General features: G+C 36.2%; 2 protein-coding genes across 2 annotated transcripts; one reads left to right on the forward strand and one right to left on the reverse strand.

The window, feature by feature from the left end:
* Positions 1–5,296: 5,296 nt before the first annotated feature.
* Positions 5,297–7,833, reverse strand: LOC104102763 (RING-H2 finger protein ATL13). Its single transcript, XM_009610578.4, has one exon. The coding sequence runs from the start codon at positions 6,990–6,992 to the stop codon at positions 5,487–5,489; it is 1,506 nt and encodes a 501-aa protein (XP_009608873.1). The 5' UTR covers positions 6,993–7,833; the 3' UTR covers positions 5,297–5,486.
* Positions 7,834–31,506: 23,673 nt separating this feature from the next.
* LOC104097084 (probable E3 ubiquitin-protein ligase XBOS32) lies at positions 31,507–37,192 on the forward strand. Its single transcript, XM_009603597.4, has 10 exons — positions 31,507–31,871; positions 31,988–32,047; positions 32,337–32,408; positions 32,555–32,730; positions 32,824–32,984; positions 34,327–34,385; positions 34,484–34,530; positions 35,623–35,763; positions 35,898–35,989; positions 36,454–37,192. Exons 1-10 carry the CDS (start codon positions 31,653–31,655, stop codon positions 36,966–36,968), a joined length of 1,542 nt encoding a protein of 513 aa, XP_009601892.1. The 5' UTR covers positions 31,507–31,652; the 3' UTR covers positions 36,969–37,192.
* Positions 37,193–72,089: the final 34,897 nt, after the last annotated feature.

The raw sequence follows: 72,089 nt of genomic DNA on the forward strand, positions 1-72,089 counted from the left end.
GTATCAGGGTATACCAATCCCTAGTCACTTTTGTTACAATAACTCACGAAATTTTTCTAGTGCAAATTGGGGTAGAAAACTTTCATTCATTTGTTTGTTTTGGTGTGTGAGTAGGTTTTACCTCGAGGTACGGGGTTCGAGATAACCAAAAAAAGAAGTCTCAATTCAGAATAAAAGAAAAGAAAAAATAGGTGAATCCAAAATGAAAAAGCAGTTGAAAAGATGTGGAATGCTCAAGACATGACTGAAGCCACAAGCATTAGAGTCATGTTTTGATTAGAAGAAGCTATAGAACAATGAACTAGCACCTACATCTAGCGAGCATCAAGGTTTAGATCAGAGTCTGCATGAAGAACTAGTCAAGACTCAAGATCAAGTTTCAGAAGACTCATAGATAGGAATCTTGTAACTCTTTATTGATAGGCTTGTTTAGTTTCTTTTTTTATAATAGCAGGACCGCGGACCGGAGCCTCAACGGAACCTCACTCGACTCCTCAACTCAATATTCCACCATTTTTCTTGAACTGCACGTGACCTGATTCACCTATAACCCGGGATATGTATGCTGTCCAAAATCAGGACTCGGTTACACCCTATCTTTTATTTCTTTTCCTTTTGAATAACGGTTTGGTCAAAAATTAGTCACATGGCTCACCTAGTCTTTTCCTAAAAACTCTTCATGTTTCCAAGCAAAGAGGGCAGCTGTGAGCACCTAATTTTTTACTATGTTTGAATTTTTACCACCTTTTACTTTGTAAATATTTTTAGAAATTTAATATATATTTTTTCAGCTTTGTTACATTATTTTAATATAGGGTAAGAATTAAAAATAAATTAAAAAAGATCAAATTATTACTATTAGTGTTATTTTTATTTTTTATCTTTATTTTAAAATAAAATAAATTTTAAAAAAATGAAAAAAGTTAAATATTTTTTTTAATTTTCGGATGGGAATAAAATAATAGGAAAATTAAAAGTATGGAATAAAAAATTAAAAGTAAAAGTAGGTGGAAATTATTTTTTTTAAAAGTAAAAGAAAAAGTAGAAATTTAAAAAAATGAAAAGTAAAAGAAAGATGAAATTTAAAAATAAAAGTAAAATAAGTGGAAATTAAAAAAAGAAAAGTAAAATAAGTGGAAATAAAAAAAAGTAAATTAAAAAAAGTGAAAAATTAAAAAAATAAAAGTAAAGGAAAGTGGGGAATTGGTTTTTTTTTAAAAAGAAGAAAAATGGGAAGTGAAAATTCTTTTTAATTAAAAAATAAGGGAGGGGGGAATTGAGAGAAATTATTTTTTTCTTCTTCTACGCTAAGGGAATTTATACTCGTGTCATTCTTTCTTTATCTTTCTTTCAAATAATTCAGCAAGTCATCACCCAAAACCCAACAAAAATACTTCATAACATCCTTTTTTACACGCCAAAAAGTGGAGTCAATAGTCGAGATCGAGGATTCCATTAGAGCTCCGTTCACTAGGTTTGATGTTATTCGTCGCTTATGCTTGTTCGACATTCGTGTGAGTTATTGTACATGTTCTTGGAAACTCATTTAATTGGAAATTTTGCATTAAAGGTTTATTCTTCCCTCTGTTCTTTTTATCTTATTTCATGTGATTTTATTTATTTGCTTTTAAACTTTATAAATAACAATGTAAGTTAGTCCTTAAATGTTATATGCTTAATCAAGCTTTTGGAAATATGGTATTCAAACTTGCTTTAAAGTTGGGAAGATTTGGACCCTAATGAATTTGGGCTTCAATTGTTGGGTTGTAAGGTATTGGTATATGATGGTTTATTTATTCAAATATTTAAAATCATACACTTCTTCCACAAGTAATTCCATAATTCATGGCCTTCACAATAATCTCAAACTTAGGAAAGAAACAAATCATGAATGCGCTATAATGCTTTAGGCGTACTCATAATTAATTGAATCATCGTGATTATGTATATGTTCGCATGACATAATTACGATTCCTAAAACTAAAATCAAGGTATGCGTTCGCGCAACTTTGGGCGAAACAACCTTAAATATAATAAAAATGCTATTAATTGCGTGCACGTACACATAACATGATTTTGGCACAATAAACAAAACGGATTCACACACGTGATTCGTTTCAAAGATAATTCTATATTTTAATATAAAAGCGGACAAATAAAATATAGAAACCAATAAATCACAGTTTATCTAAAATTAATTCAAGCCAAGTTGTAGTCAATAAAGCGACCGTGCTAGAACCACGAGACTCGGGGAATGCCTTACACCTTCTTTCCGGTCAACAGAATTTCTTACCCGAACTTTATTTTTGCAGACCAATAATAATAGAGTCAAACATTCATTTGCCTAGGGATTCAAATAAAAGGTGACTTGGAACACCCAAAAAATCAATTCCAAATGGCGACTCTGTAAATAAAATAATTCATATTCAAATTTGTCACTTTAATTGGAAAAACTCTTTAACCCACAACAATTCATAACACATATATCTTTTAGGGCAAAAAGAGGTGTGAAAGTTAACAATAACTAATTTTGGTATCTAGTAAAAATAATATGCCGTATAAATAAATAAATAAATAAATAGATGAAAGGGCATGTTCTATACACAGTTCCCCAACTTTTTGATCTGGCACACTTTGGTCCACGAAAGGGCATGTTCTATACACACTTCGTATAATTTATTAGTATTTCTAGCTCTTCCTCTCCAATTGAAAATCAAGATTTTTTTATTAATATTTATATTAAATCAATAAATCTCACTACAAGAAAGTATTTCTCCTATACTAGATCTGTGATTTATGTCTAACTTATTCTTTTTTTAATACCTTGTATCTTCATGGTTTCCCATTCAAAGCGACCTTATTTATTTATCTTCTATATTTGCTATTTGTACTTTTTGTTGTATATGATAATTTCTGATTTTATCTAATTTTGTATGACCGCATATCAGGGGCAGTTAAATGGTAAAGTCACTCAAGCAATTGCGCTTGAGGTCCCACATTTAGGGGCCCAAAATTTTCTTATACTTTATTAAATAGTTATATTGGTATTTGATGAATATTTTGAAAAATATTTAATATATAAAAAAAAGTATATCTTTCATAAACAAGGAAACTATGAGACCAATAGAGATAATTTGGGAATAAGAATAGTAACTTACGTATGAATATAATATGATTTGCCTCCTTTATATATTATCATTATTATCAGAGGGCCCACGTTACTTTTATTACTTTCTCTTTAAACTAGTTTTTACTTAATCTTTTATATTCCTTTTAGCCTTTCCAAACTTATAAGTCCACTATCTCATAAAATATTCTGTCAAATATGATAGTAGAAAGCAATTGCGAATTCTTTTTTTTGTCAAGCTTTCCAGGAATTGCACCAAAAATATTGAATCATCAAAAGTAATATCAAGTTATTTATAACTATTTTTTAAACCGGGTTCAATTATTCTATACTTTTCTTATTACTTTGCATCTAAAAAATTTTATTTTTTGATATCTTTTGTTTGTAAGTATATGTATTATCTTTTTTAATTTATTAGAATTTTAATATGTCAACAAGAAAATATGAATCCGCATATTAAAAATACCAAAAAAAGATAGAAGAATTGAAACTTTAATACAATCCCCAAAAATATGAAGAATTTATGGTAGATAAACAAATCACTAATATAATTGAGGTAGAAGAGAATGAAATCCAAGAAAAAAGAAGAAGTTGGTGAGAGTTTAACAAAGATCTTGTAGAAAATCAGGAAATCCTAAAAGAATTGAATAATAATCTTAGAAAGTAGAAATATATATAATCCTAGTTAAGAAATCGATTATAAATAAATTATTAAAAATTTTACATCTCAAAAAGTTAGAAAAATTAACTTCAAAATAAAAAATTTATTAAATAAGTTTTTTAATATGAAAAAACTTAGGGCCCTTCGTTGAAGTTAGGCTTTAGGCCCCGGATACCGTTGAGCCGCCCCCTGCCGCATATTTATCTTAGTATTTATATTTCTACAATATTCATTTTGTGGATATGTTGGTTCAAAGATACTTAGTGGGCGTTTGGACATAAGAATTGTAAAATTCCAGAAAAAAGTGAAAAAATATTTAATTGAAAATGGTATTTGAAAACTAGAGTTATGTTTGGACATGAATATAATTTTGGGTTATTTTTCAAGTTTTGTGAGTAATCTGAGTGAAATTTTTGAAAAATAGCTTTTTAGAGTTTTTCAAATTTTCGAAAAATTCCAAAATTCATCTCAAGTGAAAAATTTAAAAATTTATGGCCAAACACTGATTTTGAAAAAAAGTAAAAATTTTCTTATGTCCAAACGGGCTCTTAATATTCACGCATATAGAACAATGTTAATCTTATAACCATCACATATAAATTACTTTCATTTTGTAAGTTTCCTCTTATATATCCGTGTGACCTATAGGTCACTGGTTCGAATCGTGGAATCAGTCGTTGATGCTTGCATCAGGATAGGCTGTCTACATCATAGTTCACACTCCTTGGGGTGCGGACCTTTTTTCAGACCGTGCATAAACGCAAAATAGGTTTTTGTAAGTTTCGTCCTATGCATAACCCTTCGAGTAGCACTCCACATTTCAACCATCTTATTTAACTCAATAAACCATTTAGGGATAAGCAATTTAGCAACATGCATTCTGAATTTGTGTAAAACATGAACAAGAACATCATGTGAGTGTACTAAAGAGATTTTTCACACAAATTGGCAATACAATCTTATGACTACTATTATTATCATTGTTTTTCTTTTTTGATAAGGTATTAATATGACTGTAATTTATGTACCTTGATTCTGGAAATACTCTTAAAATTAAATTCAGCTAACAATTAAATTTGAATATCTCTGAATTTTGTAGCTAGATGTTACGGGTTCGAGCCGTGGAATCTCCCACTAATGCTTGCATCAGAGTAGGCTATATACATCACATCCCTTGAGGTGCAACCCTTCTCCGAACTGTGCGCGAATGCAAGATGCTTCGTGCACCGAGTCGTCATTTTTTAATCTTTGAATTTGTAGATCGGAAACAACATAAAAGTGGTTACAATTTCAAAATTTAATTTTAACTCCCCTTCTTGAATGCCATAAGTGACCACAACAACCACTCTACCACCTTTAATACTAGCCTTCATAACTTACAACCAAAACTACCTCATAAATACATGACAAAGAAAACTCAAACACTACAAAGCACAGCTGTAAAATTACTTGGAAATAATTAGAAACTTTCACACTAGATATACTTAGCTAAAATTGGAAAAAAAGAATTGATTGTCTAATAAGCAATTTGATATAGAAGATGCAAAATGTTGTGTTTAGATACTATTCCAAACTTCCAAATATTTTTCCTTCTCTTCTTCTTTTGCATAATTGTTTTTCTTTTCTCCTTTCTAGTAATTCACCTCTACATCTATCAAACAAAATTTGAAAATAAATAAATTCAAAAAAAAAAAAATACTAGAGATTTGATGAGAAAGAAGAGTGTATAACTTTGTTTTGTTTTCCCATAAGCCAAAGAAGTGTTCTCCTTGCAAAAGATGGAGTTTTTGGTTGAAATTCCAATCTATTGTAGCATTGATTTTCTTCATCACATCCTCCATTATTTTCCCATGTACCAATATCAATCTCTGAAATAGTCCTGCTACTGCCACCACCACCACCACTACCATTCTTGGTCGCGGCGGAGCCACCTGGAACCGCCGTGGCTGGAATATTCCGGCTAACCGGAAACCGGAAAGAAAAAGCCCTTCTTGAATTGTTATTTTCATCCTTTTTTCCCCTTAACCAAATCTTGGAAATTGAAAAGCTCTCTCTTTTACAACTCCCATTTTCAAGAATCTTGTTTTCATTGACATGAATGTTGTTTTGCATGGAATTTTCAGCAAATTTGAATCCCTCAAATCCATTGAATTCCCTTCTTGAATCACATCCACATTCAGACATTGCTTGTCTATGACCTGGTGTCAAAGGTGGCAAATTTGGCTTCTTGTTTGAACTCTTTTTTGAGGGTGTTTTTCTAATAGGAACATGTAAAGCTGTAGTTTCATCTAAAACATAAGCAAATGATCCCATTGAAAAACATCTTCTTGAATCAATATTATTACTACTTCCTTCTTCACTTTCTTGTGGCTCCACATTCTTGAATTTTCCTAATTTCACTTGTACAACTTTTTCAACTTCCTCTTCTTTTCCTTTGATTTCATCACAAGTTTTTGCCACAACAATATCTGAGACATTAATTTCCTCAAAATGGGAACTTAAACTTAGTCTTGAAATTGAATTATTCCTTCTCAATGATCCAAATTCATGACTATTTTGAACAATATTTTCCCTTGAACTTTCACTTCCAGATTCAAGAACAAAGACAATAGGAGAACAACTATGGTTGTTATTTGATGAAGAGAAATCAGGCAATAAACTAGCTCTACAAAGAGGACAAGTTGAATGAGACAAAAGCCAAGTGTCAATACACTCCATATGAAAAGCATGGCTACATTTAGGGAGTAATCTAAGCTTATCTTCTGGCTCAAATTCACACAAACAAACAGCACAATCAAAAGGGTCTTTGACACCAATAATTGCTTTGTAATTGAAAACAGGAAGTGTATCAATAAAAGATTGATCTACACCAGAATCATGTAAGTGAAAAAGTTGCTGTAATTGACCTTGAAGTGCTGTTACATTGTCTAATTCATCTGGATCTCTATTTGTTGGCCTTAATAAAAATCTAACAAGTAAGTGAAGTAAACCAGAAATGAAGAAGATAATTGCAAGAATTATGATAACAAGAAGTATACTTGGGCTTACTTTGTTATTCAAATTGAAAAGACCGCCACTACTACCACTAGAATCATGTGTAGAAAATGGTGTTAAGGGTGGTGGTGGTGGTTGAAGGAGGAAAAGTGGCTGATTTGAAGGAGAAAGAACACTACTTTCTTGAATTTTAACAAAAACCCAACTCATATTTTCTTGAAAAGTAGAAGAAAAACACACCAAGATTCAAACTTTTTGGCTTGTGACTATAGGAAAATGAACAACAGAATGGAAACAGACTCAAAAGTTTCAATCTTTCAGAGGTTTTCAGTGAGAAAATACACTAACTTCTATGAATTTTAAGAAGAATACAACCCATATTTTCTTGAAAACTACAAGATAAACACAACCAAGATTCAAACTTTTTGGCATGTGACTATAGGAAAATGATCAAGAAAATGGAAACAGACTCAAAAGTTTCAATCTTTCAGAGGTTTCAGTATGAAAATGTGAAAGAACGCTACTTTCTTGAATTTTAACAACACCCCAATTCATATTTTCTTGAAAACTATAAGAAAAACTCACCAAGATTCAAACTTTCTGGCTTATGAACACAAGAGTAAAAAAGGTTCAGTCTTTCAGAGGTTTTTTAAGGAAATGGATGAAAATATGAAAGAATTGGTGGAGAGAAGAGATATAAGAAAATGGGGTTGTGATAAAGACTCTAAAAAAGAGATCTTTTAATGATATTTTACTAGAAAAAGGAACCTGCAAGGTCAAATTTACTGAAAGGGAAATTGAAGAATGGCTGGTTGAGAGGTGTAAATGAGATGAGACTAAAATAAAATATTTGAAAAAAATTTAAGCAATTAAATTCTTTGATCAGAGAGCAGCACAGACATTATTGTTGATGATCCAAGCTTTGATCTGTAAGATATAAATAAATGATTCATCAAATTGAGAAAAATGTTTAATTTTTTGTGTTCTTTAAAAAATTGAAAGATTAAGGGCAGGTGATTTCTTTATTATCCTTCACCAAATGCAAGGCTTCTTTTGGTTGACTTTGGAGAAAATCACAACAGCAAATCCAATGTACATTTAATTCTCTTAGTTAGCATTAAGAATAAAGAAAGAAAACAGTGTTTTTTTAGCGGTAAACAATTGAATTTTCACTGTGAATCGAAATGGTCCTTTTCCCACTTAGCTTCTTGAGTTTATAAAAGAACAATTCGGTACACTAAGCTAGTTCTGACATACGAGGTAAAGGGAAGAATTGGACCATAAGGGTCTATTATACATATTTACTTTACATTCCTGTAATAAGTTATTTTCAACGTTCGAACCCGTGACTACATAATCACGTGATAACAATTTTACTAGTTATGATAATGTTCTCCTTCATCTACATTACTTTACTATTAATTCTTGTTTTCCTAATACAAATATAATCACTATTATAGTGATATTGAATGATGTTATATTGTTTAAGTGAAAAATACCATCCAGATAATAGTAAAGCAATGCAAGTTAATTATGATTATGCCTTAAGTTGTTCCATTTATCTTCCTAATCTTGTCGTTTAGACGTATTTTACACGTTGACATATGAAAAACACACGACATTCTAAAATAAAAGATAACTAGTTAAATTTCGTGAAATCTATTGCTTTTTAAAGGTTAAAATTAATTGGCACTAGAATTACTATAATTGTTTTTGCGGGAGCTGCTGTCGGTATTGAAAATGCTTCTAGTTCCTTAATCTATTGCTTTCAATTAAATTGCCCATTCCAAGTAAAGGTTAAGAAGTAAATGACCGTTAATAGTACCATCAATTTGAAGTTAGTCTTGGAGATTAATATGAAGAACTTAATGGGAGCTATCTGTAACTTTGACAAACTTTATAGGAGGGGACCATAATTTACCATTCTTATGTTTTTTTTAAATCTTTTCATCATTTTGTCTCACTAACTTTTTACCCCTTCTGATTACATTCTGTTTTCAGAGCTTCTATTCCACTTCTATATTTGATCCCATGAAAGTCACTTTGTAAGTAAGACAAAACAAAGCAAGAAAACAAAGTCTGAAAGTCAAACAATCTTGTGCCCTTGTCTTTTTTTTTTTTTTTTTTTGAGATGAGAAATAGAAAGAAGTGGTAGTCAATGCTGGACCCCAGTCTTGGAAGTGATAAAACAATAAAACAAAAATTTTTAAAAAGCACAAAAAGTAATTAAAAAAGAAATATAGACTAATGTTTCATTTTCACCTTTTTCTTGGATTTGTAGTTTCTTCTTTAACTTTTTGTGCCGTTTAAAGTGCATTAAGCTGTGGAACTAATTAGCTACACATAACACGGATCTTCTACTTTTATGTCTCCCTAGTTTATAGTAGTGCTAGTGGTTATTCAAATTTTTGTATGTTTTTTGGAGCTAGTAAAAATGAAGATGAGCCTATAATTGGTGCAATTATTGCTTAGTATTTTTTTTTTCACCCGTCGTTTAGTACCCGCTTTGAGTCTGACTAATCAAAATCAGCGTTAAAAAGCCTTACTTGAGGACTAAAGTACTCTCTATCAAAGACATGCTTTGGTGATTTCACCCTTTAAGCGATAAGGGAGTGAGCCGCGGTAAGCGAAAAGCGATAGTGAATCCCGATCTTGCCCAGTCTCATCAAAATCGGCCTCAAAAAGTAATAGGAAAGCCGACTCCAATTTAAAGCAGACTAATCTAAATTAGCTTGGGAAGCCCCACTTGAGGGATAAATTACTCTCTATAAAAAATGATTCTAATTTTAGGGCTCAAACCTAAGACGTCTAGTTAATGTATTCAGTTTCTTAATTTTATTGCTTTCCAAGTAAAGGATAAGAAAATAAAATGTCTTCTTTAATAGCACCATCAATTTGGAGTTGCCAGTCTTGGAGATTAATCTCATAAAATTAAATGGGAGCATCTTGTAAATTTTAGAAAGTACATATTACATACTTTAGTACTAAAGTGCTTCAGAACTTCTTTATATAATCGAAAAAATTGATTAAAAAGAATACTCACTTTATTTTTATTAAAATAACAGGTTACGTCACACGAAATGAAATCACGAAAAGTACACAAAAAGTTGCTGATGCAAAAACAAATTAAAACAAATAAAAAGGTATAAATTAATAGGGTTAAAAGTTAAAACCCTCATCAGAGTGGCCAATTTTGAAGTCAAAGAAAGGTGGCAAAAAAATCAGGATAAGTTAGTCAATAATAGAAAATTTTAAACACAATGACGTAGAGATTGATAATTTACTTTTTGTTAATCACCTTTTTGGGGGGGATTAATTCATTTTTGACAATGTCATGGGGAGTAGAATTAAGTCGTAAAATTAACTTTCTTGCTTTTTGTGTAACCTTAATTTTGGTAACCCTCGATCGTAGTATACGGCAAGGATTTGATTATCCCAATTTTGTCGAAAAGTTGCATCTAATCCAAGATTAGACCAAGTTCACTCTAATATAAAGGCTATTATGTTAATTAATGAGCATTTATTATTTTTGGCAATGGAGAATCAAGCCTTTTTAGTTAGTTATCCCTAATTCAGTCATAATTAGTCCTGTCATTTCAGATAAATCTACACTTTCAAAATTTTCAATTGATTTCACACACTCTCCTTTTTCGTGTCTTAAAAAGATTGTAACCTTTTTATGTTTGAAAATTATTTGATCTTTACCGTGTCTCTCTCACACACGACACACATTTATTCTAGCAATATAATTTAATTTATTATAACATGTTATTATTATTTATTATAGGCTACTACTAACAACAACATACTCAGTATATATATTCTCACATGTGGAGTCTAGAGAGTAGTGTGTACGCAGCTGCTACCGTATGCAGGTAGAAAGACTATTTTCAAAAGACTCTCGACCCAGGCAAGTACAGTCGCAGCAATATTAAAGCAAATAGAAATATAAAAATAATGAAAAGTCGTAGGAAAAGAAATTGCAGTAACAATGAGATAATAACTTACCGATCATATAATATTAGAAATCCAAGAAAAAGATAAAACAAAAGTAATGCTACAACTACCGGAATTGAAGGAAAATACGATCTACTACTGCGAACCTTCTATACTAATACTCGATCTCCACAACCTTTTATCAAGTACATGTCCTCATTTACCGCTAAATCTTATTAAATAGAGTTGTATACAATTACTTTTTAAATTACTTGAGGTAATTGGTGAAAAGTGTAATCCAATACAACCTCCAAAAAAAAAATCTTTTTTTCTTTTTTCTATTTGCAATAAATGGGGTAGCTTGAAATAAGGTGTTATTGATCGTTAGCTATAATTGTGGCATGTGAACCCTAACTATGGTCCTAGTTGGCTCCATCAGAATTTATAGGTACAATTTTGATATTTATTTTTGGTGGACCTTCACCTCTTTAGTAGTAACTCAATCAACCTTACCTATGAAAATAAATAGAAATAAAAAATATTTTAAAGGTTTCAATTACATTGCAAAAATGGTTACATCAAATTAAAAATTAGTTTCACAAGAACCTCTCTAAAAATATATTTGCTCATTATGTAGGTCTACATTAGATAAATAATGGACTCAAATGAATTAATACGTTAAATAGATTCTAGAAGAGTTCAATAGTAAGTACCGGTAAAAATTACCCGTACTCGATATTATGCACTAGGTAAAATAAATGTTTAATATGTATTAGTAGATATATACTTCTCTCGCTTAATCATAATTAATTAATATGTATAATATTTTCACCTTATTAAATCACTTTGGCATGGTAAGCTAATATAGTTTGGAGTAATACCGTGTGCAAATAAATTTATACCATAAACTCTTTTATATTTCAACTATAAGGATTTAAATTATATACATTATCAGGTACAGAAAATTACACTATTAATGTAATATAAAATGTGACAACACTAGTTATCATTTTTATCGAGTTACTTAGCTAATTACTTAATATATATCTATCATAAAAATTTATTTATAATATTTTAAAAAATAGCCTAATTGTATATAGCTTTTAAAACAGGACATATGGAGGGATTTCCGTGAACATATTGAACTTTGTTTTTGTCCTTTCCTTTTTGTTTTTTTATTTATACCAAACAGCTCTAAACAATTTCTGTATTGAAGATCCACATGTAACGTCTAGCTTTAGACCCTAAAGAATTTCTAAAATATTTAAATAATCAATTAACTTTTTTTGCCAAAATTAATGGCTGAAGCAAATGATCAAGTAATAATATATTGGGATCTTTGACAAAAAAAAATGTTAGTGCATGCATTGGCACAATGCTCAAAATGAATAGAAGTCTCCATCCCTGATTTATGCACCTAGCCTATATATCCCACCTTGTTATAGAATCTCATTTTTCCATAGACTTTGTTATGGTTTTTCGCCCTGTGTTTGATATTTATGTTGAGGCCCCGGCTAAATCTATTTTTCACTAGAAAGTCTCATATTAGGAGATTATGCACTTCCTAACAAAGGCGATTCCACTCTCAGGACTCAAACCCGATATCTCAAGTTAATTTTTTTTCCATAGATTTGTTCTGTCATATGTGCTTTGTTTATTTCTTCCCTGATTTTTTTGTTTTCATTTGATGCATCGGATTCGCATAGAAAAGCTCCATCATGGAGGCAAAATGCTTCGTAATGAAGGCGACTTCATACATACAAATGAAGGTGATCCATATCGACGGCTCAAACTTGAAATCTCTGATTAAAGATAAATAAGTATTTATCTGAGTGGGGCATGTAGCTCCGAGGATTAGAGCACGTGATTACGACCTACAGTGTCGGGGGTTCGAACCCCTCCTCGTCCACAACCGGCCCAAAAAGAAAGTACCTTCCCCGCTAGGGGTAAGAAAATTATGATCGGGTCTACCACAACCGTCGTTGGTATTTCTTGCATGATTGATAATACCATATCTATACTTCAATTGCATTTTTATTTTCTTCATTTATCTTTTTTATTTCTTTCATTCTTTATAAATTTTTCTTCCTTCTTTTGTTTTTGGTTTGATTCAGGAGAATGGGGTGGTTACTCAATATCAGTGACATACAGGCATCTCATGATTTTTTACTAGCGGTATAAATTTATTATTATAATTCGACTTGTACATGAGACTAGATCTAGGGAAAGGAGATTGTTTTATTTCTTATTTCAAATTGATGTTTATTTTATATTATTTTTCAAGTGGAGGCGGCCCATTGTGTGTACCTATAGTGTTTTATTTTTTTAGGAAATTACTATTCTTTTATTTTTAGTTTATGTGACACGATTTTAATTATAGTACGTTTTAAAAAGAATGACATATCTTTATATTTAAATATATTTAATTTTAAACTTCTTATTTTATATTAATAAAATAAATTTATAATCACACGAATATTATAACATATTTAATCAGAAGTCTTTGTGATGACATTTACGCTTCTACAATTTCCATGACGGAATGAGTTTATTTGTCACCACCAAGGATTGTCCAGTGATGAATAAAACTTTTAATCAAAAGTCTTACATACGAGTTCTGAAAATAAAAAAAAAACTGATAAAAAATACTTTCCCTATTAGTGACATCAGATATGAAATCGAAAGAAAAAAAAATAGTTTATTTGTTCCCTGTTGTCACAAATTATTGTGGACACTAGGCTATTTTATAGGCCCATTTATTTGTTTTGAAAATTGACTCAGACGAAAAGGGCTACTTTCTTACTACTACAAAAGTAATTTTTTGTTCCCTTTCAAACACTAAGCATTACGTGGTGCTAAATTTTTTTTTATTTTTTTTTTTGTGCAGATGACAGATTTGTGAAAACGAATAAAAAATATTTCCAAGTATTTTGCGTACTTTGAAAGTGATATTCTTTATTACTAATACTCCATTTTAAAACATCAAAACCTTTAGCCAACAATCAGATTTCAAACTAATCTTTCTTCAAATCTATTGTTAACTATAGATTATTTAGCTAATGTGACTGAATTTTTCTTTAGTATATCAGTTGTCTCTTTCTCTCTACTTTTAGGTTAGACTTCTTAGTCTCAAAATTCAATAAGTTGTTAAAAGAGTTTTCTATTAATTAATGAAAAAGAAAAACACTGAATCTCAACAACGTAAGTCATTTTCAAAAAAAACTACGTGTATTATTATATGGAATTGGAAAACTACGTGTTTATATGGAGCTAGCTAACATTATTAGAAAGAGAAGATATGGTGTAACTTAAATTTTAACTTATGCTTCTAATCTAACTCCATTTAATCTTGTAATTCTTTTTACGGGTTTTTTTCACTTTTAGACCGCACCAGAAACTATTTATATTCGATAGTCGAAAATATATATAAAATTTGTATAATTTTTGTATAAAGCATACAGAATATATATATATATATATATATATATATATATATATATATATATATATATATATATATATATATATATATATACAAAAAATATGCATTTTTCGACTATTATTTTGAGAGCGGTTATACAGTGCTATTTTCCCTAACACTTTTTCTAGTTTGATTGAGATGGTAAAGGTAAATGATCTAACACTTATATAAAATGCACTATATTAAACATAAAAGTCAAATTAAAGTGCGATTATCATTGTAATCCAATTTCACCTGCAATTTAACAAACCCTTTTGTCTCAAGTGCTTATATTGTCAAAAGTTCTTGAAAATTTGATCACTACCTAACCTAATAAAATATCTAAAAAATTAACTTTATTTAATATTAGGTGTGACTAAACTAAGAAAATACCCAAAATTCACTCCTTGGTTTCCCATGTGCATGTGCATGCAGATGTGTTCGTTTATTATTATATATTTGTCCCCACATTAAAACAACTATTCTTTGAGTTGGAGGACGGCAATATCGATAAGTATGCATTAAATTTTTTTATAATGCCAATAGCACGTATTGTCCGCTTTAGGTCTAGGTCCGCACAAATTTATCTTTTTAGGTTACGTCACTCGAGCCCAAAAAGATAAATTCGTATGGGCCGAGGTCTAAAGCTGACAATACGTGTCATGGGTTTGGGTCATGACAAATATGGTATTGGTGCTAAATCTCCCTCAATATGATGGTGGGGTAAACCTTAGCGAGGACGTTGAATCCCAAAGGGCGTAAATGTGATGCCCATGATGGAGGGCGGGTCAAGTAGGACCGGTAGGCTTCTAGGCTGGCAAGCTTCTGAAGAAGGAGTGCATATTTTATCTTCAGCGAATCTCACATCGAAATAGGAGAAGAAAGTGAAAAGTTATATAAGGCATGAGTTAAGTTCACATGGTACACGCATTTTCGGAGCTCGAAATGGCATAGCACAAAAAGATAAATCTGTATAGGTCTAGGCCCAAAGCCACAATACATGCTATGGGCTTAGGTCGTGACATGGTTGGATCAACTTTTACTCATCTCGATAAAATCTCTTACCAAAACAAGTATAGCATAGAGGTAAGACATAATTAGCACTTCTTATCTCTATTGGAATTTGAAATCTAATCCAAATATATTTAGAACTTAGCCAAAATAGATAATTTTAAATCAATGCACATGTCGTGAAGTTTCAAAGATTTTCCACATTGTTCGGATCTCAAACATGAAAAAAAGGTCAATTTCTTTATTTAATTTAGTAAAATAGACTTAACGACACAAAACGGTCACCTTGTTCGTCCATTGACTTGATGCAATAATAAGTCGTGTGTATATCTTTCTTTGAAATTGGATGTCAAATACTTTAATTTGTCATCAAGTTAATATTGATTAATCAAAGTGGTTATTTGATGGATTATGAAATGAGCGACCTACATTAGCGTGTGAGTTATGTGTTCATTCGAGCTTAACTTTGACTCGAATTTTGTATATGTAATAAAAAAAGTTTACCATGTAAGTTCGATTTTAAAATCAAATGAGTTGTGGTAGTTTATTTGTAACCTTAAACCAACAAAGTTCGAATTCAGAATCCGCATATGTTGTTATGCAGAGGCGGACCTACCTTTTGGGTAAGAGGGTCACCGACCTCCGGTAATTTCGAAAAAAATATATGTATATATATGATATATATTAAATAACATGTAGGAGTATATTTTTTTTATTAGCACCCTAAGACTCAAAGCTTAGGCAATTGCATTTGTCGATTTGGGAGGGATGTTGCTCCCAAACGCACATGCAACTATATGTGGTCGACAAGTAATATAGGATTGTAAGTCAAGATATCATACCCACAAGGACTTGTGATTACCTATCAGCTAAATTAAACCCAAATAATTAATCTATTCAAGCGATTCCTAAAGTTTGAATAATTAACTACAACTGATCTAGAATAGCAAACTAAGAAATTAAAGAAACAAGTTGGCGAAATTTTAGAGAGAAATTCAATGAGAGCCAATATTCTAGAGCTATGGGTTAGTTAACAATCCCGTTGAGTTTTTCACTTAAATTGTCTAATTAATTTATCTAGTTTATTGGTTGACACGGTTAATATTATTCGTAGTCTTCTCCCCAAGTACAATTCGCCTATTCAAGTTAACCTAACGCCTATATTCCTATGGAATTAGGATTAACAAGAACACATTAATAATTCCCGTATAATACCCAAGCAAGGAGATTTGGTATATCCTTATTGTAGCCGCAAATTCATTTCCGATAATCTGGTTCAAGATCTCTCTCTACTCAATCTTATATGCAATCTAGAATTCCCTCTCCCGAGTTCAATCCTAGACTCGTAGATAGTATTCAATTGGTGATCAAGCAATCAAATAATTAAGCGCAAGATTGAATAAAAAAACCAATATGATAAAATAATAAGAACAATTCAAGCTTCAAACTACAACGTTTATGTAGCACCCAAAAACTCTAGAACTAATAAACTATGAGATTAAAGGAAGAGATATGAAGAAAAACTAAAAATCCTTGCTCCCGAGTGTTCTGTGCTTGTATTTTCCTCTCAAAATGGCGTCTCCTCCCTCAAAATAGGCCTTGATCTTGCTTTTATACGCGTTAGGTAGATCTTAGGCCGAAATAACCTTATTTCGGGCGAAGTAGGATACTTTCCCGTCACCCAGTGCCCAGGGTAGCGTGAGGCGCTAGCCCTGGCACTGGGATTTTTGAGGTTCTGGAAACTGGGCCACAGGTAGCGCCCCACGCTACCTGTGGCGCTACAAATGGCCATTTTCCAATTTTGCTCCTTTTTTTACTCTAATCCCGCACCTTTCGCCCCATATTGCCTCCGGATGATTCCTACACATAAAAATACCACGAATTACCATAAATAAATATATTTCACATTCGAAATATATGAAACACGAGTAAAATGTGAGGCGATATACATATAAATATATATACTTTAAGCTAACTATCAACACTCCACACTTAGACTCTTGCTCGTCCTCGAGCAATGGGACTATCAACCATGCCCCAACAACATACAAATCTCAACTACATAGGAGCACTTCAATTTTTTTAACTATACACTCTACCCTTGACTATGAAGGATACCGATAATCAAGCACGAACATACAATTTTCACATTCTTCCCGTTTTAAACATACCCAAGTATAACAATTTCAATTCAATCAATTCAAACAACCTATCCGTAACCACCATATCTCAAGAGCCGACTTGTTGCCACTAAGCATCCTCAACTCGTGCACTCACCCAACAAGAGAAGTTTACAATATTATCAATCCTTCATGAGATCATGTGCCCTCACCAACAAACAAAAGAGTGAATATAGAATAGTCCACACATTCAAGTATGCCTTTGAACATAATTTAAGGACATCACACAATTTGAACAAAAATCGCTCACTCTCACAAAGAATTCATGTGCATTCAGTGGTCGTACCATAAGCTTGCCCGTAGTATACATCTCCACTAATCTAAGCAGCCAAATCTAGGATCAATTAGGACTTTAAGGTTGTAAAGTAGGCTAAGAGATGGGTATGATACTTTTAGGAATAGTGACTCACCCTCCTAAGAACTTTAATGCACCACACTCACAAATCAAGTACATATTCGTCTCAACCAATTCACTCGCCACAAACCATATATAATATATCCCTTATTTTTTCAATTAAGCACTTCTATATTCCTACTAGCATGCATTAGTAAGATTAGGAGGCGTGTATTTTTCTACATTATTTGAACTATTCTTTTTTTTCTTTCTTACAATTTTTTTTCTTTTTCTCTGTTTTTTTCTACACACACTCCATACATTAAGGTTCATCGGCTAGTGACCTTTTTTTCCATAACATTAGTGCACCTTAAGGGCCCTTCCATGGTTCCACTCGAAAGCTACTCTCCAATCTCTCACCTTATTTTTTTAGCAACTAAGTGCCTTAAGAAGTAAAGGTTCCACAATCTCAAATTAATTAAGAACAAAATAGGGGTGCGACTTATAATGTGGGTGCCAAAGAAAAGGTCTATAGGCTCAAAGGGTCTAACAACGGGAAATATTTACTTTTAAGTGACAAGCACATCTATGATCAAGCAAGAAACGCCTACGTCGTCTCCTAGACTAGCACAACTTACTGATTTTGCTTCGATTAACACACGGGACAAGTTCTAGACTACACAGGATAACACAGAAGATCACAAATCCTCACACACACATTGCACATGACTTAATCAAGACGGCTCAGTTCAATTCTCAAGTCAAGTAAGCATATATAGTTGGAAAATTTTAAGCAATATTGCATTATGTGGCATACAAGTCAAACAACCAAAAAAAGGCGTCACAGAGTAGGTTATTTATTTTACTCAGGCATCACAATTCAAATCAAATGTACGGGAAGACAGAGATCATGTCGTAGCTAATGTGCCAGCACCAAACATGTCAATAGGTACCTCAGAGCAACTCAGCTTCTTCATATCCTACTCCTAAAGAAAAAGTACCCGGTTTGAGCTACACCCTTGAAAAAGAACCGGCGCCCAAAAAAATACCAAAGGATCCTACCTAACTATCCTAAAAAAAATGGTATTTTTTTAATCGGACTTTAATCCCTCAAGAAAATTGTCCAAAAGATCCATCATCGGGAAAAGTCCGAGTTTTTTCTAAAAACATTTTCTCAATTTTTGTTTTTATTTTTATTTTTTATTTTTTTTAATTACAAAAATCACTACACTAAGAAAAATACTACAATTAAGCTAGGGTAGCACAGAAAATCACCCGACAGTCTCCTCACCCCACACTTAAAATTGTGTAATATCCTCAATGCACATAATATATAATAAGAGGGTAAAAGAGACTCTTTGGTAGGCCAAAGGAGGAAGCATTAGCAGCTCACAGGATACTCAAACTTCTCCCGATTATTATCCTTTGTGCGGGCACCCCTCACTTAGTTTCAACAACTTGCTCGATTATTCACACGCCTATTGTCTTTGACTTCATGCTCCTTCTCCTACAAAACACAAAAATAACACTACAACGATAACACAATTAAAAAAAACAAAAAGAAAAAGAAAAAATAGAATTGGGTTGCCTCCCAACAAACGCCTTATTTATAGTTGTGGAACGACTTATACCAACTTCATCACTTTTCCTCCACACGATGGTACAAGGGATTGTGAAAGTAACGAGATTTTCCAACTTAGGAGCCATCGAATTCACAATTTCACTCACTTGGTAAGTGACTTTGATAGTTTCAAAATCCATCGACCGCTTCTTTGTCACCAAGTCCTTCATAAACTTGGCATAATCGGGCATTTGCTCTAAGGCTTCGACTAATGGCACATTTATCGAGAGACTCTTCATCATATCAATGAACTTTTTGAATTGATTCTCGCCATTTTTCTTGGCAAGCCTTTGAGGATAGGGAGGAGGTGGCATAGGCAATGGTGCCTTAGCCTTTTGCACTACCGGTTCTGGTATGTCAATCACATGATTCCTAGAGGGGTTCACATCCTCTTGAGTCTCTTCCACCGTATCATTAATATCAATCCGCACTTCATCATTTGCTTGCACAACATTGTTCTGGATCTCCTCTTCTTCTACCACTTGCTCATCATACACAAGTTGTCTTTGACTTGAGGTAGGTGCATTCCCACCTCTTCCACTTCTTATAGTAACTTCCATGACATGCCCCGTATTGTTCTCATCCTTCGAGTTCACCACTGTATTATTTGGTAGTGCCCCGTTAGGACGAGAATTTAACGCTTGAGTGATTTGACCCATTTTCACCTCTAGATCGCGGATCGATGTGTTGTGAAGCAAGTTGGGCATCGGAATCGGCATTCTTGTCCACCATTTGTTTGAACATGTTCTCAATACGACCATTTCATTGTTGGATGAATTAGGAGCATAGGAAGGATAAGGGGGTGGGTTACTCGGTTGTTGAAACATCGGGGGCCTTTGAAAACTCGACCCCTGATTTCCTTGATTGTTGTCCCACCCGTCTTAGTTGTGGCCTACCCAATTACCTTGGTTATCATTGTTATGCCAATCCCCTTGGTTGTTGCTTCCACTCCAATTGCCTTGATTATTTCCACCACTCTAATTACCTTGATTTTCCAATTGCCTTGATTGTTTGAAGGTTTCCATTGTTGTTGACTAGGGCCTTGGAAGTTTGTTTCTTTTCCCTTGAAAATTGTTCACATATTGGACCTCTTCTTCTTGATCATTGTAAGAATCACCTTGGTCAAATCCACTATCATCTTGCACAAAATTTTCCACTCTTTGTTGCACTTGTGAACTTCTTGTTCTTTGCTTGTTCACCATCATATTGACTCCCTACATAGCATTGACTTGCCTCGGATTTTGCAGTTATTGAAGTTGAGCATTTGCCAATTGGTTCATGGTAGTTGTCAACTCGGTTATGGCTTGTCCATGGTCATGTAACTCTTAATGAAGAAGAATCACATTGGGGTCACCTTGTGGAACATTGGCTCTAGATTGCCACGCCGATGAAGTATCCTCCATCTCATCCAAAATAACACATGCCTCCGCATAAGGCGTAGTCGTGAAGTTTTCACCGGCAAGTTGATTCACTACACATTGGTGGTTGGTTGTATTGGTCCCCCGATAGAAAATTTGTTGAATCATATTCTCCGTCATATCATTGTTGGGGAACTCTTTCACCATTGTTCTATAGCTTTCCCATATCACGTGTAGTGGTTCATTGGGCTCTTTCTTGAATGCTAGAATTTCATCCTAAAGAATAGCCATGTGCCCGAGAGAAAAGTACTTAGAGATAAATTTCTCCGCTAGTTCGTCCCAAGTATGAGTGGAATGATTTGGTAAACGCTCCAACCAATCTAAAGTTTTCCCCCGTAGAGAGAAGGAAAAAAGCTTTAGCCTCAAAGTATCCTCAGAGACATGTGTTTGTTTGTTCCCCCAACACGTATCTACGGACCCCTTCAAAATATTTATATGCATTTTGACCCGGTGCACCGGTGAAGAACCCTCGTTGCTCGAGCAAAGTGAGCATCATGTTAGTTATTTGGAAGTTGTCCACCCTAATACGGGGAGGGACTATAGCTTTTGCATACCCTTCATTCGGCAACACCCGGTGTGGAGCCGCTTGTGGTGGAGGCGGGGGTGGAGCGAGTATATTGTCTTGAGGCGGTCGGCCTTGTCTATTAGCTTGAGGTTCAAGAGGGACCTCATCTATTTGATCATCTTCAACATCCACATCCCCATCCCCCACGTCTATGTTTCCGAGCTCGTTGTTTGCCATGATTACACATACAATACTCACACATTAGTAATAAGGAAGGAAAAGAAGATATTCCAAAAACACACTTAAATATATAGCTAACACCGTTTTTAGCACCCCGGTAACGGCGCCAAAAATTAATCTCGTCCAATTTCACTCCTCTGTTCGAGGTTATGAAAACGATCAATGCAATAGTAATACCCAACAAGAGTCGGGGTCGAAATCCGCAGGGAACTATATGTGTGGGAGTTAGTAGTATATATCTTAGCGTGTGAGTTTGTATATCTAAATTTGAACTTCCGCAATAAGTGGTTGTTTTAAAGTTTAATCTAAACTACAATTACAATTTAAGAAATAAAACTAGAAAATTGTTTTTGTTGTTTTTCAAATATTATAAAAGGCCTAGGGCTATGACCTTCGCCTAGTTGTTTGCCTAACGGGTTGTAAACTTTAAAACTTATTTTATTGGTCGGGGTATATTATAGCTATCAACACTCGGTTACCCCACTCAATACCTCTCGGTCAGAGAATGACTTTGCCCAATTTGGCTTTCTCAATTCCAAATGAGTATTGAACAAAACGGTTGATAAAAAGCTCAATTCGGGTTTTATATCTGTAGGTTCAACCCTTTAATTGGGCTTATCAATCTCTCGATTGACCCAATTTCTTGCTAGCCAAGTTTTTCTAGATTAAGTCTCTCTTTCTCAAGTAGAGACCAAGTCAAATAGGCATAAACTAATGTTTGTAACCATTTATTCTTCAAATAAAAGCAAAAACAAGGCTAAATAATAAACACACAACCATAAGCAAGCAATAAATCAAACACCCATTAAGTTTACACACTGGGGTTGGGTCACAACCCTAGTAAAAATCTAGCTACTCATACTTAAAATGGAAGAAATAGGAGAAGAAATGATAATTAAACCCATATTGCTAATTAAATTGATAAACTCTATGTTCAAAAAGCTCAAAATAGCCAAAACTACTAAAAAGAGTAAAAGAAACCGACTACTGTAGCAGCTGATGTCAAGCGTTAACCTAAAAAAATGAAACTCTTCTATTTATACAAGGCTGAACATTTCGAAAAAAAATGCTCTTACGGAGGTTATGCAGCCGCACAATTCCATGTGCAGTCCGTACTTTTCTTCAGCTTGACAGGATAGGAAGTTTGCGGCCGCATAATTCTGAATTGCGGCCGCAGTGCATTCTTTCTGCGGTCCGCAGAATAGTAACTGCGGCAGCACCATGCTATTATGCGATCTGCACAATTGTAACTGCGGCCGCACCATGCTATTATGAGGTCCGCACAATTGTAACTACGGCCGCACAACTCTTCTTTTGTGGCCGCATAATAATTGTGCAGTCCACACTTTTGGTAGACTTGAAATGCAGGTTCTCTGAACTTTGATCTGACCCAGCTTCTGCGGCCGCACAATTCATATGTGGACTGCACTTTGCACCAATCTCTAATGGGTTTTTCTTTACAACCTGCAGCCGCAGATGATATACTGCGGTCCGCACTTCTGAGCTTTTGTGCCTTTTTTGTCCTTGAGTTCAGATTACTCCTTCTTGAGTTGGATTTTATCTCGGGGGCTCATCTTCCAATATTCCTGTAATGAAGCACATTTCATCAGTTTTCAGGAATACAATTAAACGATTTTGGACTAAAACAAAAGCTAAAGGGCGCTAATAAGTAGTCAAAATCCCCACTTATTACTAATGCACTCTTTTTGTGGATTTCATCTTGTTGCTCGGCTACTTGCCTCACTATGTCCATAATACGGGCAACACATTTCACATCCTCCACTTCATTGCTCCTATAAAACTCATAAATATTATTAGAAACATCATAATAAGAGCTCGGAGAAGGGTAAAAAGAATTAGGACAACCATCCCAATGGCCACCTTGACAACCACAAAAATTACAAATATTCCACGAAAAATATAGAGATTCACAATTTTGCCACAAGTGTGGTCCTCCACAATATGGACAGGGATTACCAAAATAAGAATAATCAATATTCGACCAATTCTCATTCTAAGATGCCATGTCAACAAAGATAATAAAATATTAAACTAAGATTAAATAAATAAATAAAACTTGAGTAGGCAAAAAGTAAAAATTTAATCTAGTAAAATAGTATTTCTAAGTTCTTGGCAACGGTGCCAAAACTTGTTGCTCCCGAACGCACATGCATGTGTACGTGGTCGACAAGTAATATAGGATTGTAGGTCCAAATATCGTACCTACACGGACGTGTGATTAACTATCAACTAAATTAAACCCAAACAATTAATCTATTCAAGCGATTCCTAAAGTATGAATAATTAACTACAACTAATCTAGAGTAGCAAACTAAGAAATTAAAGAAACAAGTTGGCGAAATTTTAGAAACGAATTCAATGAGAGCAGATATTCTAGAGTTACGAGTTAGCTAACAATCCCATTGAGTTTTTCACTTAAATTATCTAATTAATTTATGTGGTTTATTGGTTGACAGGGTTAATATTACTCATAACCTTCTCCCGCAGTACTACTCGCCTATTCAAGTTAACCTAACACCTATATTTCTATGGAATTAGGATTAATAAAAACGCATTAATAATTTTCGTATAATAACCAAGCAAGGCGATTAGGTATATCCCCATCCTAACCGTAAATTCGTTCCCGATAATCAGGTTCAAGATCTCGCTCTACTCAATCTTATATGCAATCTAGAATTCCTTTCCCGATTTCAACCCTAGATTCGTAGATGGTATTCAACTAGTGATCAAGAAATCAAATAATTAAGCGCAAGATTGAATAAGTAACCCAATATGATAAAATAATAAGAACAATTCAAGTTTCAAACTACAATGTTCATGTAGCACCCAAAAACTCTAGAGTCTAATAAACTATGAGATTAAAGGAAGAGATATGAAGAAAAACTAAGAATCCTTGCTCCTGAGTGTTCTGTGCTTGTATTTTCCTCTCAAAGTGGCGTCTCTCCCTCCAAAACCCCCAAATAGACCTTGATCTTGCTTTTATACGCGTTGGGTAGGTCTTGGGCTGAAATAATCTTGTCCTCGACGAAGTAGGATACTTTTCCGTCACCCAGCGCCTAGGGTAGCTAGCCATGGCGCTGAGATTTTTGAGGTTCTAGAAACTGGGCCACAGGTAGCGCCTTATGCTACCTATGGCGCTATGGCCATTTTCCAATTTTGCTCCTTTTTAGCTCTAATCTAGCACCTTTCGCCCCATATTGCCTCTGGATGATTCCTACACATAAAAACATCATGAATTAGCATAAATAAATACATTTCACATTCAAAATCTACGAAACACAAGTAAAATGTGAGGCGATATACATATAAATATGTATACTTTAAGCTAAATATCAAGGGACAACTTGACTTTTAGTGCGTTGCTTGGATTCTACTTTCACTCTAGCATTTGCTTAAATTTTTATTCGATAGTGACGCCTCCACCACTTTTAAATTCTGAATCCACCTCAACTCTTATATATAACGTCTTCCAAGTATGTTCCTCATGTGCTTTTAAGAATAATTTAGATTGTTAATAAACATTATTTGTACCAACAACGTACTTCGGTTTGACATGTTTGTAAAAACATAATAGCCTAGTTGAGTGTAACAAATCTCAAATTATACTGTAGTGGTTGGCTAGCTAAACAAATTATCATTTTGTTTTTCTATTTAGTGTGTCAAATGTATTAAGCTCCCGTTTGGCGATTTGGGAGCTTTTTAAAAAAACTTTGTTTTCAAATAGTTGTTTTGTTTATAGATTTTAACTATTTTTTGGCAGATTTTGAAAAGAAAATCTTAAAATCTCAAAAACAACTCTAGAGTAGTTTTTGAAGTTTTTGTACTCACAGAACTTCAAATTCTTTTCAAGTAAAATGCATGCTCAAACACAATTTCAACTTTCAAGAATCGATTTTTCATCTTATCTTCAAAAACTCATTTCTTCAAGTTCAACCAAATTTATGTCTAAACGCTACCTAAATTGAATTATATCTTTTTGGAGCAAAATAAATACTGGCGGGTTAATCTCTAAATAACATCCCTGAGAATGGTTATACGTGCACTTGCCCCGATTTTTAGCCTATGAATTGATGGATATGTAAATGAGCAGATCAACAAACCGTTGTAATAGTGAGTACTTGGTCTCTGAGCCCAAGATGCGAATACTGCACATCAACATGGGCTAAGCCCACTTAAGTTTTTCTTTCCTCCTTTTGAGTGAGCTCCATTTTACCATCCGGGAAAACAGAAATTGATTCTTTACATAAATAGCCGGTCATATTAATTATTTACTTTTCTAGCCATATACATAGATTATACATTGATTGTACACAATTATGCACATGTAATACATAAATTATGCATATATTATATATTCATCGGCTATTTTTAGTTTAAATGGTAGGGTGGAAAGCTATTTGGTTAATTCTACAAACAGGAGAAAAGTGAATTATAAAGGTTTTCCGGGGACTGTCTTTATTCTATTGTTCTATTTGGAATGATCTTTCATTTTATTAATTAAAAAATATTACAATAAACAACAAAAAAACTTTTCTAATACCGTACTATTTAAGTCGAGTTTCTCCGGGCCTGGATGAACGAAGGCGGATTAAGGATTTAGATTTTGTGGGTTCACAACGAGTTATAATTTATACTCCACAACGAGTATACTGGATTCAGATGAATCAGGCCATACTAGTGAGCCCCTCTCTTTGTTGCTAGCTCCTGTATGAATCTGGATAAGGTATATTGTCAATTTGTATATTCACCTCCATTAATATTACTGTATTTTTTTTATTAGAAGTTTTAGGTAGCTTTCAAGAAAGCTAAAATATTTCATTATTTAACTCTATAAATATTCAAAAAAATCTCTTGGGGTCACAATATCCAATCTAAGTGGAATCTTAGTCATGATTCAATCCGCTTGATAGCCAAATCATTTCTTAATGATTCATATTTTAGTGAATGAAAGATATAAAGGTTTTTTTTATTTATCCCATCCTTAGTAGAAATGGGTAGAAACAAAGTGGTATTAATTAATTTTACAATTTTGAAATGTATTCTATCTGATGTTTTTATCCATTTTAGGTTTATGATACTTTCATCAATTAAAAATTGAGAGAAGATATTTCACTTTTATTCGGTATATAGGTTCGAATTAATCAAAATAAAATTAGACAGTTGACGATGCAGAATTGATTCGGACATACATCATCGTTATAAAAGAAAATTATAAAGGCTTCATTTTCTTTGTGTCCTTTTCTAAAAGCAATTGTACTTATTATTTATTGTAAGCTAATAACGTCAGTAAAGCATGATTTGCAACGATGCCATATATTATTCAGAAGTTTATAATTAAATCCTATTTTCCAAATGAACTGTTTAATAACTATTGATAACATCATTAAACAAAAAAAAAAATCAGCAGCACTAAATATTCCAAGTGAAAACCTGCCCCACAATAGCTAGGCAACAGCCCTTAAATCTTTAATCTAGCCTTTGAAGATTTATTCTACGGCAAAGGGCAAATATATCCCTCTACTTTCGAAAATGGTCTAAGAATATCACTCGTTATACTATTGCCTATTGGGTTATTTATACCTCTTCAGTCATACTTTGGGTTCAAATATACCCCTCATTTAAACGGAGGGACACGTGTCATCGTCCTGTTGGTCAATTCTAAATATCTTCTAATTAATTAAAAACACACATTAATCATACCCGAAAAGCAATTTTAACTGGAAAAAAACTGAAATTAGTTTTAATAAAAACTGAAAAAAACGAATTTTTTTTTTTTCCAGTTTTTACAAAAACATTTGCTTTAGAAAAAACTGAACAATATTTTCTAAAACAATGATTTTGAAAAAACAAAAATCTGAAAATCAATTTTTTTTTAAAAAAACTGATTTTATTTTTTACTAAAAACTGAAAAACTGCTTTTACAAAAAAAAACTGCTTTAAAAAAGCTGAAAAATATTTTCTAAAATAATATTTTTGTAAAAACTGGAAAAAAAAACTAAAAAGCAAATTTCTAAAGCAGTGTTTTTGTAAAAACTGAAAAAATAAATATTTTTTTCCAGTTTTTAGTTAAAAATATTTCAGTTTTTTTTTCAGTTTTTAATTGCTTTAGAAAATTGCTTTTCAGTTTTTTCGTTCCAGTTTTTACAAAAATATTATTTTAGAAAAACAAATTCATTTTTTAAAGCAGTTTTTTGTAAAAACTGGAAAAAAAAGTATTTTCGTTTTTTTCAGTTTTTAGTAAAAATATTTTTTTATTTTTTTCTAGTTTTTACAAAAAAAAAAAATATATTTCGGGTATGGATAATGAGTCTTTTTAATTAATTAGGAGATATTTAGAATTGACTAAGAGGACGATGACACGTGTCCCTCCGTTTAAATGAGGGGCATATTTGAACCCAAAGTATAACTACAGGGGTATAAATAACCCAATAGTATAATGAGAGGTATTTTTAGACTATTTTCGAAATTAGAGGGGTATATTTGGCCCTTTGCCGTTTATTCTATTTGTTAGGATATGATTTCTTATCATAAACTTTACGAGAAAAAGGTTAATAAAATTTTATGGAGTGCAAATCTTAGTCGATAGGAGTTAACCCAAATAGCCGCTCACCCAACTATTTAAATTAAAAATAGTCGGTGGAGGTATAATATATACATAATTTATATATTATATGTGTATAATTATGTATAATTAATGTATAAACTATGTATACAGCTAGAAAAAATAAACAATGAGTATAACTAACTATATGAGTAAAAATCCCATTATTTTATCTGTAAGGAGAAAAATAAAGTACATAACACCTATATGATTCACTAACGAGAGTTGCGGTGGGGTATTAAATATTTTTCATCTTTAATCAAATGCATTGAGTTCGAACTCTGTTGTATAAAGTCGTCTTTGTTAGATAGTGTCTTACTATCCAATGTGAATTCATATGTAATTGGACCCCAATATGTAATTGAACCCCAATATAAATACCAGATATCATCTTTGATTAGTGATACAAGGTTCTAAGAAACCTTGATATGAAGTCAAAATGAAGGCAAGAAGAATTAATAAGACGATAAATGGGAGGCGAAGTTAAGCCTAATAATTTATCTCTTTTTCTACCACTTAAATGCAGTCAGACATCTCTATAACCGTATCTTTATCTAATAACCATTCACTATAATAATCAAATTTTCTCGGAATCGATATTTAGGTAATGTTATAATATATGTCATATATAACAACATTTCACTATAACTATCAAAAAATATCGGAACAAATAAGATTATTATATAGAGAATTGACCGTAAAAGATTTCAGACCGTCAAAAAATTACTTCCCTGACTATTCATGCAAACTCCTCATTCCGAGTTAAATTAAATAAAGAAAACAAAGGAATAGAAGAAGAATGAAAGTCAACTAAAAACTTGAAATAAATCTAATAATTGAGTAAGACGTGACAATTCCGACTTTCCTTTTTCCTTCTTTTCTATATCTCATGCCATCCTCACGCCCAAAAGAATAATAAAAAAAGAAAGTAATATAAAATAAATAAAATTGAGTTGAGAATAGCAACCCAATTAATGCTCGCTCAATAGTAGATTACTCTAACACATTAAAAACTTTGACATATTTTTATATTTAGAAATATTTGACTTTAAACTTCATGTTTATCCTTAGTAATAGGTTTTATAATTGTTATATCAACGTTATAACACGTTTAAAATCATTAATTAAACTCTATATTGAGTGAAACTATATATAAATTGGAATGGAAGATAGGTTGTTTGGTTGGTGAAATAAGAGATAATAATCACTGGATTAGATAAATGATTATTTTATCCCACTTTGGCTGATTAACAATCTTCTTAGTAATTTACCACAATTATAACATTATTCTATCACATATTGAGGATGAGATTATTATCTCAGGATAAAATAAAATAATAAAAATGTTGTTCCCAAGACTCTTCCCCAAAAGTTCTTTAAAAGATCCAAGGTTAAAATTAAAATTAAAATTTTAATTTTAACTTATTCTGTATACACCGAACGCATGCTTTATATTATACGCTATATATTCAATTTTTAATCCAATGAATTAAGTATTTACCAATAAAATTATAACAACTAAATAATATGGTTACTGTTATTCCTGTATTATAATCTCATCATTATATTCCCGAAATAACTTCTTTTCCAACCAAACAACCCCTTATAATCTTATAGGTTAAATGTGTAATATCCCGCACTCACCAATTAGTCTCTTCCCTAGGCCTCCTCCATCAAATATAAATAAATAAATAAATATATAAATTATTTAGACAAAAAGCAAAGACAAAATAACTACTACTACCAAATATTGACTGCCATTAATCCAAACAAACCAATGATGAAGTACACACCTTTGTTGCAGGCATGTTTTTGGTTTTGAGTTTGAGGTCTTCCACAGTTGCTAGTCCCCATATTCAACCCCACTTTTAATCATGTTTTTACTACTCAACATATACTTTAAAAAAAAAAAAGCTTACATATATATATATATATATATATAGGAATCGTTTGGTTTAAAAGTAAGTTGTGCAAAGAATAGTAATACGAAATTCATTTATACGGTGATTGATAATGTATAAATTATCATTTGATGAAAAATAGTGAACATATTGTTACGAAGTGATTAATAATGAATGTATTTCATACATAAATTAAATAGTCTAAAAGTATACTTTTATCTTTAAATACTTTAATTAATATATTACTAACACATGTATTTTTATTTTTATTTTATCTTGCATAAACTAATATATAGATTCTTAATTAATTTAATATTATTTAATAACGTCAATCAAATAATATACTCCCTCTATTTCAATTCATGTGAACAACATATTTGATTGGCAATGAATTTTAAGAGAAAAATGAAGACTTTTGAACTTATGGTGTAAAATGAGACATATATATTTTGTATGACTATAAATTATTATGTAAAGATAATTTTATTTTTCAAATATGAAAATAGTTCATTCTTTTTGGTATAGATTTAAAAGAAAATATATTTACATAAATTGAAATGAAGGGTGTATTATCTTTTTTAGTTATTCATTTACCAACCAAACAACCCCTAACTCTTACCTACATTTAAGCACATTGGGTGTTAAAAGTTTATTGTTTTATCCAAAAAATAAAAATATAAAGGAAAAAGGAGAGATTCTTGGTAGATCATTGTCTTTCTGACTTTCTTGGTATTTGTGAAACATCAAAATAATGTCATTTACGTGAACCCCATTTGGGAACTTGAGGCTCTCAATTTTCCCATTTGGTCATTTCTGCAAAATTCTTCTTTTGAGAGTCTCTTATTTTGAAGATATTTGCCATTTTTGTTCCTTCAGGTGAAAATTTGGACATGGGTATTTGCTAAAGATTGTATTTTTGGTGAACCCCATCAAGGAATTTGAGGTTCTTTATGTTCCCATTTGGTTATTTCTGCAAAATTATTGTGATCTGGGGCCATTCTTGGTGAAAAGTTTCAATCTTGGTATTTTCCTGGAAAATTTTTGCCTCAGATTTTGGAAAATTTGGAGTTTCTTAGATTATGCAGCAAATTTGTGATGTGGGGCATTTGAGAATCTTGAATTTGTGACATTTTGGATCAACAAAAGGTGAAAAGTTAATAACTTGATTGTTGTTTAAGTGGTTAAAGATTTGATTTTTATGGTTTCAGCCAGCTCAGGTATTTCCTTTTTTTACCTCAAGTTGACAAAGTCTTGATTTTTATCATTATTATTGTCGAAATTGGTCACTATCAAGATTGTACCTATCATATTCTGTATATATAGAAAAAGTTGTATATTTAATTGGTTGATTGATCAAGTCAGAAAGCATATTGGTTTGAGGTGTTGAAAAGGGGTTCATTGGATTTTAATATAAGATTGAGATTCTGATTGTTTAGACAAATTGAGATTGAAATTATGTGTAAGGAAAGTTTGGTTGTGAGGTTATTATTAGTTTGTTAGTAAGGAAGGAATTTCTTTATATGATGATGATGACGATTCGGATAGTTTAAGGATCATTGTGTAAATACAGCAACCGAATTCCCAGTTTTAGGATTTAGTTGGAGTTACAAGGTACAAATGGTCTTTATCTACTGCTAACATCATGCCCGAACGATATCCGAAAACTATGCGATTTTTGAGCCTTGTTGGGAATTCATTCGGATGTTCTGCGTCGGGCGAGCGATTAGTTTCTGCTGCTAGAGATGGTGATCTCCAAGAAGCCAAGGCTTTACTGGAGTATAATCCTCGCTTAGTGAGGTATTCGACATTTGGTGTTCGAAATTCACCCCTCCATTACTCTGCCGCCCAAGGACATCATGAGGTAGGATATGAAGTTAAAAATTGAGTTTTCTTTGAAATTGATGGTGACATAGTTTAAGTCAACACTTAGTGAATTTGTATGCAAATCAATCATTTGAGTGTTCGTTGTCGTATCAGATTGTTACTCTCTTGCTTGAGTCTGGAGTTGACATCAATCTCAGAAACTACCGGGGGCAGGTAGATCTTATTCTCCTTTATTTTGTATCTTATACTTAAAAAAAAGGGCAGCCCGGTGCACTTAGTCCCGCTTAGCGCTGGGTCCGGGGAAGGGTCGGACCACAAGGGTCTATTGTACGCAGCCTTACCCTGCATTTCTGCAAGAGGTTGTTTCCACGGCTTGAACCCGTGACCTCCTGATCACATGGCAGCAACTTTACCAGTTACGCCAGGGCTCCCCTTTTTTAGTTTGTATCTTATACTTACTTGTTAGTTGATTGAAACTAGTATTTTGTCTTATGGTTAACAGACTGCGTTGATGCAAGCGTGTCAGTATGGTCACTGGGAAGTTGTTCAGAGTCTCATTCTTTTCAAAGCCAATGTATGATAGTTTATTGTTGCGGTATATTCGCTTTGAAGTATTAAGAATGTTCTTTCCTTGTGAAATTTCAACTTTTTACTAGTTTTCTAGAGTAGCGGCAGCGTGTCAAGATTCATCACAAGCTTACAGTTTCTATTGGATTTTAGATTCATAGGGCTGATTATCTCAATGGAGGTACGGCACTTCATTTAGCTGCTCTGAATGGACATTCCCGATGTATACGGCTTCTCCTTGCTGATTATATTCCAAGCATTCCTAATTTCTGTAATGTCATGAGAAAGAGATCGAGAAATGAGGACTCTATACAAGAATTTGATGACTTGTAAATCCCTTATTTAAACTTTTCCATTTGATTTCTTGTCATCACCTGCATCTATTAAATGTATTAACCTGAAGTTCGTTGTGCTATCTCCAGTGCACTGCATGAGGTGATCAATAGACCTGCCGATGGTGGCATTACTGCCCTTCATATGGCAGCGCTGAACGGCCATGTTGAAAGTCTGCAGCTACTCTTGGACTTAGGGGCTTCCGTCACTAAGGTTACTGTGGAAGATGGGACTACAATTGATTTGATAGGTGAGACAACTTTCCGAGTTCTGTCTAGTAACCCTTGTATCAAATTGATCTCTTGAATGCCCTAATACATTTGTGTAACCCCCCAACCCCTCAACAAAAGAAAGTAAAAGATTGTTGTAGCTCAAGGAGAACAACTGCTAACTGTCTCTTGTTCTTGTTATCATATTTGAGAGAGAGAGAGAGAGAGAGACCTTAGGTCATCAATCTCATATGTTACTTGATAGCTTGCAGAACGAAGTACTAGAGATGCAGATACAAGATAACCAGAATCTAAACCCAATTTTTCTATTTTATTTTTTCTATCAACAACTATGTCAAGTTGTATTCCATTTTTCGCCGATGCCTATCTGAGGCACTGCCTGGTTCAGGTAGTCTGAAGAAGTGTTTGAAGTCACTTATACTTTCTAAACTTTTTTGTTTTCTTCTGGATTTGTTCTACTCGTATTACCTACTTTTTGATAATTTACTTGGACAAGATTCTACTGATTTTCATTTTTCTGTTTTCTTGGTTGGCTGTTGGAAACAACCTCTCTATCTCCACGAGGTAGGGGTAAGGTCTGCGTACACACTACCCTCCTTAACCCCACTATGTGGGATTACACTGGGTTTATTGTTGTTGTTTTCTTGGCTGGTTTTGTGTACACTATACCCTATTCCTTTACAATCATGTCCAGTACCATTGTAAAAGAAAACTATGTGATTTCTTCCCATCTATCCAAGTCTTGGTGGATAGAACTACCTGGTATGTGTTGCTGGTGAGAGGTAGCAGGTATCCTATGGAATTAGTCAAGGTGCGTGGAAGCTGGCCCGGACACCACAACAACAACAACAACAACCCAGTATAATCCCACTAGTGGAGTCCGGGGAGGGTAGAGTGTACGCAGACCTTACCCCTACCTCCAAGAAGGCAGAGAGGCTGTTTCCGGTAGACCATCGGTTCGGAAAAGATAAAAATTACACTAGGTTTATTGTTGTTGTTCAGGCCCGGACACCACGATTATCAAAATAAAACTATGTAAAAGAAATTCTATATTGCACAAACAGACTAGATGCTATCATTTAGTCCTAGGTCGGACGTTATCTCATCAATGCGACTTGTTTTCTGTATAGCTTGTTAATAAGGGAGAAAAAGGTTTCCAAAAATAAAAATCATTAGTGCAGATAAAGAGTGCAATTACAGGTGCTCAACTAGTCTTTGAGAATGTTGACTGAAATATTCTCAACAAGACTTTGAGTGCAATTGCGCCTACAATTTAGAGGAGGCTTCACGCCATGAATCAAGAAGCAGAGTTGATATCATCTTTTTTTTCTCTTTTCTAAAAGGTAATTCTTTACCTTGCAGGTGCAGGAAGTACACCACTTCATTATGCTGCATGTGGCGGGAATGCTCAGTGTTGTCAGGTGTGTTTCTCTTCTTTATGCTTTTCTTTTTTATTTTGCTGGTATACTTGGTGCAAGTTCTGAAGTTGTGATTTGTCATTTTGTATCCCAACTTTCAGCTTTTAATTGCCAGGGGTGCGAGTCTCAACGCAGAAAATGCGAATGGGTATGATATCTTTACATCATTTTAACATCTTTGAAATTTACTAGAAGAAAGCTCTCTTTACTTGTGCATACTTGTTCTCCGTGTTAATTCTAATGGACTATTCTGCATTCTGGAATCTTCAACCACATTTGTTTCAGCTCATTAGTCGTGGAGGACATTATCACTTATTTTGCTTCGCTCTTTTAGAGAAGTACGCAAGTTTGTCTATGTTTTCTCAAACATATTATATTCAGTTTAAATGCTGCGATGCTAGTGATCTTTGCGAAATAGAGTTCTTTGCATTCTTTTCATGCAAGAAGTGGATGTGACTACAGTAGTTGTTATGAATCTCCAGATACTGATAGATTTCTTTGATAGTTGAAGGATACTATAAATATCTTAGGTCAACTTTAGCAAGTCCATTACTGTCTTGCTGCTATTTGATTTGTCATTCAGCAACTAAAAGATCCCTATTGTATTTATGTCTTTCTGAACTTTGAGGTTTAGTGTCAGTTTGATTTGGTTATCTTTTTCATGCTGTGTAGTTTTGCAGAAATAGAATTTGGAATGTGCTAGAGTGAGACCATGTACCTCTGTCCCAATTTTTATTATTTCACCATAATGTGGTTTTTTTACGACTAGATGTGATAAACTTTTTCCTAGCAGTACTATTTGATGATATACCGTGGAAATAGCCTCTTGCAGAAATGCAGGGTAAAGCTGCATACAATAGATCCTTGTGGTCCGGCCCCTCCCCGAACCCCCCACATAGCGGGAGCTTAGAGCACCGGGCTGCCCTACTATTTGATATACAAGTAGATACAACCACATATCCTAGATAAGCTTGTGACTGAATTCTCCAAAGTACTGACCAGATAATAAATGAACCTTGTTCCCTTTAAGACATCTTGTATTCCAGAATAGCCAAAGACGAAAGGAAAAGATATTAACATTGTAAATCGATGGAGAGCTTAAGAAAGGCAATCTTGTTTGGGCGCTGAATTATTGAAACAGATAAATATTGTCTTATTCTCGTATGGCAACTCTTTTAGTAATTCTATCATTCCTTAGATAATTCATCTAACTTGAATATTTTCCTTTACATGCTTTAAGGTGGACCCCATTGATGGTTGCTCGATCATGGCATAGAGATGGGCTCGAGGAAATTTTAAGTGCTCGTCCAGAAAGGCAACCACGTCCTCTTCCTTCACCGTTCTTATGCCTCCCTCTTATGAGTATAGTGAAGATTGCTAGGTGAGCAATATTGGTCGGACTCGCTGATGCACATGCATAAATTATATATGACACTAACAATGGCACATTTCATCTTATTTTCCTTTCTAGTAAGAATGCTGAAAATAACTTCTCTCGTTTATCATATTCTGCAGAGAGTGTGGATGGAGAACAAATGATTCGCCATCAACTTGTTTAGATCCTTGTGTTGTTTGTCTGGAAAGGAAGTGTGCAGTCGCTGCAGAGGGTATGTCTTTCATTTTACACTTAATTACATACTCTTAGGGCTCGTTTGGTATGAGGGATAAGGAATAATTAATCGGGACTAAATTTAAGAAGAGTATCCCATGTTTGGTTGGTAGAAAACTGCGGTATAATTATTCCCGGGATTAGTTATCCCGGGATTGTAGTGTTTTTTAATCCCCATGGAAAGGTGGAATAACTAATGCCGGGATAATTAATCCTGGGATAACTTCTTTCCTACCAAACGACCCCTTATAGTCATAGAAATATCACATGTTTAAGATCACAAGTTCTAAGGGTACATTTGGTATGTGCCAAAAGACTTTTTTTCTTTCTTAAACTCCATGTTCAATCAAACTCCGCCATATAAAATGAAAAGGAGGAAGTAGTATTTCATCGTCGTTAGCATTGTCGTAACCAATATGTCAGTCTAGTTGCTGCAGTATCTAATGCTGCTATATTCTACAGGTTGTTTTCACGAGTTCTGCACGCGCTGTGCGTTGTACCTATGTTCCACCAGCAGCACCTCAACCGCGACACATGGTCCTCCGGGCTCGATTCCCTGCCCTTTATGCCGACATGGCATCGTTTCATTCGTTAAGCTGGCGGATACAACGCCAATCATCAAGGAAGCACCGAGAACAAGCCTATCATTGCCGTTCTGTGCATGTACAGCTGATGGACAAGAACCAACTACATTGGAAACGCCATTTTGCAAGCCGGATTTATATTGCTCTCGATTCTCCCCACTTGGCTCTTCCTTCCGCTCATTAAGCTGTCAAAAATTCCCGGCCTTGAAATTCAGCCCTGGCCTTTGTATGGGAACGTCGGACACAAGTCCGTCTTTAGTTCCAATAACCGCTGAACGAGAACATCTGACTCGATGTTCAAGATCCAGCTTTAGGCGATCAACGTCAAACGTTGAAGCTAGAAGATGGTTGTGTTCCTTCAGCCAATCTGTAGAAACTGGAAGCAGCTGCTGAAGGGTGCATGGATTAGGTCTATACATGCCTATTCAACTATTTATTTCAAACTTAATTTACAGGTTTTTCCCTTCTTCTTTTTTCAAATGAACTTTTGTTTCTATACCTTATGTCCACTAAATGTAATTGAAATGTTTCATCTATATGAAGTTTGGCTTGTAAATAAGTAACATATATGTTATATAATTGAAAAGGAAAAGAATTCTGGGATGGTATTTATTGAAGTTCTCCTGTATGTGCCTCTCTCTGTCTCACCAATTTATATTTTCTTTTAATATTTTCGAGTTTTTTTGGGTATTAATTATGTTTTTAGTAAATTTTGTTGTGATTAACGACGATGTTTTTTTTGGATAAGTGTGTTTTCTTGGAAATGTACTAAAAAAATTATACTTTTTTTTTTAACCATTCGAGTGAATTGGCATATACTAAAAAATTCTCAGGTTCATGAGTAAAGAGTACTTTCCTCTTTAATGTCCTTATGTAACATGAATTTTAATAGGTCGGGCCCTAACAAAGTCCGAATCAGTCAAGCCCCAATATAGGTATCGGACACCAGATAAGAACCAAAAAATATAATTATGTGTAAATTATACTTACTAAACGCAAAAATAAATAAAAATTATTCCAATACGGTAGGAAGCGTTTTCCCCTTTAATGTTCTTATGCAATGCAAATTCTTATTGGTCGGGTATCAATGCGGTTCGGATTAGTCTGGGCCACAATACATATATCGATTTTTGGATGAAAACCAAAAAACATAAAGATATGAAATGATACTTATAATAAATTCAAAAAAGGAAAACTGCCTCTAATTGGCAGAATTGCTATATCTGGTTTTGCCATCACTGTTTCACTTGTTTTTCTTGTATGAAACAGCCAACTGCATCGGTCACAATATTAATTAACAGCTCCAAATTAGAGTACATTAATAAGATCAATTTCTTGATACAAGTAGTATTATTTGCTTAGCCATAAGTTAGGTAAAAAAGGAAAAAAGTAACAAGATGAGAAGATGAACAGGCTCAATCTCTCATATAATCATTCTTCAATAATAGTTACCCAACACTAAAAACTCAGTTATATATTTTCTTTTTGATATATCACAAGGGTTGCGAAAGACTTCAAGGTTCAAGCTCGGGAGGAATAGCTAAAGAAAGAAAAGGTGAGAAATTTGAACTGTACAAAAATTACAAAAAAAGAAAATAAATCAGGAACGTCAAAAGAAAAGCCTTGCAAGGTCAAGAAAAAGAAAAGAAAAATAAGATGAGACAACAAAGAAAATAAAAACGCAAGCTCAGCGAAGATAGCACCAACAAAGACCTATAGTCGTTTGGTTATCGGAGAATCATTTTTCTTGAAACTTTTCAAAAAACATGAATACTTGTCTTGTTCCAAACAAGAAAATGGATGAATTATAAGTGTATTAATTGAAGAAGAAAAAAAATAAGCTAAGGAAAAGACAAATAGGAGAAAATTAGAATACATGGTATTATTTGGACTTGAATGGTATGTTGTGAAGTGACAGAAATGGGATAAGATTGATAGATATGAAGAGATAGATGGTGTTTATATAGAGAAGGAAAAATGAAAGTACAATATTTGTTTATCAATGAGAAGACTGATAAGTAGTAAATGAGATTCTGATAATCCCTCTTCGTATACCCTAGAGGCAAAGCCACATGCATGCAACTAGGATTAGAGGAGGGATTTAAAGTTATTGGATTCGGGATTCTAATATTTTATGTTATCGAGTTCTAAAGTAAGAATCGTACATATTCAATGAATTTGTTAAAACAAATATATTGTTTGCACTAAAGTTATTGGGTTCGGCCGAACTCGTTACCGAAGCTCTATTTCCGCCCCTGACTAGAATAAAGAAAATAAGGGGTCGTTTGGTAAGGTGTATATATAAGAATAGTGTTGAATAAAGCGTATTCGTAATGCAAGGATTAGAAATGTCGCATGAGTTAGTAATGCAAACATTAGTATATCGAGAGTGTTTCTTATCCACTGTTTGATATGGTGTATTAAAAATTAAATTGCATTGCATAATTTTTAAGAAAATTAGTTGGTTACAAAAATCCCCACTATATTATTTAGTTTCAAGGGACTTTAAGGATAATTTTATCTTTACCCATGCTAATGCATGCATTAATAGCCTTGGTATTGCTAATACCATGGTTTGCTATGTATTAATCAGTTATACGTAGGATAATACCAAATAAGTTGTATAACTAATACTTGTATTAGTAATACCTAGGTTGAAAAAGTGTATCAAACAAGGGATTAATAATACCAAAAACTAATGCATGCATTATTTTATCTAATGCATCCTACTAAACGACTCCTAACTACAATTGCTACGTATTTATATTAGGATTTAAGTTATATGCACTATAATATTCAGATTTTTTATGAAATAACTTAACATGTGATAGTAAGTTATTTTATATTTATCAAGTTACCAATTACTTATCCTAAAGACTTACTTATAATCACCTAATAAGTAGTCTGATTGAGTAAATATTATTCATTTCGTCAATCTTACAAGATTCTTTGTTTTATCAGTGTTGTTTATTTCTCTTGCCCCGTTCATCCGTGGAATCAGGTACTGATATTTACATTGTTAGGCTACTTACATCACATCCCCTTGAAGTACAATCCTTTTTCGAACCTTGAATAAATACCGGATACTTTATACACCGAACTACCCTTTACTTTCCTTCACAATAACTATTTTATGGAGTCGGTTATTATATATGACGGTTAGACTTTAGTCGGCTTGATGGCTTTTAGTTGCAATTTTAAACTTGAAAAATAACATAATGATCTGATTACACTGCACTAATAATACAAATATATATAGTCAATTTTCCCATTTACAAATACAAAAAATTTATCCCGGCAAACTAGGCCCCGTTTGTCCATAATTTTTTTTTTTAAAAAAAATGTGTTTGTCCGTAAAATTTTATAATTTATTGAAAAAATTTTGAAAATGAGATTTTCAAAAATCATACTACTTTTTCAAAATTTTCAGGAAATTTCTCTTTCCCTGCTCACAAAACTTCAATATTTTTTCAAGTGTAATGCATGTCCAAACATAATTCAAATTTCAAATATCATTTTTCAACTTAACTCCAAATTCTATTTTTTTTTTAAAATTACAATTTTTATATACTGTTTTCTTGCCCTTGATCCACGTGAGCGAAGTAAATATGGATTTGGGGTTGTGGGGGTCCTCAGAAAGTGCAGAAAAACTCAATGAGTGCAAGAAATTAAAGTAAATAAAAAGTGACAAAACGAGGCAGAAGCTATCACTTGTAAGTAGAGTTGCAGTACTATCTCTCTTTCTGTCAACACATCTTTTACCTTCTAACTTACGCTAAATATGAATAGAGAGAAGTCAGCAGAGAATAAGAAGCTAACTGAAGAAACCAGCAAAAGTTAGCAAACCCCAATTGCCAATGCTCATTTGCTATGGGGACTCGGATTTTCCCTGTTTTACTCATCAAAAGGTTGAGAAGCTAGCTTGGTACAATGACATGGCATGCATTCAATATATATATATATATATATATATATATATATATATATATTCGCATAGGGCCCGATTAAATACAGATTCGTGTCAGAAAGTCTCACATCAGGAGCAAAAACACTCCCTAACAAAGACGACTCCATATTTAAGGTTCGATATCGAGACCTCGGCTAAGGACGGATGAGTACTTAGCATGTCACCATAATCTTTGTTAGCTGCATTTAATATAAAGTGTTAAGTTCCCGTTCAATGCAAGAAATTAAGTAGGATTTTTTACTTACAGTCGTGGTGGTATCGATAAATTGAGGTTTGCTACATCACTCCTCACTACTAGTGTAATAAAATTTATATGTACAATTAGTAAAAGTTACTTGGCTTATAGTTTGAGATGAGTTTAAGTTAATGCACCATCGGATTATCTTTATATGTTGCGGCAAAATTTATCTTATTTTCAAAATTACGATCTCGTACTTAGGAGATTTAGCTGTAGATATTCTTTAAGTAATAACCTGTTAGGATAAATGATTTCTTATACTGACAGTGTATAACTTAAACTTTTCTGAAATTTACTAATTCCACAAAATATGAATAAATTACTTGTAATTACTTTTTAATTAATTCAATACAATAAAATATTTTTACACTGTCAATATACAAAATTTAAATTCATTTATGAGAGGATCCCATGCATGATGGCATATGTGAATAAGACTATAGTATAGGTTCTAGCAGTATCTCACAATAGTAAAAGTAGTACTACTACACTAATTAATACTACTGTTGACCATCCTTACTACGCAACTCCTTTGAATTGTTTAAGAAAATTCATTTGCATGCATGTCTTTTTTATGTGTATTTTAATGGCGAAATCGGTAAATTCAACAAGGGTGTTCAAAATTTGAACACCCTTTGTCGGTGGATTATGTAAGGCAGTGGCGGAGCCAGAATTTTTGTTAAGGCGTGTCAAAATATATAAAAGTAAACATATTAGAAAATTAAGGGGAGTCAATACATAGTATATTTATATATAATTTATTTTTTACCTAACTACACAATAAATTTTTTTCGCGAACACCCCTTCCTATAAGGTGGCTCCGCCACTGATGCAATGATGTTCAAAGTCTATTTTTAATTAATAACAAACAGTATTTTACCTTATACGTAATATAATTTTTCGACAAAGATAGTCGGTTGACCACCTTTGGCCAACATAACTTCGCCCCTGATTTCAAGTAATTCCTTGTGAAGTGTACGCTTCAATGTGTTGTTTGTATATGGATAAGTTCTCACGTGTGTTTTGAATTAATTAAAATATTTTTTTGTTTTGCATATTTGAGAATAAATATAATGGTCAATTTTCGACGAAAAAACACCCCTTAAATAAAGGTGGCTTTGCCGTCGGAACTCGGACACGATAAGCATAAGTGTCCAATAAATACCCGTTCCGTTCACTTTTGTACTTGTCATGTTTCGCTTTTCGAGAATTACACTACGTAAACTTTGACCAACATTTTAACATATATTTTTCTTCATATTGACATGAGAAAAATTATAAATTATAATACTTTTCGTATAGTTTTCGAATATCTAAATTTTAAGTTTAAAATATTAAAAAAAATCTAATGCAATCTAAGTTCAAAAATTAATCAATTTGACTCTCGAAAATCGAAATATGACAGGTAAAAGTGAACGGAAGAAGTAGCAGAGAAGATAATTTTAAGTCGTGGTGGCAATTCCTCCAATGCTGGCATTTCTCAAACATATATTAATGTGTTATTTGTGTGAAATATATAGCATTGTGTTCATAAACTATATAATAATATTTGTTATATGAGTTCCTCCAACGCCGGCATTTTTCACACATACTTATGAAAGTTTCCAATGAGTTCTTATCAGTCGTTGAAGTCCTCAACTTACTGTAATCTCCACAGTAGCAAATATGACGTTCTATGGAAGGTATTGAACTTTGTAAAACATAAGACATAGCTAATTTAAGATGAAATTAAAGAAGAGAGAAAATGTGCGAGAAGTTAAAGAAGATAGGCCAATGGACTCACTGCCTGCGGTGTTACTAAGAGTGGACAGGTATAACGCATACCTATCATGCGTTATACCTATCATGCGTTATACCTCTTTCGTGAAAAAATATATTGTGTAGATAGGTAAAAAAATAAACTATATATAAATATACTATGTATTGACTCCCTTTAATTTTCTAACATATTTACTTTTATATATTTTGACACCTCTTAACGAAAATTTTGGCTCCGCCACTGCCTGTCAAGGTGATCAGACGTCCGTTAACCTGGGTCATTTGGCCAAGAGAGTATAGCGCATGCCTACCACGCGCTATAGGTACTTTGGTTCTTCAATTTTTTCCATGTTACTTTGGTTTTTAAAGTTACATTTTGCGCTTTATATCTTAACAGTGATTTAACCCTTTTTATTAAAAGAAAATGGAAAATTTAGGTCGTTTTGGTTCCTGCAAGCTAAGGACATTCGACCAAGTATTTATGCTTGTGTTGTCATTTTCAGTAGCTCTTTGACTAGTAAATTTTATTCTAAATCCAGAAGTATCTAACAGTAGTCATTTATGAATTACAGAAATCACATTCAAGTCGTTATAATAGCAACTCATCATAATCAGTCAACGTCAAATAGGTGGACAAAATAAGAAAAATCTTCAAGGAAATATTTTGTCGAATTTATAGATGAATTGAGCAAAAACCCATGTACAAAATTAGGTAATGCATAATTTTAATGAACATGTGTCTTGTACAATAATTGTTGAAACGATTTACTATCTATTTTTATATTTTAAAATTAGAGAATTGACCAAAAACAACAATAATATAGTATATTCCCACAAATCGGATCTATGGAGGGTAGTGTGTATATATGAAGATCTTATATTATTTTATGCAGGTAAAAAGGCTCGGGTAATTAAACACAATATCAACAGTAAAAATTATAAAATTGAACAAATGATCGTGTAACTATCTATGAAATAAATGACCATCGAGTTCTAATGAGAATTAATATTGTACTTTAATCCCAAGCAAATGAAAACTGGTTATATGAATTTTTACCGACCATGTCTGTAATGACCCAATCAGTCATTTTGATTTTTAGAACCCCGTTCCCTAAAATAAAATTTTTCGTATGTGCTTTTAATGATTTATGACTTGCGGAGATGGTTGGTTCGGAATTTAGATGTGTTTGAGTTGAAATCGGAACACTTGGTTCCTTAAGTTGGCTTTAAAAAGGCTAAGTTTGACTTCGGTCAACATTTTGAGAAAACGACCCCAGAATAGAATTTTGACAATTCCAACAGCTCTGTATGGTGATTTTGGACTTAGGAGCGTGTTTAGAATTTTATTTGGAAGTCCGTAGTTAAATTAGGCTTGAAATGGCTAAAATAGAAATTTAAGTTTGGAAGTTTGACTGGGGAGTTGACTTTTTGATATCGGAGTCAGAATCCAGTTTCTAAAATTTTTATAGCTCTCTTATGTCATTTATAACTTGTGTGCAAAATTTGAGGTCAATCGGACTTGATTTGATAGGTTTCGACATCGAAAGTAGAAATTGGAAATTTTAAGTTTCATTAAGCTTGAATTGGAGCATAATTCGTGGTTTTAGCTTCGTTTTATGTGATTTGAGATTGCAAATAAGTTCGTATGATATTTTAGGACTTGTTGGTTTATTTGGTTGAGGTCCCGAGGGCCTCGGGTGAGTTTCGGATGGTTAACGGATCAAAAGTTGGACTTTAAAAAGCTGTTGCAATTTTTTCTCTTCTGCCGGAAATTTCTGGGCTATGATCGAGCCCAAGATCGAGCCCAGATATCGAACCCAGTTTCGACGGCCAGGGTCGAAGCCAGGGACGAGGCTCAAGATCGAGCCGAGATATCGAGCGCAGCTCGAGGGCCATGATCGATGCTAGGCTCGAGGGCCATGATCGAAGGCCCATGCTCGAGGCCATGATCGAAGCCATGATCGAGGCCCAGGCTCGAGGGCCATGATCGAAGCTACGATCGAGGCCCAGTTCCGAAGGCTGCTTGGGCAGATCTATAAAGGAGGGAATTTCGTCCCATTTGCCATTTTGACGAACTTGAGCTTGAGCAGAGTCGATCTTTGACAGATTTTTAAGGAAAAACATTGGGGTAAGTGATTCCAACTCGGATTTGGTCTATATACACAAATATATCATTGTTTTCACCATTTAATTAAAAATGATTTTTTGAGATTTCGGTATCGATTTAGAGTCGGATTTGAGTGAAACTGGTATGGTTGAACTCGTAATTGAATGGGTTGTTAGATTTCATAACTTTCGCTGGATTCCGAGATGTGGGCCCCACATATGATTTTTTTTAATTAATTTCGGGATTTTTTTATATTGAAAATGTAGTATTTTCTTATATAATTGATTCCTATAAATTTTAATGATTGTATCGAATTATTTTGGCTAGATTCGAGCCAGACAGAGTTGGATAATCGAGAAAAGGGTCTACTAGTGGATTAAATTGGAGCAAGACGAGGTAAGTCTCTTGTCTAATCTTGTGAGAGGGACATTACCTCATAGGTGATTAAATTAATAATTATTGTTAATTGTGGGGGCTACGTACGCACGAGGTGACGATAGTCCGTGCGTAACTACTATTAATGCTAAAGTCCGGGTAGTTTAGGACTCAAAAGCATGAATTACTTGGATAAATTGTATTCTTTACTTAATTAAATTATTTGATATATATATATATATATATATATATATATATATATATATATATATATATATATATATATATATATATATTGAATTGTTAGGGAAGATATTAAAGGATGAAAATCCCATATGCTTAATTTTCAGTTTAAATTAATTATTGTTAAGAGAAATTATTCTTCCTCCCGAATTTATCTTGTAATAAATATACTCTCCTTCCGGAGGTACATAAGTTAATGTCCTCCTTTTTTGTGGAGCGGGCCGAACGCCTCGGCAGGATAGATGCATCTATGGATCGTGCCGTACGTCCCTTGGCAGTGTATACGACACTTTGGATCGGGCCGTACGACCTCGGCAGAAATCGCGCTTATTAATAATAATAATTACACTATACTTGGACAGTTTATTGCAGCTTGTAAAGCTATTTGATAAATTGGAAACTTATTGAAATTGAATTGCAGCTTATAAAACTATTTGATAAATTGGAAATTTTATTGAAATTGAAGGATTTAATTAATCGATTGAAAATTGTTGCATTTGAAGGATTTTTATTACTTCTGCTAATTAAATAAAATTATTGTTAACTCTGTGAATCATGCTGATTTGAATAATTATAATTTATTCTATTTATTATTGTTGACCCTTAGTGAGTGTCAAAGTCGGCCATCTCGTCTCTACCACTTCGAGATTTGGCTTGATACTTACTAGATACATATTGTTTACATACTCATGCTACACTTGCTGTACTTTTTGTGCAGGATCTAAGATAGATACTAGTGGAGCACCTATCATCGCACAACCTCGTTATCCAGGGGCGTAGTGGTGAGCTGCCTTTCTGAGCCATCCTGCAGCTACCAGTGCCTCTTCTTGTATTTTTAATTCTGTCTATTTTCATTTCAGACAGTATTTGGAGTTTTGTATAATCTATTAGATGCTCATACACTTGTGACACTAGGTCATGGCACACACATTGGTAGAATTTGGCATTTTATTATTTTTTTTGGATTTAAATGTTATCAATATATGTTTAATTTATTAGTTGGCTTGCCTAGCTATAGTGTTGGGCGCTATCATGACCTATAGGTGAAATTGGATCGTGACAATATGGTATCAGAGCACTAGGTTCACGTAGGTCTCACAAATTATGAGTAGACCTAATAGAGTCTTACGGATCGGTACAGAGACTCTGTACTTATCTTCCAGAGGCTATAGGGTGTTAGGAAACTACCTTTCTTCATATTCCATAGTGCAATTAATGTAGTACTAAATATCCTTCTTTTATTCTCTCACAGATGGTGAGAACGCACTCTAATGAGGTTCCAGACAAGGGAAGAGCTACTCCCCCAATAGTTAGAGGCTGAGGGAGGGCTCCAGCCCGTGGTAGAGGGCGAGGACATCCCTGGACTGTTCCAGTTATGCTGCCAGTGGGTCCAGCAGAGAATTCCATTATTGAGGAACAGGGTAAGGTGCCTGTGGCAGAGCCAGCTCCGGTGGATTTCATATCTGCACCGGGATTCCAGGATGTTATGGGTCGTATGCTGCGGTTCATGGACAATATGACTCAGGCCGATTTATTTCCGGTAGACCCAGCCACATCCCAAGCGGATGGGGGAGCATAGACCCCTACCGCACAGGCTCATGGACAGGCAGGTACTGTATATCAGACCCAGGGTGCACTACCCGTGGGTGGAGCCCACCCAATAGCAGCAGCTACACCTGAGCTCAGGCCAGCTGCAGCCGCTGGTCCACAAAAACTATTGGACAGATGGACTAGACTTCATCCTCCTATCTTTGGGGGTGAGCGACATGAGGATCCCCAGGATTTCATTGATCGGTGAAAGGATAGACTGTACAACATGAGGATATTGGAGTCTCATGGGGTAGACTTTGCTACTTTTCAGCTAGAGGGAAGAGCCTGTAGATGGTGGCAGTCTTATGTTCTTGGCAGATTAGCAGATTCTCCTCCCATGACTTAGGACAGGTTCACCCGTGTCTTCCTGGACAGGTATATTCCACCCTCCCAAATGGAAGAGTTGAGGTTTCTGTTTGAGTAGCTCCAGCAGGGTCAGATGTCAGTGACCGATTATGAGGCGAGGTTTTCTGAGTTATCTCGCCATGCACTTATGATACTCCATACTGAGGCGGAGAGAGTGCGGAGGTTTGTTGCGGGTTTACATACTGGAATTCAGGCCACTATGGCTCGAGAGGTTGAGATGGGTACTTCTTATGAGCTAGAGTTGGAGATAGCCCGCAGGATTGAGGGTGTACGTTAGCAGAGCCGAAAGCAGGTTATGAGAGATAAGCGGTTCAGGTATTCTGGAGAATTCAGAGGTGCTCCATCTGGTGGCAGAAGTCAGTTCGTGAGAGGGCAGTCCAGCAGGCCCCCATATCCAGCACCACCGCCTCCTCGAGGTGCTCCAGTGCAACCCTATCTTAGTGCTATACCAGAGAGTTCTTATTGCCCACCAGCTATTCAGGGTCCTCCCAGTGGGTATTCAGTTCCCCGGGGCCAGACTCTTAGTCAGCAGGCCATCGCACCGAAGGGTTGTTACGAGTGCGGGGATCTTAGTCACATACGAAGATTCTACCCCAGGCTTCGGGGTAAACTAGTGCAACAGGGTCAGCAGCCTATGATTACCGGACCAGTTGCTCCACCAGTTGTCCGACCACCAAGAGGTGGAGGACAGGTGGGTAGGGGCCGTCCTAGAGGTGGAGGTCAGCCAGGTGGAGGCCAGCCAGTTGGCGCTCCAGCTCGGTTCTGTACTTTTTCGGCCAGACCAGATGCAGATGTCACGACCCAAACCGATGGGCCGTGAAGAGTGCCCGAGTTCTACCTATCGAACACCCCTAAGCATTCGTCTAAGATATAAACATGAAATAAGTGTAGGTCATGCATAAAGTCTAGAAATAAACTACTAATTCATATGAACAACCTACGTGAGAAAACATTCCCAAAAGACACACACACACACACACACACACACACACACACACACAGATATATATATATATATATATATATATATATATATATATATATATATATATATATATATATATATATATGGAATACGGTAGGGCTAGTCGACAAGGCCACATACTATCTAACTATACATGACTGTCTACAGACCTCTATTAGAGTGTACAACTGTATAAAGGACGGGACTGGGCCCCTTCGTACCCATATATATATGTAAACACATCGTACCAAAACTCAAAGCAGCTCTGGATCAAATGGAGCACACCAACTCTCGCTGATCAAGGATCCTAAGAAGGGGGACCGTCAGCCTGTCTACCTGAACCTGCGGGCATGAAACGCAGCATCCCCAGGCAAAAAGGGACGTCAGTACAAATAATGTACTGAGTATGTAAAGCATGAAAATCAGTACATAAAAGACATAGATGAAACATGGGGTAAAGAATTCCACCTGTGAGTCTAAATAACTTTGTGAATCCTGAAACATTTATAATATCATGCACGTGCATGTAAATGTTGTATCATGCATAGGTATAGGTGTACATAATATCATCAAGCCTCTGAGGATATCCCATCATATCATCTCGGCCACTATGGGCAAAATCATCAACATATACCAGCTGATCAGGTGGTGGTGCGTATATAACGCCTTAACCTTTTCCATATCCCATATACATATAATATACGCGTATATAACGCCTTCTGGTCATGGGTCAATGTACATGTATAAATGCATGAAATGCATAAGAAATACGTTAATAGAGTCATTTATGAACGTTGTGTATTTTGCTTGTTTCGTTTGTATCATTTGGATCATGCCAAAAAGAAAAAAAGGATAGCCTTAACACACCTCAAGTCGTCAATGCAACTTAACAACAAGCTTATGACAACTAGAGCACCAACTCTATAGCAAAGAAATACCTATACAATTTAGATGGCGGTAGTATATTACGTATCTCAAACGATAACTCGATTTTAAAATAAAACGGGCAGCATATCCCCTGATTTTACTGTTCCCTCAAGCCTACTGTAGGTGAGATACAAACATAATACAATCAGCAACTCAAAACCAACCTAATTACAATCCGGGACCTTCAATACAACAAAACCCCCAAATTTACTATAATACACCCAATCAACAAATTATCAATTAGCCTGCAACTATAACGATGAGCGACCAACCTACTACCCTACCATATGTGGCATTTCTCCATGCCATTTTTATCCTTCCAAACTCCATAAATCAGCAGCAGAATAGACAGCCCAAAAGCTTCCGATCACCGTCCCGTGAGGTCTAACTATTAGAAAACGAATTTATCAACTTTTCTTGATATTTTAAAGCTTAAATACAGAAATTAGGAATTTTTATTAACAATTAAATACATTCCAAAACTCAAATACAAAGAAAAAGAGAGGCGATATAGCGATACTTACATCGTACGGATCATTTTAATGTTATCGCTTCTTGATTTCGTGTCCGAGATGATAGTCTTGTTTGAAGTAATATTAGAGAGCTCAAGGACCGTTTATGGTGTCCTCTGGTCATTTTATATGTAAAAATGAATAGAGAGAGAGAGATGAGTTAAAGAAAATATATCAACTTTTGAAAAGTCAAAAGGTGCTAGCTTGTCACCCTCTGATTCGCCCATCTTCCGACGCTCATATCTTTTTATCCGGATATCGTATTAACAAATGGTTAAGAGCGTTGGAAACTTAATTCCAAGACCTTCAATTTGGTATATAATATGTCCCCAAAAGACCTCATGTAGAACTCGAAATATATTTCTCAAAAAGCTCTGTTATAGGGCAAATTCTTAGTCGGTTTTTCCGCAACTTTAATTCGATTTTCCCCATACTTTAGGTATTTTGTCCAACCATCATATATAGTCATATTATGACTTTAAAATCATTTAAATTATGATTAACAAGTCTCATATTCATTATACATCACCTTGGAACGTACAGGGTGTAACAATCTTCCCTCCTTAGAAACATTCGTCCTCGAATGTTAAACTCCTAGAGATTTATAGAAATTTTGGCAGAGTCTCCTCTATAATGGTACCACTACCAACCTGTCAGACAGAAAACCAAACAATACAAAGCCACACAGGTCCACAATCATCAATAACACCAATGGTCTCACACGACCAATGGCAATAACTAACATAAGAATCAAGTACCATATACGTACCTAAGGCTGTGATGTCTCAGTCCGATCCTCCTCCGAAAGCGGAAACAAGTGAGGATACCTAGACTTCATGTCTTATTCATTTTCCCAAGTCATCTCCTCCACATTATTGTTCCTCCAAAGTACTTTAACCGAAGATACATCTTTAGTTCTCAATCTCCGAACTTGTCTATCTAGTATAGAAATGGGAGCTTCCTCATATGATAGATGTTCTGTGACCTGAATATCGTCAACTAGAACGACTCTAGAAATATCTCCAATACACTTGCGGAGCATAGACACGTGAAAAACTTGATGTACTGACTCCAAGTTGGAAGGCAAGTCTAACTCATATGCTACCTGGCCTACTCTGCGTATGATCTTATAAGGTCCAATGTACCGAGGACTAAGCTTTACTTTCTTAATGAATCTCATAACGCCTTTCATCGGTGATACTTTTAGGAATACCCAGTCATCTACCTGAAACTCCAAGTCTCGTCGTCGATTATCTGCATATGACTTCTGATGACTCTGAGCTGCTAATAGCCTTTCCCGTATAAGCTTAATCTTCTCAACTGCCTGTTGTACCAACTCTGGTCCTACTAACTTAGTTTCCCTAACCTTGAACCATCCGATAGGTGACCTATACTTTTGTCCGTAAAGAGCTTCGTATGGAGCCATCTGAATGCTGGAATGATAACTATTATTATATGCAAACTCAATAAGTGGAAGATGATCATCCCAGTTACCCCTGAAGTCCATCACACAAGCCCGTAGCATATCCTCCAGTGTCTGAATAGTACACTCAGCCTGACCATCTGTTTGGGGATGAAATGTTGTACTAAGACTTATTTGAGTCCCCAATCCTTTTTGGAAGGACCTCCAGAAATTAGCTGTAAATTGAGCACCTTTATCTGAGATAATAAATATAGGGACACCATGAAGTCGTACTATCTCCTTAATGTAAATCCTTGCATAATCCTCTGCTCAGTATGTAGACCTAACAGGTAAAAAATGGGCTGATTTTGTAAGTCTATCAATAATAACCCATATAGAATCGAACTTACGCTGGGTACGAGGTAAGCCTATGATGAAATCCATGTTAATCACTCCCCATTTCCAAGTCGGAATCTCTATAGCCTGCAATAATACACCGGGTTTCTGATGCTCAATCTTAACCTGCTGACAATTTGGGCACTGAGCAACAAACTCTGCTATATCCTTCTTCATTCCGTCCTACCAGTATATTACCCTGATATCATGATACATCTTTGTTGCTCCTGGATGAATGGAATAATGAGAATAGTGAGCTTCTTCCATAACCTGCTGGCGCAACCCTGCTACATTAGGAACACATAATCGACCTCGATATCTGAGGACTCCATCTCCTGTAATCTCCAATGGTGTCTTCTCCTTTTGAGGGGTTGTATCTTTGTAGTGAGCTAGCACAAGATCTTCATACTGGCGTTCCTTCACTTCAGTTACTAGAGAGGATGTTGTCGTGTCCTGAATAGTAACTCCGGTACCATTTGAATCTAATAATCGAACTCCAAGATTAGCTGGCTGATGAATCTCAGAAGTTATCTCACTCTTCTTTGGCTGTAAATATGATAAGCTACCCATAGATCTACGGCTGAGGGCGTCGACTACTACATTAGCCTTTCCTGGATGGTATAAAATATCAACATCATAGTCTTTTAGTAGCTCTAACCATCGCCTATGACGTAAATTCAATTCCTTTTGCTTGAATATATACTGAAGGCTCTTATAGTCCGTATAGATATCAACATGAATGCTATACAAATAGTGTCTCCATATCTTTAGTGTATGAATCACCGCGGCTAACTCTAAATCGTGGGTGGGGTAATTCTTCTCGTGGTTTCTTAGTTGTCTAGAAGCATAAGCGATAACCTTACCATGCTGCATCAATACACAACCTAATCCAATGGTTGAAGCGTCACAATAGATAGCATAACCATCAGTCCCTTCTGGAAGTGTCAGAACTGGTGCTGAAGTCAATCTGTCCTTCAATGCCTGGAAACTTCGCTCATAAACATCAGTCCACTGAAACTTGGTTGCCTTCTGAGTCAACTTTGTCAATGGTGCTGAAAGGGAAGAAAACCCCGATACAAATCTCCTGTAATAACCTACCAAACCTAGGAAGTTACGAACCTCTGTCGGTGTCGTGGGTTTAGGCCAAGTCTTCACTACCTCAATCTTCTGTGTATCGACCCGGATACCCTCACCCGAAATAATATGACCAAGGAAGGCTACAGAATTCAACCAAAATTCACATTTAGAGAATTTTGCATACAACTTCCTTTCTTGTAGATCTCTGAGTACAGTACGCAAATGATCTGCATGCTCAGCCTCTGAACGAGAATAAACTAAAATATCATCTATAAATACAATCACGAACAGATCTAGAAAGGGTCTGAACACACGGTTCATCAAGTCTATGAATACCGTTGGGGCATTAGTCAAACCGAATGACATAACACGAAACTCAAAGTGTCCGTATCTGGTCCTGAATGCTGTCTTCGAAATATCCTTTTCTCTAACCCTTACCTGATGGTACCCCGACCTCAAGTCTATCTTTGAGAAACACCTGGCACCCTGCAACTGATCAAATAAATTATCAATCCTCGGGAGTGGGTACTTATTCTTGATCGTCGCCTTATTCAACTGTCTGTGATCATTACACATCCACAAGGAACCATCTTTCTTTCTCATAAATAACACAGGTACTCCCTACAGTGATGTACTGGGTCTGATAAAGCCTTTTTCAAGCAAATCCCTCAGTTGTTCTTTCAACTCTCTCAGCTCTGCAGGTGCCATTCTATAAGGAGGAATAGATATCGGCCGAGTATCTGGTAATGTGTCAATAGCAAACTCAATCTCCCGCTCTGGAGGAAGGCCTGAAAGCTCATTGGGAAAAACATCGGGAAACTCATTAACCACCAGAATAGATTGAAGGGTTGGTGACTCTGCTTTCACATCCTATACCCGAACTAAGTGATAAATATAGCCCTTTCTAATCATCTTCCTTGCCTTGAGATAGGAAATAAACCTACCTCTTGGCGATGCAGTATTACCTTTCCACTCTAGAACTAGCTCCCCTGGAAACTGGAACTGAACCATCTTTGATCTACAATCAACGTTAGCATAACAAGAAGCAACTAATCCATACCCATTATAACATCAAATTCTACCATATCTAGCTCAATCAGGTCTGCTACTGTAGAACGACTAAGAACTCCTACTATATAATCTCTATATACCCGTCTAGCTATCACTGGATCCCCAATAGGTGTAGACACCTCAAAAGTTTTAATCAACTCAAGTTCTATCCCAAACTTGCTAGCAACCAACGGAGTGACATACGATAAGGTGGAACCTGGATCAATCAATGCATATACATCATATGAAGAGACTGATAATATACCTGTAACAACATCAAGTGACGACTCCTGATCCTGTCAACCCGCTAATGCATAAATGCGGTTCTGAGGACCGCTCAAGCTAGATGCTCCACTTCTGCCTCTACCACGACCGACTAGTACCTGTGATCCTTGCCCAGGGGGGCGTACTGATGATGATGAACCAGCTATAGATCCCGCTGACCGAACTATACCTGCACCACCTCTCGTCGGACAATATCTCATAATGTGGCCTGGATAACTACAAGTATAACAAACACCAAACCCCACGAGACACTGCCCAACATGATGCTTACCACACTGAGCACATCGTGGCAAGGGTGGCCTCATCTGACTTGACTCACCCCTATAATGAGAATGAAAGGCCCTAGAACTCTGACTGGGCCCTGAATATGTAGAACGATCAAATCTCCTCCCGAAAAACTGAGGGGGTGCACTAGCTGATGGCTGAGCTGGATACCTCGGGTACTGCTGTCTCTGACCACCTCGAAACTCACCAGAAGCACCTGAAGATCTCGCTCTCTTATTCTAGCCCCTATAATGATCACGATCGGCCCTCTGCTTCTGCTTACGCTCCTCTACACCCTGAGCATATGCCTGAATACAAGAAATATCAATACCTGGATGAAGTGAGACCGACATACAGTCATTGAGCAGGTGCGGCTCCAACCCCATCACGATCCGATGAACCCGATCCTCTATCTTAGCTACAATACTGGGAGCATACCTCACCAAAGAATCAAACTAAAGGTTGTACTCCCGAACACTCATATTACCCTGTCGAAGGGTCAAGAACCTATCAACTCTGGACCATCAAAGCTCTGGTGGCAAATAATGATGAATAAAAGCCTCTGTAAAATCCTGTCATACTGCTGGAAGGGCATCTTCACCTCTGGACAACTCCCAAGACTCGTACCAATTAATTGCAATATCCCGAAGTCTATAAGAAGCTAGCTCAACTGACTGAGTCGCAGTGGCCTTCATTATCCTCAAAGTCCTCTGCATCTTATCGATAAATACCTGAGGGTCCTCATTTGGATATGCTCTAGTGAATATCGGAGGGTCCAAATTAATGAAATCACGAACCCTCGCACTAATGGCCCTATCTGCATGACCAATACCAACCTCCTGACGTCAAGCTTGTGCGTCCACTAACCGAGTCAATAATTGAATAGCATCTCTCATCTCCTGACCCGGTGCATCTAGATGAGGAGCTGGGGGTATTGGAGAGAGTGCTGCAGCTGGTGCCCCTCGGATATCCTCTGGAAAGGTCAGGGTATGTGAAGTCTGAGATGGAGTCTCACTATGCGACTCTCCCCGAGACCTGGTAACTCGTGGCGCTCAACTTGTAGTCTCATCATCCACGGACTTGCGCTTCTGGGCAGCTGTAGCCTTCTTGGGCATCGCTGAAAGCATAACATGTCATTAGGAAAATGAATTCTTATATCGCACGATCTAAGATAAGAAAGAAGAGTAACCATCCAAAATATCTTATAGCCTCCTGTCTATAAGTGTGGTGCACAACACACCCATAAACAAGACTCTACTAGACACAGTCTGTAGACAACCCTAGGACAGAACTGCTCTGATACCACTTTTGTCATGACCCAAACCGATGGGCCGTGACGAGTGCCCGAGTTCTACTTATCGAACACCCCTAAGCACTCGTCTAAGATATAAACATGAAATAAGTGTAGGTCATGTATAAAGTCTTGAAATAAACTACTAATTCATATGAACAACCTACGTGAGAAAACATGCTCAAAACACACATACACACACACACAAAAACACACACACACACACGATATATATATATGGACTACGGTAGGGCTAGCCGACAAGACCACATATGATCTAACTATACATGACTGTCTACAGACCTCTATTAGAGTGTACAATTGTATAAAGGATGAGACTAGGCCCCGTCGTACCCATATATATATGTAAGCACATCGTACCAAAACTCAAAGTAGCTCCGGATCAAATGGAGCACACCAACTCTCGTTGATCAAGGATCCTAATAAGGGGGACCGTCAGCCTGTCTACCTGCACCTGCAGTCATGAAACGCAGCATCCCCAAGCAAAAAGGGACGTCAGTACGAATAATGTACTGAGTATGTAAAGCATAAAAATCAGTACATAAAAGACATAGATAAAACATGGGGTAAAGAATTCCACCTGTGAGTCTAAATAACTTTGTGAATCTTGAAACATTTATAATATCATGCACGTGCGTGTAAATGTCGTATCATGCATAGGTATAGGTATACATAACATCATCAAGCCTCTGAGGTCATCCCATCATATCATCTCGGCCACTGTGGGCAAAATATCAACATATACCAACTGATCAGGTGGTGGTGCATATATAACGCCTTAACCTTTTCCATATCCCATATACATATAATATACGCGTATATAACGCCTTCTGGTCATGGGTCAATGTACATGTATAAATGCATGAAATGCATAAGAAATACGTTAATAAGATTTCTCGAATATCATAAAATCAATATGCCTTTCGGACAAACTTTATGAAATACGTATTTTTCTGAGACCCATGAACAGAGGATATAATAATAATTCACATGGAGAATTAAGAATATAGACACCTCTAGTATTTCTATGAATAGAATTATTTATGAACGTTGTGTATTTTGCTCATTTTGTTTGTATCATTTGGATCGTGCCAAAAAGAAAAAAAGGATAGCCTTAACATACCTCAAGTCGTCAATGCAACTCAACAACAAGCTTATGACAACTAGAGCGCCAACCCTATAGCAAATAAATACATGTATAATTTAGATGGCGGTAGTATATTACGTATCTCAAACGATAACTCGATTCGAAAATAAAACGGGCAACATTTCCCCTGATTTTACTGTTCCCTCAAGCCTACTATAGGCGAGATACAAACATAATACAATCAGCAACTCAAAACCAATCTAATTACAATCCGAGACATTTAATACAACAATACCCCCAAATATACCATAATACACCCAATCAATAAATTATCAATTAGCCTGCAACTACAACGACGAGCGACCAACCTACTAACCTACCACATGTGGCGTTTCTCCATGCCATTTTTATCCTTCCAAACTCCATAAATCAGCAGCAGAATAGACAACCCAAAAGCAACACAAAACAGCCCACAAAACAGTCCACTACAAATCAAATAACTAGAACTCACGGCTTCCGATCACCGTCCCATGAGGTCTAACAATTAGAAAACAAATTTATCAATTTTTCTTGATATTTTAAAGCTTAAATACAGAAATTAGGAATTTTTATTAATTATTAAATACATTCCAAAACTCAAACTACAAAGAAAAAGAGAGGCGATATAGCGATACTTACGTCGTAGGGATCGTTTTAATGTTATCGCTTCTTGATTTCGTGTCCGAGATGATAGTCTTGTTTGAAGCAATATTAGAGAGCTCAAGGACCGTTTATGGTGTCCTCTGGTCATATGCTATGTAAAAATGAAGAGAGAGAGACGAGTTAAAGAAAATATATCAACTTTTGAAAAGTCAAAAGGTGTTAGCTTGGCACCCTCTGATTCGCCCATCTTCCGACGCTTATATCTTTTTATCTGGATATTGTATGAATAAACGGTTAAGATCGTTGGAAACTAAATTCCAAGACCTTCAATTTGGTATATAATATGTCCTAAAAGACCTCATATAGTACACGAAATGTATTTCTCAAAAAGCTCTGTTATAGGGCAAATTCTTAGTCGGTTTTTCCGCAACTTTAATCCGATTTTCCCCAAACTTTATGTGTTTTATCCAACCATCATATATAGTCATATTATGACTTTAAATGCATTTAAATTATGATTAACAAGTCTCATATTCATTATACATCACCTTGGGATGTACAGGGTGTAACAGTAGAGGCCTTAAATGCCGTGATTACATGTATTATTTCTGTTTGTGGCAAAGTTGCCTCAGTATTATTTGATCCAGGATCTACGTATTCATATGTGTCATCTCTATTTACTCCATTCATGGGTGTTTCTCGTGAGTCCTTGAGTATTTCTATTTCTGTGTTCGCTCATGTGGGCGATTCTGTTATTGTGAACCGGATCTACCAGTCCTGTATTATTACATTCTGTTATTCTGAAACTAGAGCAGATCTTCTACTGCTTTCGATGACTCACTTTGAAATTATTCTGGGCATGGACTGGTTTTCTCCATATCATGCTATTTTAGATTGTCATGCCAAGTCTGTTACCTTGGCTATGCCAGCGTTTCCTAGGCTGGAGTGGAAGGGTTCGTCTGTTAGTTCATTTAATCGAGTTATTTCTTTTATAAAGACTTAACACTTTGTTGAGAAGGGTTGCTTGGATTATCTAGCCTATGTTCGGGATACTACTGCAGAGACTCCGGCTATTGATTCAGTGCATGTAGTTTGGGAGTTCTCCGATGTATTTCCTTCAGATCTTCCAGGTACTCTACTTGATCGTGATATTGATTTCTGTATTGACTTGGCTCCAAATACCCAGCCTATATCTATTCCACCGTATCGCATAGCTCCGAAAGAATTGAAAGAACAACTTGAAGAGTTACTAGCCAAAAGGGTTCGTCAGACCGAGTGTATCGCCTTGGGGTGCACCGGTATTATTTGTGAAGAAGAAGGATGAAACAATGCGGATGTGTATTGATTATCGCCAATTGAACAAAGTCACTATTAAGAACAAGTACCCGTTGTCGTGTATTGATGATCTATTTGACCAGTTGCAGTGTGCTAGAGTGTTCTCTAAGATCGACTTGAGGTCGGGGTACCATCAGTTGAAGATTCGGGATCCAGATGTTCCAAAGACTGCTTTTCGGACTAGATATGTTCATTATGAGTTTTGGTGATGTCTTTCGATTTAACTAACGCCCCGGCAGCATTTATGGATTTGATGAACATGGTATTCAGGCTATATATTGATTCGTTTGTCATTGTCTTCATTGATGACATTTTGATCTACCCGCGCTGTAAGGAGGAGCATGAGCAGCATATGAGAGTAGTGTTTCAGACGTTGCGGGAACAAAAGCTATATGCTAAGTTCTCCAAATGTGAGTTCTGGCTAGAGTCTATAGCATTTTTGGGGCATATTTTATCAGGCGAAGGTATTAAGGTTGATCCCAAAAAGATTGAGGCAGTTCAGAACTATCATCGTCCCATTTCGGTGACTGAGATCAGGAGTTTTCTGGGTTTAGCAGGTTATTATCGTCGATTCGTGGAAGGTTTTTCATCTATTGCAGCACCTTTGACCAAATTAACCTAGAAGGGTGCTCCGTTCCGATGGTCCGATGATTGTGAGGTGAGTTTTCAGAAGCTCAAGATAGCATTGACTACAGTACCAGTGTTAGTGTTGCCTTTCGGTTCGGGAATGTATACAGTGTATTGCGATGCTTCACACGTTGGCTTGGGTTGTGTATTGATGCAGGAAGGGCGAGTTATTGCATATGCTTCACGTCAGCCGAAGCCCCATGAGAAGAATTATCCGGTACATGATTTAGAGTTAGCTGCGATTATTCACGCTCTAAAGATTTGGAGGCATTATCTTTATAGGGTGTCTTGTGAAGTTTACACTGATCATCACAGCTTGCAGCATTTGTTCAAGCAGAAGGACCTAAATTTGAGACAGTGCATATGGCTTGAGTTACTGAAAGATTATGATATTACTATCCTATATTATCCGGGCAAGGCAAATATGGTTGCAGACGCCTTGAGTAGAAAGGCGGAAAGTATGGGTAGTTTGGCTTTCATTTCAGTAGAGGAGAGGCCATTAGCTTTGGATATTCAGTCCTTGGCCAACAGACTTATGCGGCTGGATATTTCAGAGCCCATTCGAGTTCTTGCATGTGTTGTAGCTCAGTCTTCACTATTTGAGCAGATCAAGGGTCGCCAGTATGATGATCCATACTTAATAGTTCTTTGATAAACGGTACTACGGGGTGGTGCCAAGGAAGTTACTATTGGCGCGGATAGTGTTCTGCGACTCCAGGATCGCCTATATGTTCCTAAGGTGGATGGACTGAGGAAAAAGATCCTAGAGGAAGCACACAGTTCTCGGTATTCTATTCATCCAGGTGCTACAAAGATGTATCGTGACCTGAGGTAACATTATTGGTGGCGACGAATGAAAAAGGACATAGTTGAGTATGTAGCTAGGTGTCTAAATTTCCAGCAAGTTAAATATGAGCACTAGAGGCCAGGTGGCCTACTTCAGCAGGTGACTATACCAGAGTGGAAATGGGAACGCATCACTATGGACTTTGTAGTCGGGTTTCCGCGGACCTTGCCGAAGTTTGATGCAGTTTGGGTCATTGTCGACAGGTTGACCAAGTCGGCACACTTTATTCCTGTTGTGACTATGTATACTTCAGAGAGGTTGGCCCAGATATATATTCAGGAGATAGTTCAGTTGTACGGTGTGCCAATTTCTATCATATCAGATAGAGGCCCTCAGTTTACTTCTTCTGGAGAGCAGTACAGAGTGAATTGGGGACCCGTGTAGAGCTCGGCACAGCCTTTCATCCGCAAACTGACGGGCAGTCAGAGCGGACAATTCTAATTTTGGAGGATATGCTCAGGGCATATGTGAATGACTTTGGAGGTCAGTGGGATCATTTCTTGCCTTTGGCCGAGTTTGCTTATAATAACAGTTACCAATCCAGCATCGAGATGGCTCCATTTGAGGCTTTATATGGTCGGCGATATCGTTCGCCCATCGGGTGGTTTGAGCCCGGTGAGGCTAAGTTATATGGTACTGATTTAGTGAAGGATGCCTTGGAAAAGGTAAAGTTGATTCAGGAGTGACTTCGTACAGCGTAGTTCATACAGAAGAGTTACGCAGATCAGAAAGCGCGTGATTTATCATTTATGATGGGTGAAAAAGTTCTCTTGAAAGTTTCGCCGACGAAGGGAATCATGAGATTTGGGGAAAAGGGGAAATTGAGCCCAAGGTTTAGAGGCTCATTTGAGGCATTGAGACGAGTTGGGGAGGTTGCTTATGAGCTTGCATTGCCTCCCAGCCTATCGGGAGTTCATCCGGTTTTCCATGTATCTATGCTCCGAAAGTATCAAGCCGACCTATCACATGTGTTAGACTTCAGCACAGTTCAACTAGATAATAGTTTGGGCTATGAAGAAGAACTAGTTGCCATTATTGATAAACAGGTTCGCCAGTTGAGGTCCAAGAGGATTTCTGTAGTAAAAGTCCAGTGGAGGGGCCAACCGGTCGAGGAAGCGACTTAGGAGGCTGAGGAAAATATGCGGAGCAGATATCCACACTTATTCAGCACTCCAGGTACAATTCTAAACACTTTCAAGGACGAACGTTTGTTAAGAGGTGGAGAATGTAATGACCCAATCGGTCATTTTAACTTTTAGAACTCCGTTTCCTAAAATAAAACTTCCCGTATGTGCTTTTAATGATTTATGACTTGCGGGAATGGTTGGTTCGGGATTTAGAAGTATTTGGGTTGAAATTGGAACACTTGGTTCCTTAAATTGGCTTTAAAAAGTTCAAGTTTGACTTCGGTCAAAATTTTGAAAAAACCGACCCCGGTATGGTGATTTTGGACTTAGGAGCGTATTCAGAATTTTATTTGGAAGTCCGTAGTTAAATTAGGCTTGAAATGGATAAAATAGGAATTTAAGTTTGGAAGTTTGACTGGGGAGTTGACTTTTTGATATCAGAGTTGGAATCCAGTTTTGAAAATTTTTATAGCTTTGTTATATTATTTATGACTTGTGTACAAAATTTGAGGTCAATCGGACTTGATTTGCTAGGTTTCGACATCGAAAGTAGAAGTTGGAAATTTTAAGTTTCATTAAGCTTGAATTGGAGTATAATTCGTGGTTTTAGCATCGTTTTATGTGATTTGAGGTTTCGAATAAGTTCGTATGATATTTTAGGACTTGTTGGTATATTTGGTTGAGGTCCCGAGGGCCTCGGGTGAGTTTCGGATGGTTAACAGATCAAAAGTTGGACTTAAAAAGCTGCTGCAATTTTTTCTCTTCTGCTGGAAATTTTTGGGCTGTGATCAAGCCCAAGATCGAGCCCAGATATCGAGCCGAGGGTCGACGGCCAGGGTTGAAACCAGTGACGAGGCTCAAGATCGATCCCAGATATCGAGCCCAGCTCGAGGGCCATGATCAAAGGCCCAGGCTCGATGCCATGATCGATGCCATGATCGAAGGCCCATGCTCAATGCCATGATCGATGCTATGATCGAAGGCCCAGGCTCGATGCCATGATCGAAGGCTCAGGCTCGAGGGCCATAATCGAAGCCACGATCGAGGCCCAGGCTTGAAGGCCATGATCGAAGCCACGATCGAGGCCCAGTTCCGAAGGCTATCTGGGTAGATCTATAAAGGAGGGAATTTCGTCCCATTTGCCATTTTTGACGAACTTGAGCTTGAGCAGAGGCGATTTTTGATAGATTTTCAAGGAAAAACATTAGGGAAAGTGATTCCAACTCGGATTTGGTCTATATACACAAATATATCATTATTTTTACCATTTAATTAGTGTTTTGAGATTGAAATTTGGGAAATTTTTAGAAATCTCATAGAAACGAATTTTTGAGATTTCGATATCGATTTGGAGTCGGATTTGAGTGAAACTGGTATGGTTGAACTCGTAATTGAATGGGTTATTGGATTTTGTAACTTTTGCTGTATTCTGAGATATGGGCCCTACGGACGGATATTTTAAATTAATTTCGGGATTTTTTATTGAAAATGTAGTATTTTCTTATAGAATTGATTCCTATAAATTTTAATGATTGTATCGAATTATTTTGGCTAGATTCGAGCCAGACAGAGTTGGATAATCGAGGAAAGGGTCTACTAGTGGATTAAATTAGAGCAAGACGAGGTAAGTCTCTTGTCTAATCTATTGAGGGGGAAATTACCTCATAGGTGATTAAATTAATAATTGTTGTTAATTGTGGGGGCTACGTACGCACGAGGTGACGAGAGTCCGTGCGTAGCTACTATTAATGCTAAAGTCCGGGTAGTTTAGGACTCAAAAGCATGAATTACTTGTGTAAATTATATTCTTTACTTAATTAAACTATTTGATATATATATATATATATATATATATATATATATATATATATATATATATATATATATATATATATATATATATATATATAGCGAATTGTTAGGGAAGATATTAAAGGATGGAAATCCCATATTCTTAATTTTCTATTTAAATTAATTAATTATTAAGAAAAATTGTTCTTCCTACCGAATTTATCTTGTAATAAATATACTCTCCTTCCGGAGGCACATAAGAAAATGTCCTCCTTTTTTGTGGAGCGGGCCGAACGCCTCGGCAGGATAGATGCATCTATGGATCGTGCCGCACGTCCCTCGGCGGTGTACACGACACTCTGGATCGGGCTGTACGAACTTAGCATAAATTATGCTTATTAATAATAATAATAATTACACGATACTTGGACATTTTATTGCAGCGTGTAAAGCTATTTGATAAATTGGAAATTTATTGAAATTGAATTGCAGCTTGTAAAGCTATTTGATTGTGATGACCCAAAATGTCATCTTTAAATTTAATAACTAATTCTGTGTTCTAAGGCCTCGAAAAGCACTATTTGTCACTCCTCGACTTGCGTGCGTAGTCCGTAAAATTGTCCGGAAAGTATTTACGTGAAAAATAGATTAAAATGTGAACTAGAGCCTTAAAACACAACTGAGTTGACTTTGGTCAACATTTTGAGTAACCGGACTCGGATCAGGGTTTTGATAATTCCGATAGGTTTGTATCCTGATTTGAGACTTGGCGTATGCCCGGAATCGAATTCTGAGGTCCCTAGCCCGAGATATGAAATTTTGATAAAAAATTAAAAGTTTGAACGCTTAATGATTTTAAAAATGTTACTGATGTTGGATTTATCGACACCGGGTCCGTATTTTTGTTCCGGAACCCTGTATAGGTCCACTATAATATTTATGACTTGTCTGCCGAATTTGGCGAGAAACGGAGCTGATTTGATGTGATTCGGACGTCCGATTGTGAAAATATAAGTTTTAAATTTTTTTGAAAATTTCATTCGATTTACGGTTCAATTCATAGTTCTAAAGTTATTTTGGCGATTTGATCGCGCGAGCAAGTTCGTGTGAGGTTTTTGGACTTGTGTGCATGTTTGGTTTGAAACCCCGAGGGCTGGGGTGAGTTTCGGAGGGTTAACGGATCATTTTTGGACTTGAAAAAACTGCTGAAATCTGCTTCTGGTATCCTTCTTGGCGTTCGCGAGAGGGGTCTCGCGTCCGCGAAGAAGAAACTGGAGACAAACGAAATTGTGCTTCGCGTTCGCGAAAGAGGGAACGCGTTCGCGAAGGGGTCGAGGTGCAAAGCTTCGCGTTCGCGAAGGGAAAGGGGTTGGCCAGGAAAATTGCCTTCGCGTTCGCGAAGGCCAAGCCAGGCAAGCATCGCGTTCGCGAGGTAGCCCTCGCATTCGCGAAGAGTAAAATTGGACAACACAAACTTATGCTTCGCGAACGCGAGGCACTGACCGCGTTTGCGAAGGATAAAAATTCCAGAAACAGAACTTAATTCTGGAAAATGGGATTCTTCCCATTTTCAACCCTTTTCAATTTTTGAGCTCGGGTAAGGCGATCTTTGGGCGATTTTCATGGGAAAACATTAAGGTAAGTGTTCCTTATCCTATATTGATTATATTTCATGATTCCATACTCATTTACATCATGAATCCATGATTTAGGGAAGAAAAATCAGATTTTTATAAAATCTTCCAAAAACGAAAATTTAAGTTTTGAAGGTCCATTTGACATCGGAATTGGATAAATTTTGTATGGTTGAACTCGTATCGGAACGGGTGTTCAGATTTCATAAGTTTTTTCGGGATTTGAGATGTGGGTCCCACTGTCGAATATTTAAATGAATTTCGGATTTTTATCCGAAAAATTAGTAAATTTATATGGAATTAATTTCTATGATTCGTATTGAGTATATCGAATTGTTTGTGAATAGATTTGATGCTTTTGGAGACAAATTCAAAAGGAAAAGTTGTGGTCGAATAAATTATTGGAATTTGTAAAGCGAGGTAAGTGTCGTGGTTAACCTTAACTTGAGGGAATAGATCCCTTAAATTCTTTGTTATGTGAAATGCATGTGAACGACGTATAGGCGAGGTGACGAGTGTCTATACATCGTCAAATTAATTGTTTGCATAATTACTTGAAAAAACATAAATCGTTTTAAATCATGAACTAATTATTATATTAATTGTTTCTCTCCTATTCTTTGTAAATTATTAATTCTCGAATTCCTGCATTAATTGTTACATGCTATTTGAATTATGTGTCTTCATTGTTATTTGACATTTAGCATATTAAATATTAAACTGTCTATTTTCTCCCCGTTTTTCATAATAACTTGCTAATTGTCATTGCTTGTTTCATAATTAAACCATAATTATTGTATGCTTGTTGTCTTATAATTTTATATTAATTGTTGCATTTATTGGGAAAATTTCTTCAATATGAATTGGTTAATGAATATATTGGAGGAGCGGGTTGCACGCCGCAACAGAATTGATTGAAATGAATATATTGGAGGATCGGGTTGCATGCCGCAACTGACTTATTAAAAATCCATATTGGAGGATCGGGTTGCACGCCGCAACAGATTTATTTAAAAGTCAATATATATATATATATATATATAAAAAATTAATATATATATATATATATGGGGGATCGGGTTGCACGCCGCAACAGACTTGATTAAAATGAATATATTGGTGGAGCGGGTTGCACGCCGCAACAGAATTAAATATGAATATATTGTGAGAGCGGGTTGCATGGTGCAACGGAAATTGATTGAAATGATAATTGGTTATGACTGCTGAGTTGGCTTCAATTATTATAAATGAGTTACCTGATTTAATTCTATTATTTGTTGTTGTTACTAATATTGCGTACAGGTTAGTGTAAGTGACCCGCCTTAGCCTCGTCACTACTTCGTCGAGGTTAGTCTCAGCACTTACCAGCATATGGGGTCGGTTGTACTGATACTACACTCTGCACTTCTTGTGCAGATTTTGGAGTTGATCCCAGCGGCGTACTATAGACTTGCTCGGATTTCAGCTACCAGAGGAGACTTGAGGTATAACTGCACGGCGTCCGCAGTTCTGAAGTCCCCGTCTTCTTTACTTTAGTTGTGTGTTTATTTCCAGATAGCTTTATTTTATTCAGACCCTTATTTGTATTATTCTAGAAGCTCGTGCACTTGTGACACCAATTCTGGGATGGTATTTAGACACCGTTGTTTTTATGGATTATTCACTACATTTCAGTCTTTACTTCCGCATTTGTTTCTTTGATTATTAATAAATTTAAAAATTATTTTAAAATGGATAATATTATTCTAACATTGGCTTGCCTAGCAAGTGAAATGATAGGCGCCATCACGGTCCTAAGGTGGGAATTTCGGGTTGTGACAGTTGGCATTAGAGCACTAGGTTACATAGGTCTCATGAGTCACAAGCAAGTTTAGTAGAGTCTGAAGGATCGGTACGGAGACCTCTGTACTTATCTCTCAGAGGCTATGAAGTTTAGGAACAATATTACTTATTTCTTATTCTGTCGTGCGAATTTATTCTTTTATCGATGATTGAACCATTCTACTCTTATTCTCTCATAGATGGTGAGAACACGTAATACATCTACCGATGGACAGGGACCAGAACCCCCGGTGGCAACTATGGCCAGGGGTAGAGGTCGAGGCCGAGGTCATGCTAGAGGTCGAGGCAGAGGCCGAGGTAGAGTTCAGTCCAGAGCTCGAGCAGCTGCACCTGTTGTAGAACCTCAGGTGGAACTTCATAAGGAGGTTCCAGTTCATAATGTACCAGCTAGACCAGTTAAGGTCCAGGAATGATTCATAGCTACTCCAGTGCTTCAGGATGCTCTAGTCCGTTTGGTGAGTCTTATGGAGGGCGTGACCTAGAATGGTACATTTCCAATGGAACCAGCCATTTCATAGGCTGGGGGAGGAGCAAAAACTCCCACTACTCCCGCTCCGGAGCAGATGGCTCCGCAGAATCAGGCTCCAGCAGCCTCGCCAGTTGGGATAGTTCAGCCAGTTGTTACGGCACAGACCGGTGATAGGCCCGCCATGTCTTTTGAGGCCTTATTGAGACTGGATAAGTTTACCAAGCTCTTCTCAGTTCACTTCAGTGGTACACCTTCTGAGGAACCATGGGATTATCTTGAACACTGCCACGAGGTGATACGGAACATGGGTATAGTTGAGACCAATGGGGTTGATTTTGCTGTATTTCAGATGACGGGTTCCGCCAAGAGATGGTGGAGAGATTATACATTGGCCAGACCAGTTGGATCGCCTGCACTTACCTGGGAGCAGTTCTCTCTGCAATTTTTGGAGAAGTTCCTTCCAATCACACTGAGAGAGGAATTCCGCAAGCAATTTGAGCGTCTACAATAGGGCAGTATGACTGTTACTCAGTATGAGTCCCATTTTGTGGATTTGGCCCGTCATGCTCTCCTTTTACTACCTACTGAGGGAGAGAGAGAGTGAGGAGGTTTATTGAGGGGCTCACTCGCCCTATCAGGTTTCAGATGACCAAGGAGACCGGAAGTGAGATTTCTATTCAGGCGGCTGCTAATGTCGCGAGGAGGATCGAGATGGTTCTTGCACAGGAGAGAGGGCAGAGGTCTGATAAGAGCCCTCGTCAGTTCAGTGGTTTCAATGGTGCCTCGTCTGGAGGCAGGGGTAATTTTGGTAGGGGTTATCCTCCTAGACCGTTTCATTCAGCACTTCATGCATCTCACGGTGCTTCAGGGAGTCGCAGTCCTATTATACCTTACTATGGGCAGCCAGCATTCAATGCACATTCGGCTCCTATCAGTGCACCGTCACTCTAGAGTTACTACAGTGGTTATCCGACCCATTTAAGTCAGCTTCATCTTCAGCAGCCACAGCATCAGGATGGGTGTTATGAGTGTGGAAACATTGGTCACATCAAGAGGTATTGCCCTAGGTTGGCGAGTAACAGATCTCGGCAGGACTCACGTGCCATCATACTGGTACCAGTTGCTTCACTGCCTGCTCAGCCAGCTAGAGGTAGGGGTCAGACAGCTAGAGGTGGAGGTCATGCCATTAGAGGTGGAGGTCAGACCGTTAGAGGTAGAGGCCAGCCAGTTAGAGGTCGTCCTAGGGACGCAGTTCAGGGTGGTGGGGCCTAGCCCCGATTTTATGCTTTTCCAGCTAGGCCTGAGGCTGAGTTATCTGATGCTGTGATCACAGGTATTATTCCAGTTTTCCATAGAGATGCTTCAGTCCTATTTGATCCAGGATCTACTTATTCCTATGTGTCCTCCTATTTTGTTTCATATTTTGTTGTGCCTTGTGATTCTCTGAGTGCTTCTGTGTGTGTATCTACACCGGTGGGAGACTCTGTTGTAGTAGATCATATCTATCGTTCGTGTGTGGTTACTATTGGTAGTCTTGAGATTAGTGTGGATCTTCTACTTCTTGATATGGTAGATTTTGATGTCATATTGAGTATGAATTGGCTGTCACCATATTATGCTATATTGGATTGCCATACCAAGACAGTGACCCTAGCTATGCCGGGGTTACCTCGATTAGAGTGGAAAGGAAATACTGGTCATTCTGCCAGTAGGGTTATTTCTTATATGAAATGTAATGACCCAACCGGTCATTTTAACTTTTAGAACCCCGTTCCCTAAAATAAAACTTTCCGTAGGTGCTTGTAATGATTTATGACTTGCGGGGATGGTTGGTTCGGGATTTGGAAGTGTTTGAGGTGAAACCGGAATACTTGGTTCCTTAAGTTGGCCTTAAAGTGCTAAGTTTGACTTCGGTCAACATTTTGAGAAAACGACTCCGGAATAGAATTTTGATGATTCCAACAGCTCCGTATGGTGATTTTGGACTTAGGAGCGTGATCGGAATTTTATTTGGGAGTCCGTAGTGAAATTAGGCTTAAAATGGCTAAAATAGGAATTTAAAGTTTGAAAGTTTGACTGGCGGGTTGACTTTTTGATATCGGAGTCGGAATCCAATTCCGAAAATTTTCATAGCTCCGTTATGTAATTTATGACTTGTGTGTAAAATTTGAGGTCAATCGGAGTTGATTTGATAAGTTCCGACATTGAATGTAGAAGTTGAAAACTCTTAGTTTCATTAAGCTTGAATTGGGGTATGATTCATGGTTTAAGCATTGTTTGATGTGATTTAGAGGTTCGACTAAGTTCGTATGATGTTTTAGGACTTGTTGGTATATTTGGTTGAGGTCCCGAGGGTCTCGGGTGAGTTTCGGATGGTTAACGGATCAAAAGTCGGACTTAAAAAGCTGCTGCAATTTTCTCTTCTACTGCATTTTCTGGGCTGTGATCGAGCCTCAGATCGAGCCCCAGATATCGAGCCTCAGATCGAGGCCTGAGTCAAATCCAGGGATGAGGCTCAGTATCGAAGCCTCGATCGAAGGCAAGGCTCGAGGGCATGATCGAAGATAAGGCTCGAGTGCTAGGATCGAGACCCATGCTCGATGCCCTGATCGAAGGCTCAAGCTCGATGCAATGATTGAGGCTATGATCGAAGGCCCAACCTCGATACCCTGATCGAGTCCATGACCGAGGTCCAGGCTCGAGCCTGTGATCGAAGTCACGATCGAAGGTAAGGCTCGATGGCATGATCGAAGGCAAGGCTCGAGGGATAGGATCAAGACCCAAGATCAAGGGCCACAATCTTAGACTCAAGCTCGATGCCATGATCGAGGCTATGATCGAAGGACCGGACTCGATGCCATGATCGAGGCCATGATCCGAGGTCCCGGCTCGATCCTGTGATCGAAGCCACGATTGAGGCCTGATCGAAGCCTGATCGAGGCCCTGTTCGAGGCCCAGTTCCGAAGTGCTGGGCAGTGTTATAAAAACAGAGGACATTCATCCCATTTGCCATTTTTGGCGAACTTGAGCTTGAGCAGAGGTGACTTTTGGCAGATTTTCAAAGGAAAAACATTGGGGTAAGTGATTCTAACTTGGATTTGGCCTATATGAACATAAATATATCATTGTTTTCACAATTTAATTAGTGTTTTGAGATTTAAATTTGAAAAAATTTAGAAATCTCATAGAAACGAAATTTTGAGATTTCGGTATCGATTCGGAGTCGGATTTGAGTGAAATTGGTATGGTTGGACTCGTAATTGAATGGGTTGTCGGATTTCATAACTTTCGCCTGATTCCGAGATGTGGGCCCCACAGGCGAATATTTTATTAATTTCGGGATTTGTATTAAAATCTGTAGTATTTTCTTATAGAGTTGATTTCCTATAATTTTTAGTGATTATATCGAATTATTTTGGCTAGATTCGAGCCAGACAGAGTTGGATAATCGTGGAAAAGGCCTTATAGTGGATTAAATTGGAGCAAGACGAGGTAAGTCTCTTGTCTAATCTTGTGAGGGGGAAATTACCTCATAGGTGATTAAGATTAAACAATTGTTGCTAAATTGTGGGGGCTACGTACGCACGAGGTGACGAGAGTCCGTGCGTAGCTACTATTAATGCTAAAGTCCGGGTAGTTTAGGACTCAAAGCATGTATTACTTGTGTAAATTGTATTCTTTGATTAATTAATATTAATTGATATCTATATGAATATATATTGTGAATTGTTAGATAAAGATATTAAAGGATGGAAATCTCACAGGCTTGATTGTCTATTTTAAATCAATTAATTGTCAAAAGGAATTGTTCTCCTCTCAAATTTATCATATAATAAACATACTGTCCTTCCGGAGGCACATAAGTAAATATCCTCCTTTCTTGTAGAGCGGGCCGAACGCCTCGGCAGGATAGATGTACCTATGGATCGCGCCGCACGTCCCTTGGCAGTGTACACGACACTCTGGATCGGGCCGTACGTCCTCGGCAGAAATCGTGCTTAATAATAATAATAATTACACGATGCTTTAATAATTTATTTCAGCTTGTAAAGGTAATTAATTATTTGGAAAAATCTTTGGAATTTAATGAATTATTATTCTTGCTTGTTTATGGAATTAATTGTTACTCCTGTAAATGAGATTTAATTGATAAATTGGAATTTATTTGAATTGAAGGAATTTAATTAATATATTGAAAATTGATACATTTGAAGGAATTTGATTACTTCCGCTGATTAAATAAATTCTGTAAATCACGTTGATTTAAATATCCTAGTTTTATTTCAATTGTTATTGACCTATAGTGAGTGTCAAAGTTGGCCATCTCGTCTCTACCACTTTGAGATTAGGCTTGATACTTACTGGGTACACGTTGTTTACGTACTCATACTACACTTGCTGCACTTTTTGTGCAGGATCTGAGACAGGTACTAGTGGAGGACCTATCATCACATACCTACGTCATCCAGAGGCATAGTGGTGAGCTGCCTTTCTGAGCTGTTCTGCAGCTACCAGTGTCTCTTCTGATATTTATATTCTGTCTATTTTATTTCAGACAGTATTGGGTGTTTTGTATAATCTACTAGATGCTCATTCACTTGTGACACCAGGTCATGGCACACACATTGGTAGAGTTTGGGTTTATATTTACTTGGTTTTAAATTTTATCAATGTATGCTTAATTTATTAGTTGGCTTGCCTAGCCGAAGTTTTGGGCGCCATCACGACCTACAGGTGAAATTGGATCGTGACATGAAAGCTCGACGTATGGTCGATAAAGGGTGTCTAGCCTATTTGGCTTATATTCGCGATCCCCGTGCAAATGTTCCTTCTATGGACTCAGTACCAGTTGTTCGTGAATTTCCAGAAGTATTTCCTGCAGATTTGTCGGGAATGCCACCCGATAGAGATATTGACTTCTGTATTGATTTGGCTCTGGGAACTAAACCTATTTCTATCCCACCATACCGTATGGCCCCGCCGGAGTTGAAAGAATTAAAGGAGCAGTTACAAGACTTGCTTGATCAGGGATTCATTAGACCCAGTGTCTCGCCCTGGGGTGCACCAGTATTGTTTGTAAAAAAGAAAGATGGTTCTATGCGGATGTGTATAGATTATCGGCAATTGAACAAGCCCAATATCAAATACAAATATCTGCTGCCAAGAATTGATGACCTATTTGATCAGCTTCAGGGTGCCAAGTTATTTTCGAAGATTGATTTGAGGTCTGGTTACCATCAGTTGAAGATTAGGGAATCTGATGTCCCTAAGACAGCTTTT

The sequence above is a fragment of the Nicotiana tomentosiformis genome, chromosome 11 (genome assembly GCF_000390325.3).
Source record: "Nicotiana tomentosiformis chromosome 11, ASM39032v3, whole genome shotgun sequence".
NCBI lineage: Eukaryota > Viridiplantae > Streptophyta > Magnoliopsida > Solanales > Solanaceae > Nicotiana > Nicotiana tomentosiformis.

What these genes read in the sequence shown, in the direction of transcription:
- LOC104102763 (XM_009610578.4), bottom strand. Translation starts at nt 6,992, where the DNA reads ATGAGTTGGGTTTTTGTTAAAATTCAAGAAAGTAGTGTTCTTTCTCCT.
- LOC104097084 (XM_009603597.4), top strand. Translation starts at nt 31,653, where the DNA reads ATGCCCGAACGATATCCGAAAACTATGCGATTTTTGAGCCTTGTTGGG. An exon ending in TCAGAAACTACCGGGGGCAG is followed by an intron (nt 32,048 to 32,336) that starts GTAGATCTTATT and finishes TATGGTTAACAG; the next exon opens with ACTGCGTTGATGCAAGCGTG. An exon ending in GACTACAATTGATTTGATAG is followed by an intron (nt 32,985 to 34,326) that starts GTGAGACAACTT and finishes TTTACCTTGCAG; the next exon opens with GTGCAGGAAGTACACCACTT.